At 42.9% G+C, this 72,089-nt stretch overlaps 1 protein-coding gene and 1 long non-coding RNA gene across 2 annotated transcripts; one reads left to right on the top strand and one right to left on the bottom strand.

The window, feature by feature from the left end:
* Positions 1–2,431: 2,431 nt before the first annotated feature.
* LOC107077748 (uncharacterized) lies at positions 2,432–7,962 on the bottom strand. The gene is made up of 3 exons (XR_001478742.2): positions 7,768–7,962; positions 4,138–4,220; positions 2,432–3,156 (listed from the first exon to the last, which is right to left on the bottom strand). It is a non-coding gene; the product is annotated as an uncharacterized lncRNA (long non-coding RNA).
* A 27,132-nt stretch (positions 7,963–35,094) lies between these two features.
* Positions 35,095–70,539, top strand: nudt14 (nudix (nucleoside diphosphate linked moiety X)-type motif 14). Its single transcript, XM_006632190.3, has 5 exons — positions 35,095–35,280; positions 57,187–57,230; positions 63,661–63,725; positions 65,376–65,622; positions 68,645–70,539. The coding sequence occupies exons 1-5, from the start codon at positions 35,200–35,202 to the stop codon at positions 68,892–68,894; spliced, it is 687 nt and encodes a 228-aa protein (XP_006632253.1). The 5' UTR covers positions 35,095–35,199; the 3' UTR covers positions 68,895–70,539.
* Positions 70,540–72,089: the final 1,550 nt, after the last annotated feature.

Genomic DNA, 72,089 nt, shown 5'->3' with positions numbered 1-72,089 from the left:
GCTTTCTGACACAACCCAGGACAAAGTTGCTAATTGCTTGAAATGGCTAAGAAATCTGTCTGTCCACAATGGTAAATGACCCTTCACGAAAACAAAGCTCCTTAATGGAACATAAACAGAGAAACAGATGGTAATGAATAGTCTGGGACTGTTATTGAACATCAAGACATTTCACGCAGGACACTAATGTAACATAAGTTTAGAATCAAGCCCACTCTACCAGTCATCTAAGTCTCTGTGTTCACAGCCCACTGCAGACCATCATAGCAAACCCAACAGTGCCCCCTGTGGAGAAAAAGAAGGAAGTGCCTTATTGGCTTGCTTGTGCTTGAGCTGAAAGGTTCACCTACTCAAAACAACTGCAGTTTCGATCACGAATGACTTCAATGATGCTGGTCCACAAATATCAATTCAATGATTAATTGCTGATCACTCATTTCTCGCTCTGTATTTATACTGTATGTTTCACATTTCTTTGGACAGATAATTCCACAACAAACAGACAGCACAGAAATCCTTATTCCGTCCCTTTTCCAAGAGATGAGTCAACGGGGCAGCTACGCACATTTCAAAGAGCTTCAGAGCTGTCTTTTTTTTCCGTGCAACACAGAAGGTTCTTTCAGGACTCAGTTTCCCCCATGCCTGTCCTGCCCCCGCATTGTGGAGCTGAGAAGATGTCACTTCTCACAATCTTCTAAACCCCCCCCATTCTGAGATCTGTAAGACAGATGCATTGAGAACAAAGAGGAGAAACCTTCTCCTCCTAGTAGAGGGAGGCCTGTTCTCAGAACAGAGAACCAGGGCCAGTCTGGTATTAAGGGCATGGTATTCTCAGCAATGTCACTTCTGAAGCTGCATGCTCTCCAAGTGAGCTGTTCAGATCATGTCCTCAAGCCACTGGGTCCCACATTCTGCGAGATGAAAGCCATATTTCAAGTGGGTGCTTGTATAACTGTGAAATTCAACACTGAGAAGAAAAGCTCTGCTAAACGACACAGGGGAACATCCTGCACACCTCTTTCGCGCTGTAGCCAAGCATTCAGCTTAGCAAAGGGCTTTATTAATTCCCACAACAGCCGGCGGAACATAAAAAGAAGGAGAGAAAACTGAATTTCAAAAGTACACGTTATTATCAGATAGTGGTGGTGCTCCCTTCTGAAAGAGAAAGAATCAGACATTGGGTTGGCCTTGTCGAGTGCAGGAGTCGCACATATCCAGCACAGCTGACACATGCCACCATAGGACAGAACTGTTGCAGGTTTTCTTGTAGCAATTAAAAGCCGATCTCAGCATGCTGATGAATTGCCGGATCACATCTTTTATTGCAATATGTTCAGCATAAAGTACACAGGAACCAATTACATAAAACAGGGCCCTCAGTTCTGCACAGAATATTGTTTCCATTAAGTGAGGTGTCAGCTCTTAAACTCAGCCCGGGTTCGGTGTGTGTGAGGGAGAGTTCCAGAGACCTCATTTTGATTGTCAAACAGACAGTTATTGTTATTTGTGTTGTACTGGGATGGGGACTGTCAGTGAAAGACTCTCACAGTGGGGTAGAGTGGAGTAGGGGTCTGGGCTCTGGATTATTAGCTGGAATGTTGTGGATTTAAATGCCAGGTGTGACTTTGCTATTGTACCCTTGAGCAAGGTACTTCACCCACATTACTCTGCTAATATACCAGCTGTATAATGTGTGCAAATGTAAGGCACTTAGGATAAAAGCATTAGCCAAATGAATAAGTAATAATAGTAAAAACTACATAGAAAAGCTGATGTCTTCTAGGTGACCTCAAAGGATCTACATCCTTCAGAACTGGAAGCCCAAGGAGTTGTAAGAGGAAATCAAGATCACATATGAAATATCAAAAGATGAGAGACTAGATTAACAACAAAAAAACTTAATATTCTCTGGAACTGCATGTGTGTGCATTTTATAAATGCCTCTATGCTTCAGAGGGATTATTTTGAATGTGGTGATCTGCGTCATTTATTGATCAGTTTAGGGACATTAAGACAAAGATTAGATAAGAATGCTTAACAAAAACAGCATTACAAATGCCCCTGAAGGGATGGGTTATTAAGGCAAGGAAAAATGACTACTAGTGCAACAAATTGCTGAAGTGTGACTAAGAGTAACTTGAGGGATTTTTCAGAAAGGAATTTGCTGTACTCAGTGTTAATATGACTGTTGGCTTCCATCTAAACCTTTCCAGTGACAAAACTGATTACATTTCTAATTATTATCTTCTTTCTTTGAAAACAGCCATGTTCTTGTCACAAGACATATTTCTCAACTGCATGATGGTCAAGGACACAGCGTAGGGTAAGTGAACTTAGCTGCAACACAAGCAGTAAGAATACCTGCACACACCTCGGGGTTTCATGGTAGTTAACACTTTGCTTGCCAGGAGTTACAGGAATTTAATTAACATTTTACCATCAGCAGCATAAGCGAAACACTTCATAAATGCAAAACTGAAACTGAAGAAATGTTGTATAACATTGTGAGAAATAATACTGCTGGAAACATCCAATAATAATTCATTGATCAGAGTGACAGTATTGCTCTGAATCTCTCTTTATGTACGTAGTTCATGAGGTAGGCTTATGAGTACATTGCAACAACATGGTTTTTGAAACATGCTGCGTGGATTATTAGATATTCACCATGTAAGAGGTGGTCCACAGGACAGTGGTACCTGTGAAGTGTTTCCCTGTTACTGTTCTGGAGACACTCTGTTTACATCTTTCCTTCTTTCCACTGTCTTTGCTGTGATACTGTCCTTCCCAACAGCAACACGAGCTGGGAGCTGTACTAAGATACCCTTCTGATGTTTGTTAGCTGCGATTCTGTCCATTCAGTCGGAGCTTGTTTTTCGCAGTGTGTGGAGAGAAGAGAAGCGGTGATCAAATCGCTGTCTTTGCTGTGGCAGGAAGGCCGCGGAGGATGTGACAGAGCATGACAAATCAGCACACGACACCCAGCTCGTACAATCTGCTCCTCTGGTAGCGTCTGCCATGCCTCAGCTCCTCCACAGCAACACCCACCTCGGCTGCTCTCAGCAATAACAGTCGGGGAGATCCTGCACGGGGCAGGGGAAGGTTCATTTGTCACTGGAGCAGCCACCTGTCTGCTTGTACAGACCACTAGCAGCCCTGTAAAAGAGTGGGTTTGTAAGGGGCAGTGCCTGTTGCAGCTAGCGTGAGAATGAGGAGTGAAACCAGGTTGCTACTGTAATGCATGTTGGTGGACCAATAGGTGGCGCTCTCCCCTGTGGTCCATAAATTCTGAAACAGTGATCCCTGCACAGTGACACTGCAGGAGAAGGTGCCATCCTTCAGATGAGATGTTAAAAATTCAAGACTACTTACTTGGTATTAAAAATCCCATAGCACTCTTTCAAAGAGGAGTCTGCACATTTTTCTACTCTGGCCTTGCACAAGCTGGCCTTCCTAATTTCCTTTGGGATGTGCATGGCAGTATACGTGCAAGGAATTTGTCAGAATTAGAATTTTAGTTCATGTTCAACATGAGGATAGTAGATTTTTTAAAGAAGAGCAAAGTTCTCCGTTAAAACTAGATGGGCTCTGGTCTTTCTCCTTCTGCAGCATAAGAAAGCTTTCAATGGTACAGAACTGTGTTGTTCCTCTTGTGACAGCTTTGACCTATTTCCTGGGTCATCCTTATCCAGGGGTGTCCAAGCCTGGTGCTGGGGAGCAGGTGAGCCTGCAGATTCTAATGCCAACTGAACTCCTAACTAAATGAGCTATATTAGCTCCTAACCAGCCAGCTCAACAGTTTCTCCCAGCTCTTCACTTGCGGCTGCTTTAGGGAGACACTCCAACCCTCTCTGAGCAGGACTGGACCCTTTCTGTCCTACTCCACGTCTCTGTTAAACGTTAACTAACGTGACTCGTGTGGATGAAGACAGTTACTGTAAATACCTTGCCGGTAATTGTGTGAAGAGGAAATGGAAAACCTTTCATTCTGGTTCCAAATGATGTTTTCATCTCAACGGGGGTCTGATTGGAGCTTGTAGCAGATAATTAGCTGCTCACAGGTTTTAATTTCCTCACAATCTGCTGCCATTTCATTGGCACTTTATGTCTTATTTATCTTCGCTGAAAGGCGCGTACCGCACAGAGAGGTCGTGTTGCTCCGCCTGGGGCAGTCACAGCCGGGCCTTGTGATGCAGGGGGGAATTCTGCTCACGTGTCGCCTGCAGAAGTAATAAAAAGCAGTACCCTTCACTTGTCTCATGCTCAACTAACTGGCTTCAAAGGTAGATGTCATTAAAAGTCATATGATCAGCCTTCTTAGCAAAAACAAACTGTGTGACCACCTTGTTTTTGCGATACACTCTCCTGTACTGAACTATCAATGCATTGTCAGTGCTGTAATAGTTTTCACAGCGTGCTGCCATTTCAGTTTGTAGATTTTTTCCTTTAAAAATAACCTTGTATATTTTGGGGCAGCCTAGTGCAGGAGGTGAGTCTCTGCACTCATATCTGGTGGGTTGTGGGTTCGAGTCCCCACTGCATTTCCTGCTGTTGTATGCTGAGTGAGCTTCTTTACCCCAGTTGCTCCAGTCCACCCAGCTGTAAGAATGGGGACAGAACTCTGAAGACAGGTGTCCCAGCCGGCAAGGGAAGCTCATGTTTTCGGATTGCTTCACACCTAGAAACTAGCCATTGATTTATCTACCTTGAACAGGGTCATGACGCAAAATAAGACGCACGACGGAAGAACAGAACACATTCGCCACCTTCTGGCCACTGCGGGTATCGCAACCTTTCTCCAGTAATTAAAGGGGAATTTCTATTTTGGGGTTAGAAAGATCAGTGCATTGATGAGTGAATTTCAAACTTTTTCAATGTACACAGTAACTTGTAAAACCGCTAATTTACATCACAAAAAAGGCTAAGTTTCCTGGTATGCACAGCGCCATATTCTGTGATTCAGAACAAGCCAACAAAACTTCAAGTGAGGTGAAGCGGCCCTATTACTTTGTAAACAAGCAGCCTTGAGAATAAATCTCTTTTAATCCAATAGAAAAATTGCTCTGAAAGAATGCTACTCACTTGTTAACTCTGCATGCAGGACACTTTGGAAACTTTCTGTGGTGAAATGTCTTCACAACCTGTACATGTCATTACAGTGAGTGTGGCTAAGGATCTGCACCTGTGGCTGGAAGGTTGCCAGTTCAAATCCTGTGGCCAGCAGAGGAATCCTTCTCCGGAATCCTTCTCTCTCTTAGAACAGTCATTTCACGTCACAATTCATGGGAGCTCCTGCTCTCGGCACGGGTTTACGACAACATGAGAGTTCATGGTTTTGAGCTTAATTCGAAATGTGTATTTTTTTTTCTATAAAGTTAATGATGTATTTTGTTACTGAGATTTAATAACTGGTTTGAGACACCGGGACAGCAGTTTCCCTTTACAAGGCCAACCAATGCATTTTCAAACTGTTTTTTTCCCCATTCAGGGCCGCAAGGGAGCCAGAGTCTATCCTGACAAGCAAGGGGTGCATGGCAGGGTACACCCTGGGTAGGCTGCCAGTCCATTGCAGTCCACCACCGGGCAGACACGGACACAAACACACTCACACCAGGGCCAATGTCCCCAGACACCAATTAACCCACCAGCATGTCTTGGGACTGTGGGAGGAAACTGGAACACCCAGAGGAAACCATGAACAAGGGGAGAACATGCAAACTCCACACAGCACCCCAGGTCTGAAATTAAACCCAGGGCCCCAGCACTGCGAGCATGCGGCCCTTGCTCTAACCAGCACTTCATTATTTCTTTGAAAGCTCTCACTGCCGAAAACTGCACTTAAATTTTCAATGGGCACCACATGTCAACTAGTTTCTTTTCTACATATGGATGCTTTGGAAAGCATGAAAACCTGAGGCCTTAGACAGTCACTGTGACCAAGAAGATCTTAATTTGGGTTTCGGCCTGACTCAAGCCTTTGCCTAAAACCCTTTAGTCTGTGTGGATGTCTTGAGTCCAGGTGAACAGAGAGCTCTCTCCACTGTGTGTGGCTCCACTCTGCTCTGTTACTCTGAGGTGGCAGGATGTGCGTTAATCCTGTCTGTCCAGCTGAGGGCTCAGAGAACATGTTCAATCCTCTGTGGAAAGGGGAGAAGGACATTCGTACGACTCCTGCTAGGCTCCGTCACAACTAGAGTCGGAGCTGCTGACTTCTATGTTTTAAGGTGAAACTTTAACTCTTATTCTATTGCACATAAAGTCTAAATAAGATTCGCTACAAATACAGATGATTTGACTACAAAAGAAACCCATGGGATTTGTTGAAATAATACACTTGCATATGATTAGTAATATTGTTTGTTCATCATCAGATAAATGTAGTGAAGACAAATGAAAACTGGAATATCTTTGGGATTTTTAGACCTGTGCAAGCTTGTCGTGGTTTCCTCCTCACGTGACTCTCACTAACAGAGGATGTGAACGCGAGCTAGGGAAGATGTCCATCTTTGTGCTGTGATGAGGTGAGCAGAATTTGAAACAGAGGTCAAAATTCACTGTGATTGCTCTTCTGGATCATAACCTAATTTTCCTAATTCAATCCATGCATCTGCAGTAAACAACATCCTGTTTGCCTTCGGCTCTCTGTAACACAAAGGCGTGTTACATTCATTGGATTATAAAAAAGGCTGCCCAGAGAGGCCAAGCAGGGTGCACAGACTTTTGTAAGGTTCCCCATTTTGTAAGCACCTCCAAAACACAATACTTTGGGGTTGTTATTTTGGGAGAAGCATTGATGTTTAATGGAAGCAGTTAAAACTCCAGTGTCTGATTAACTTTCTAAAAAGCGCAGTAAGGAATTTTCAAAGTCATGTGACACATTGTCATACAGTACCTCTTTATTGCTAATTCTTCTGAGTGGCATAGGCCAAAAGGCTGTTTTGGTACCTACACAAAACGGTTCTTATCTCCAGTGGAATTTTTCCTGCACAGTCTATGAGCAGCATTTAAACTGAGGCCACAAAGGTAATTTGCTCTTTAATCAACTTATATACTGTACTTCACCAGTTCTAAATTCAAATGAAAACAGGAAAGAGATAATAAAAAGACATTACTGGATGAACGGCTATTCTTTCTCATACAATGTATTCCAAGAGTTGCCCATAAATCTCTTTAAGGATTACTTGCGTATTTGTTTAACTTCAAGCATATTTCAAAATACATTCTGTTAAATTGTCCACAAATATCCTTAAGCACTTCAAAACACAGTAAACAAGGCTGCACAGACGCCACTTTCTATTTGAAAACTTCAGCTTATTAACATTTATAAAGGACAAAGGACACTGGTTTTTCAGACCCAAAAAAGAAAGACTGGCAAAAACTCCAAAATTGTGATTTCTAGAAAAAACGACCAAATGCAAAGTAATCATGCTATCATTTTCACATCAAATCCCGCGGCCGACAGAGGAATCCTACTCCGTTGGGCCCCTGAGCAAGGCCCTTAACCCCAGCTGCTCCAGGGGCGCTGTATAAATGGCTGACCCTGTGGTCTGACCCCAAGCTTCTCTCTCTGCCTCTGTGTCTCGTGGAGAGTAAGCTGGGGTATGCGAAAAAACACAAATTCCTAATGCAAGAAATTGTATATGGCCATTAAAGTGATCTTATATTAGTTATTATTATTACTGTCATCGTATACTCCATTCTCTACTCTTCTATCTGTTGTTTGAAACTTATTGGTGCTGTCGGTCTGCTTGAATGTGTCTCACTAACCTTCTCTAGAAGAGCACAAACTCTGTAACGAAGCCGAAATCTGCCGACAGAGTCTCTATCTCTTACACACCTGACCCCTTCCTCGGGTCAAGACATGTTGTGACACCATCAGTCATCAGCACGCCTTTCTCCGCTTCACCGTCTGAGACGGAAATGCATTCGGTTCGTAGACAAACAGCTCTTACTGTTGCAGGCGTGCTTTATGTCTTTCGTTACCTGCTTGTTTACCCAGTTGTGAAAACGGTGCACTGCTTTCATGAAAGTGTTTACATTTAACTCCAACACAAAAGTGGTGCATAAACACACACTCTTTTCACCTGAAAATATTTTTCAATGATTGTCTTGCTTCATTGCACTACAAATAATGCCCCAGGCCAAGCTAATTATCGAGCTCTACCCACAAAGAGCTTCTTACCTTCTGCGTGAAGACGAGGATGATGGGAAAAGAGTTAGGATTCGAACTGGACAGCAGGTGGCGCTAATGACATGCTAAAGAAGGCTCTGCACTCTAGAGCCAGTGGAGAGGCTGTAGTGTGCGTTTCTTGCATGACTACCTTATGCATCATTACTTTTCTAAATCATGCAGATTTAACGACATAGCCTAAGGAGTCTGACACAAGCGTTTCACCTTATAATTAAACCGAGAATACAGTGACTCTTAGCAATTTATCGTATGTAACATAAAGGATCTTGAGTTTCTTTGAAATAGCGCAACTGATCTGGGCAGTGTTAGATCAGAGTCCTGGACCTAAGAAGACAGCAGGTGGTGAGGGAATGTTGGCACCACGTCACCCACTGAGCTCAGAAACACACGAGCCTGTACCTGGCTTTGAGCATGGACGCGCAGTCTCGCCCCAGCACAGCGCTAGTGTTTATTACTGTGGCTAAGGAGACACAGGAACCCCTGCAGAGCTCGGCTCTTTTACCGGTTCGAAAAATGCATTTCCTTTATTTCTCTTCTTGAAAGGTTAGTACACAAAGCGCCCTCTCTTTCGGTGAGGCTCTTCAAGGAGAATCATGCTTACACAGCAACGCAATACGAAACGGCTCTTATTTAGTTAAGTGCCTCACCCATGTGTACTTAAAGAGAGTTGCATTGCACTCTTCATTGATTAGAGTCCATGAATTATTCATTTTGTGGACGCGTGTGCCTGTGTACATGTGCTTAGGTCTGTGAGTTTGTGCGTGCAAGAAAGAAAATCTACATTTTCTTTTCCTTAGACAAATACTGTATTCCAACAAACTCTGAGCATCACCAAGGTCACTCACAGTCTGGTGTCCTTCAGACATATATTGCTTTGGTACCTTCCTGATTCCCTTCCCCTGAATGAGGAAATGGACTTCTCTGATTCTGTTCAGCTAAGTCTAACGGAACAAGTTGAGTACAATTTCATGCTGATCACACCTACAAGTTGCTAGAGTATAGCTATGTCTCAGCAAGACCCTCTTCAGTGATGATCATTTTTTTTTTCTGAAAAGAGTGAGTCTGGGGGGCAGCACGTACAGTAGCTCTTCATTACTGCTTGGACCAGACAATTAACCTAGAGCTCAAGCTTGCCAGAACCAATGCAATTCCTGTTATTGCCTGCTTTAATCAGTGTAGATTTCTCTGTTACTAACAAGTGTATCCTGTTTTTTTTTAGTTCTCTCTAAACTATTTGCAATTTTTTGTTTGTCTTAAACAGATCATCCCGGAAATCCTTCAGCTTGCAAGTTGTTTGTATTAAGTGTTTCCTGTCAGTTTGGTGCTTTTTGTATTGTTTTGTGAAACGTATTAGGTATCCTGTGGAGGTTTCCGCAATATGTAGTCATAATTGTACCACTACATTATTTCAGAGCACCCAATAAAATAAATCCTGGTGGATTTATATGGTGGGATAGAAACAAATCACAACCTCTGCAAAGGAGCAAGTATTAGGTATTAGGTTTATTCCTGTGCTGAAGAGAGAAAACACAACGTTTCGGTCGTGGAGTCTTCTTCAGGTGTGAAGAAGACAGGGCAGTAAGCAAAGGTAATGTACTCTTCTGCTATATCCCACTACTGCCCTGTCTTTCTCACACCTGAAGAAGGCTCCACGGCTGAAATATTGTTTTTTCTCTCTTTGCTTTTCAGCACGGAATAAACCTATTACTTGCTCCTTTGCAGCCTACGCATGCTGACGCAGCTGCCCACCTGAACTACTACCTCTGTAATATTGTTTCATTTTGTTGCCTCTCACAGTATATGACTGTGGAAATGAACTTACTTTACCAGCTGAGAGATGACAGAGGGAAGGGTTTTTAATGATCACGTCGGTAGTGTTTGTTTTGTTCAGACGAAGAGTAAAAACATCTAAACATAATCTTCTTACATCACTTTACAGGCGTAACATCTGCATCTTCCTGTATATCCTTTTATGTCTTTTTCTGGATGATTCCCTTTTTTCTTAGTCATTATTATTTGCCCTGAAAGCTAAACATGGTGTTAAATATAGCTCAGACAAGCAACAACAACCAAAAACTGTTTGGTAGGACATGTGTAAGGGAAACACATTTCAGATGCTCCCAGCTGGAAAAAGCAAACAGTGCTAAAAAAACACACACACTCCAGACTTAAAACAAAGGAAGCATCACGCTCTCTAATGGACCAGCTATGCGCGTCATTAATTGGCTTCCTCTGTGCACTTCCTGCCAGTCATCTTTGCAAACAAAGTGCCAAATTAGCCAAAGAACATTGGTCCTTAGATTAGGGTTGCAGCTTTCATATCTAAATTTCATCCATCCATTCCTTTTCTAACAGCTTTATCCAATACAGGCCTGCAGGGGAGTCGGAGCCTATCCTGAAAAGAAATAGGAATAAGGCAGGATACACCCTGAATGGGACTATGTACAAATTATGCCTTATAATTCCACTATAGCAATAGGAGTACTGTAGCCAGTTAGTGCTGGAATTTTTCAACACTATTTCTTAAATTCAATTGCATATCTTGCAATTTTATCACACACACTATGAGGAAGTTTATTAGACCCATCATATAACTGTTAACGTTTCAATCAAAATGATGCAAGTGGAAGTGGGTGTGTCCTTACCTTTACAGGCACACTAATTCATCTAATGCACTAATTCAGTTGTATTGACCTTTGCAAGAGTGAGGGTTGATAAACTGTTAATAATCGGTAGGGTCTGACTGATTTATTGTTTTCATAACTGCCTTATTAATGCATAATAAGTGTTAATAGCTTATGTGAATTTCTAAATTTTATTTGCAAAGCTGAAAGTGTTATCACTATTACCTTCACTACTTCAAATGATATTCAAGACCTGTTAACAGCTTAGCGCACAAAACCCAGAGATTGTTAATAATGACTTACAACAGATGGTCCTAGACAGAAGGGTTACTCCATCCGCTGCAAGAAACGGATGAACACTGCAGGCTGAGTGACCACTGCTTTTTTACCATTGGCTTTCTGCTCGATTGCTATCAGATCATCATATTCGTCATCATCATATTCTTATCAGAGATTCACCAAAGGCAGAGACCTCCTTTTATCACACATAAAGAAGACCCTGCCATCCGTACTGACCAACATGCAAACAAGGTAGGTGGACCAGCCCCTGTAACAGTGAGAGAGCAATCCCAGACCAAAGAGCACCAGCAGCTTCGGTGCTCTAATGGCCCAGTGTGCTGTGCAAGTGCTTTAACACAACAGCATGAGAATAATGTGCATGAGGTTTCTGTTTTTTACAAGACTGCAAAATATAAAGTAAAGCATTTTGAGATATCAAAGAGCAAGTGTGAAAGAGGTTTTGTACACTGGAGTAGAACGTTTTCACATTTTAAACAAAAATTGTGGCCAACAGCAGCCACATCTAAATAATAATAATTCCTCACACTTATATAGCGCTTTTCTGAACACTCCACTCAAAGCGATGGCAACCTGAGTGTGCCAGTACAATCACCTCACACCAGTTCTCAGTGGGGAGGAGAACAGAGTGATGAAGCTGGTTCAGAGAGGGGGATCATTAGGAGGCCGTGATTGGTAAAGGCCAGGGGGAAATTTGGCCAGGACACCAGGGTTACACCCCTACTCTTTTCGAGAAACACCCAGAGATTTTTAATGACCACAGCGAGTCAGGACCTGGGTTTTATGTCTCATCCGAAGGACAGTGCCTTTTTACATTATAGTGTCCCCGTCACTATACTGGGGCATTAGGACCCACACAGACCACAGGTTGAGCGCCCCCTGCTGGCCCCTCTAATACCTCTTCCGTAGTGTTTCTCAGGAGGTCTCCCATCCAGGTACTGAAAAAAAGAAGAAAGAGAACACAACGTTTCGGCCGTGGAGCCTTCTTCAGGACACCTGAAGAAGGCTCCACGGCCGAAACTTTGTGTTCTCTTTCTTCTTTTTTTCAGCATGGAATAAACCTATTACTTGTTCCTTTGCAGCCTACGCATGCTGACGCAGCTACCCACCTGAACTACATCCAGGTACTGACCAGGTTCACACCTGCTGAGCTTCAATGGGTCTCCAGTTGTGAGTTGCAGGGTGATATGGCATTAAAGCATTAAAGACACCGTTTGAGCAGACACTTTGAATCTCCAGCTGACGTCATCCCTATTCCATTACTGGTTATGATCAACTCGTTCTGTGGTGTACTATACAACCTGAAGCCAGCCTACTGGCATGACTTTGCATATGACCTCATTCTCCCCCCTCAGGGTGGCTGAGACACTAGTGAGCAAGAGTGTGTACAACCTTGGGCCTCCTTCTGATCATTGTGGGACAATGATAAAAAAATACAACCAGTGCTCTCATTTCATAATGGAACTTTAATTGCTTAATTGACCCTTGTGAGATAATTGGGAATGAGCTAGAGCATACCTGACCCGCAGTTTCATGGAGCTGTGAAGATAGAGAAAACAATTAAGAGAAACAGATAATAAATAATAAGCAACTAATCAAACCTTGCAATTAAACTGTAGGTAGGACGTGCATCTAAGGAAAACGGTCCTGCCTGCAGTTTTATTGTAAGCTTCAGTTTCTTGATGCAGATAACTTAAGATCCTTTTTAATTTTCTGGCAGAGCATCATTTTCAGAAATCAAACTGTTTGGTATTTATTGGTAAATCTGTGATGTGACTAGCCCCACTGAAGGTGTGCCTGTGCAAATTCCTTGAAACTCTCAGATTTGTCTAACAGAGGGGGTGGTGAGGAATATTGAGATTCAGCAGCTGAGTAGTTCAGGTCCCATCCTCATCATTAGGGCCTCCCAAATGTTTCCTCTTATACAGTATAATCAGACATTAAACAAAGTGGCTGACTAACACACTCAGTTGGACATATCTTTTTATTCATCTGGAACCATCCCAGCCAATGGAACAACAGGGTAAAAATCCACAAGCTATAGTTTAAAACATTCACCAGACCACAAACTAAAGCTGGAGTTAATAGAATATGAAAACAGGCAGGGAGTCATTTTAAAACAACAATCTTTGTTTTATCCTTGAACATACAGTATTAGCTACCTTGTTGTAGCTTCAGCTTGTATTACTTCTGTCTATTTCCGCATATAACGATAACTTTCATGTTCACCCTAATCCCTTCGAAGGAGAATTCTTTTTAAAAATGCAGTGTTGAAAAGCACACTGTAAACGCTCTTTATTGCCGAGAAAACATATTTCACGCCACCCACACATTCACCATGCTGCTGTGTAAAGACAGTTCCCTTCCACAACGACTGACATAACAGGCTTCACAAAATGATCGTGTTTAACAGTTTGGTACGTGCCCTGCTCTGAAACATTCCAAGTTTCTCAGCAGGCAAGTCTTAATCTGAAAAACAATATCTTCAAAAGCATTTCAAAGGCAACAGGAAATGATTATTTGCAGGAAAATGTATTGGGAGCCAAGGCTGAATTGTTCTGATTGTTAATTTACAAATGGGCGCATTTCCTTTGGATTGTGTTAACAAGCTTTACTGTCTCGGCCTTTGTGTGACTTTTGTGGAAGTGTTCCCCTCTGTCCCTTCTGTTAGCCTGCTATGGTTAGCAATTGGTGGTCTCAGGTCTCAGGTACAAATTCCCTGAATGAGAGAAGTTTCAGAAAAGTTACAAATTAGCAAGTTAAAATGCCATGTAATCTAAGTTGTAACACTGACTGAAAGCAACATTAAGGACTCACTCAAGTAAAACAGCACTAGTACTAGCTATAGAAAAAAACCCATTATATTTACACATTTTGCTTTTTAATGTATTGGCGTTTAAACTACATAATTATTACATATTGTTTTTCTAGTGTTAATCCTGAACACGGTGATACCATTACAAAGCATTTGAGTGTTTAGAAATGAATGCTTGAGTGTTTTTACCATAGATTTGCTACACTCCACTAAACTAGAACAACAAAAAGCACATTAAACTTTACTTACTTCAATTTACTTTCAGTTTTTAGCTTTAAATATATACAGTATTAACTGTGAACAGTGGTAATGATGCACCTATGCAATTACTGATTAACAAGATAAAACAGTAGTCTTAACCACAAAGTTTGAATCTTAACCATGTTCTGATTAATAAATCTAAAGCACAGGGAAAAAGAGGTACTCTTTATGGCCACGTGATACAAAATTCAGTTCATGCTGCACTTAATTTAGATGTAACACCGTCATTGAACTCAAACCTGCTTTGACCCTTCTAAGTATAAGGTTTTGGGAATCTGCACTGAACTGTTGAATGCTTCAGTGACCCTAGACTGACAGCCAGTGTGGAACAGATACCTCTTTAACAGGCAAACCAGCCTGTGAGAACAACCGTGCAGCTCTGCTGATTCCACAGAGCTTAGCACACACACTGTACACTCTGACTCCTGCCACTTGCCATAGTCAGCACTCGATCTGCTGTAGCATTTGTTGTATTAGCACGCTTGTGTGCAGTGTTTTCAACACTTTCCCAAATTAAAGTCTGTTTGTGTTGAATTGTGTGCCAGTGGTTTCTTAAGCTCAGGACTACAAGACTAAAAGAATACATTCAGTGGAAGAATTCATGAGAGGAGGATGTTGAAAACAGTAGATTTCTATCATTGTAAAGAAACTTTGAATAAAGAAACTTTGGGCTTGCAATGTCTTTGTTGTGGATGACACAGACATGCAAGCTGACTGATGCAGCACGTGGCTCTTCTGCATTCATACCAGATGATGAAGGCAAACCTGTCATGTGTGAATATGTGATGGTCTACTACATTTTCATGAAGATAACTACAGTACATGAGCAGGTCTACATGATTCCCTGCAAGACATGCTAGGAAGTGGGATTTTCCAGAAAAGTCAAATACTTTGTTCTGTTTTGTCAATTTGACATTAAGACATTCATGGGTTATCCTGTTTGACACTAGAGAAAAAAAAGGCATGCTGCATGTCACAATGGCAGCACCTGTATGGAGAATGATTACATTGTTGTGTTACTTAGGACCTGCATTCAGAAAGACCTGTTTATTATTAACAAAATAATGAGAAAGCCCCAGGCCATGCTTATTATAATACTTTGTTTTGAGAAAGCCTGCTAGGCTGCTATCCAGAAGTAATGAAAACTGAAATCATGTCACCCAGACTGTGTATCAAAGCAATTAGCTTGGACTTTATATGTAAATGTTATACAATGGCAGTCTCATCAAAGCCTACTGAGCAACAGTGTCCATACCCCATTGATGATGGATGTCCTGGGTGAATTGTTTAATTCTGCTTGCTAATTAACATGTTGTGAGGCACGGCCCACCACAGGCTTGTGTGTGTGTATCGTACTCTTTGACAATTTTGGTTATTTGTTTGCGACAGCCTATCTTGTGTCAGCCTTTGGTGTAACTCAGCAGGGCAAGAGGACAGATACTCATAAAGAGAAAAATGAATGAAAACAAACTAAGTGTTTACAGGTACTTTCTTATATCTGATTACTGATACAGTGTACAAGCATTTCCATACACTTCCCTGCAGAGATCGCCCAATGGACAATTGATAACCATAAAAGAAGTCATATTCAAAATTACATTTTAAATGGGCTGTAGAACTGTGTGTCTGCTGTCTACTAACCATGTTTTAGCTTTGTTGTGTCCGCACAAACTCCAAGTTAAATTCCAGGGGAAGGTAAGAAAAGTACAGTTCTAATTTAATCATGTGTTTCGATGTAATATGAAGCTGTACATGGTTAAACCGGTAACAATGATTGCTTATTTTGCATAAAAGCGTGCATGAGATATATTGGCAAGAAAAGTGCATAATTACTTTTCAAAGAACTTCGAGTCAAGGAAAGAATGCTAGACAGGCATGGGCATGCTACATCTCCAGTAATACACAAGTTGCACACAGCCAAGGTAGTTGAATGGAAACTTGCCTTACGAGAGGTGAAGGTTTTTAATTTTCACAACTGTGCCATTCAAGCAATTGATATTTGGTCTATTTGGATCTGTTTTAAATTATATGTGTGAATTTCAAACCTGAAATATGAACATCTTCATGTAAATCAAAGTAAAGCAACTTCAAGAGAAATAGGGAAGCACATTTTTACTGATACTTGTAAGGACAATAATACCGACTAAAACACTTTCGGCTTTTGAAATATTTCTCCATTGTTTTTAATTGCACTGCCACCCAGCCATTGTTTAATGCTGTTTGTTCAGAAAGCAGTCTCTTATCATACAGATCTACGATACTGTATTTGTGAGTCTCATGTTGACAGCTTAAAATGTAAAGTTTGATGAAGATAAAGCGACGTACTATTTAAATATAACATAAACGGCTGTAAACATTTCAAGGAGGAAGGGATTATTGTAATTCAGTACAATGGACTCATTCTTGGTCTGAGCAGAACACTTGAGTATTCTCAGGTTAGTCATACACTAGGAGGGAACACTGGGGGCAGTGAGTGATACCCACAACTACACCCAGAGGTCTCGGGGGAGTTCTCTCTGGCCTTAGCATATTTATTAGTCTCCAGCTGTTTAACAAAAAATGTTCAGTTAAATTATTAATAGCATGTCCAGCACGTCCTTTTCTGACACACAGAAGAACACATTTTCTCGTGTATGTTTTCTAAAACAATGTGGAATAATTCTCTCACACATTACATTTAATGTGTAGTTTTTGTAGTTTTTGCCAATAAGGTCATCAGCTTTTTGTACGTGTTTCCAGATACTGCACTGCAGGCCAGTGGCGGCTGCGGGACGATCAAGGGACGATTTCATTTCACGTCAGTTTGGTATCTTGCTATTGTGAAATCATTGCTATCAGGAAAATAAATTTAATGTTGGGGCAGTATGTCGGGTGAAGCAAAAGAGAGGAATTCCATTCCTTTTTAAGTTATTGGCTAAAACCATCACCCATTTCTGCATATTCATCTTATGCACACATACTGACACACAAAAGACTCATCAATCTAGACTCCATGAAACTGAGTAACAAACCAGAATCACTTACTCAGTGCCCCACAGGGGTAAATGATTGCATAGAATAACATGCATCATATCCAACCAGCAAAGCATAGCAACTACTGGGGGAGCAGATCTCATCCTTCAGCTCTCTCCAGCCTTTCTGACTGATGTTCAGTCATGGTGTTTTTCTCTCTCTTTGTATTAGGGCTGAGCACAGCAAGCCTATCTTGTGGCAAGAACCTTGATCTATTATTGATGTACAATCGAATGGTTGTGGACTGTCACTCAAAAGCTGCTCTGCTGTATGGTACTAGGTTCTTTGTTTGTCATTCATTAAAAATACAGTGTAACAGGTTGTGTAACATCATCTAGGGTAAGATATCCACTCTGCTTATTGTATCCATATTCACACATGTGCACTATCTGTAGGGTGACCACAAGCACACTTTGTTTTTAATTCAGCTGTGCTCTGTTTTATAGTGCTAAAGTCACTGCTAGCCACCACACATTTACCTCAGGCAAGGATAACCCAGGTGTCTGTTCTTTTTCTGTGTGAGAAGGTTTGGAACCTGCTCTTACAGGGAAGATGTTCAACTCAATATTTAATAATGTGCTTGCCGATAAGGGTAATTCAAAACCTTAAAATGGAGATGGATTAAGAAATTAGAGAAGCATCGCTAGTTTAAGTACAGAGCGATGACTCAGGAATTGGTTCGGATGAAGCTAATAGTTTAGGGTAAAATATTGATGATGCTAATCTTATTCAAAGGGAATGCAGCTAATGGAAAAGAACCACATCTTTCTCTTGGTAGAAGAGCCTTTAAAATTTTACAAGCGCAATTTTGTTCTGGTGCAGAAATCTTTAAAAACATTGGCCTTAAGAATTTCCAGTCCCACACTGAATCTGTTTTAGAAAACACAGCGCAAAATGACAATGGGAAAAACAATGTTCTTATAATGTCATCAAGGATTGGAAATTACGGCAGGAGGGAGTAAGAGGGATTCTGCCGCATGAAAATATTCAGGTTAACAAAAATAATAGAAAATGTAGTTCTTCAACACCAACAGTTGTCAAAATTGTATTCCAATGTACAATATGTTTGACCATCCTCTGTCCTAGTTAACTTCAAACTGAACCATTCAGTTCTTATTGTGCAGTGATCTCCCTAAAGCTACAATTCGGTATCACTGTGGTGCATTATGCATAACATCTATTCGCAATGCATGATGCATGTTAGAAATTCATTTGCATTAAAGTAATTAACTTAACCATGCAACATCACGCCAAGTTTTTTTTCCACACATTGTTATTAACAACTCTCGCTGTACCTGGGTGATCTCGCAATGAAGGCGAAAATGAATGCTGGCAGTCAGAGGAACCTGTGATGCCTTGCCTTTCCCGCTCCTGAAAAAAAATGCTTTCTTTTCTTTCATGCTCACCCTCACAAACTCTGTCAGGAAAGAAACTCATGAGAACAGGATTTTAGATCTTCATGATTTAACATAATATACATGGAGAATATGTATACATGTATATGCATGTTTAACATTCTAGAACTAGAAGTTTCCAGCAACAGTGCATCCTGTTTAGGTGACATACAGTACAGTGCATGTGTTAACTCTAGCACATTAAGTTTAAAACCTGACTTTTGAATGTGACAATGTCTTACATTCCTGTGGTGGTACAACCTACAGGGAATTTTTTGACTAAAGGAATTGCTTTCTTAAGGAAACAAACGACTTATTGATGTTCAAAATACATTCTTCATTCTTGTATCACCTATTAAAAAGTAGACTTATTGATTGGCTGATGGTGGCCATCTTAGTTCGTTGGATCAAGTTATGATATTCAGCACCAAACTGAACTCTACCAAATGTGTTTTGGATTTGTGGGTAGGTTGTTCCATAGTTCCAAGTCTTTTTCATAAGTAGCCTCTTCTAGTTCAGCATTTCCCATTTTGTATTTGCAGCCTACAGTATGTTTTAGCTTTGCACTTGCCAGGTGTTTGTACAGTCTTGAATTTTATCTAAATCTTTTTAAATTCCATTTAATAATAATAATTGCTTACACTTATATAGCGCTTTTCTGGACACTCCTCTCAAAGCGCTTTACAGGTAATGGGGTCTCCCCTCCACCACCACCAATGTGCAGCCCCACCTGGATGATGCGACGGCAGCCATAGTGCGCCAGAACACTCACCACACATCAGCTATTAGTGGGGAGGAGAGTAGAGAGTAATGAAGCCAATTCATAGATGGGGATTATTAGGAGGCCATGATTGGTTAAGGCCAATGGGAAATTTGGCCAGGGTTACACCCCTACTCTTTTCGAGAAACGCCCTGGGATTTTTAATGACCACAGAGAGTCAGGACCTCGGTTTTACATCTCATCCGAAGGACGGCACCCGTTTACAGTATAGTGTCCCCATCACTATACTGGGGCATTAGGACCCACGTGGACCACATGGTGAGCGCCCCCTGCTGGCCCCACTAACACCTCTTCCAGCAGCAACCTTAGTTTTTCCCCAGGAGGTCTCCCATCCAGGTACTGACCAGGCTCACACCTGCTTAGCTTCAGTGGGTTGCCAGTTGTGAGTTACAGGGTGATATGGCTGCTGGCGTTTGCCTCCGTGCTTGCTAATCTCAACCTGGCCACTTCATCATGTGAGCTATCCATGTTTTCTTAGATAGACATGACTATGTCAACTGTGGACATGAGAAGGCTATGTACTTTTTAATGTTCAAGAGAGATGAGCTTCTTCGAGATCTAAAATGTCACCCAAACCACGAGACCCAATGGCACCATTTTCACACAGGTACAGGTCTGCAGAGCTCTTGAACAGCATCTGATGTTTCGTGAAATTCTGAGCAACAGTTTGGACACTTGATTTTGATTTGCCGATTTTCAGCCATCTTGAATCATCAAAAACACATCACATTAAATGTGCAAAAACATAGAACATGAGATGTGCAGAACATTGAATGTGCTCATGTTTAATAAGAAACCTTGTGAATTGCATTTAAAGGCAAAAATGGAAAAATCAAGATGCCAGGATTGATGGGTAAGGTACAAGTGGTATGTGTGATGAATCTGTGAAGCTTCAGGGGATATCTGCAATGTATCTGGTAATGTTTATGGCTTCAGAAGACTTTTATTCTTCCCAGTAGTGAGAGGAAAGAACACTAATCATTAAAAAACAATAAGCTTGCAGTCTTTCTAGTTTGTAAACTTAAATATAATAATTAGTCCCCTTTGCTGCACAGAATTAACACTACCATGCAAAAATATTAATATAAACTACATTGTAAAGCCAGGATATGTCTTGAGTGACATGTTGCAAATATGTGCAGATGTATACAAGTATGAAGTCCATACCAAGCATCACACTTTAAAGATGGTATTAAAATTACATTTTAAAAGAATATTCCATTTCCATACTGAAAACATTAAACAATATTAAACATTCGCTACAATTAAATACATAATTGCGGAAACATTCTTTCTAAATGTCAAGGAGCTATAGGTCTTCTACAGTATGAACAATGCTTTATCATTTTACCTGCAAGAGGTGCCTGTTAGTACTTGTTAAAATAACAGGCACTTAAATTAATATGTTTATGCATTTCAACCTGATTACCGAATTTTCATGAAGCCTTTGTTATCTCATAGACAGATCATATTAATCATGAGATCCATTTGTGGAAAAAACTAACTCAAAAGGTGCTTTTAATTATGAGATTGAAAGACAACAGTCCTGACAGAAAGTGATAGATCGCCAGTAAGCTATTAGTGGCCCTTTGACATGTTTATCTATCATACTGTGTAACTCGAGCGGTTTTTGCCTCGATGACCTAGGACACTGTCCTGTTGGGTGGTATGCTTACATTAGACATTGTTCAAATGTTGCCAAGTGAAACCTGCTGGATCCCAGCCTCTGGCACGGTTGAAAACATTATCTGTGGCTATTGTCCCTCAATTCCCCCCTGCTGGACACAGCTCTCCATACTGTATCTCCACATTCATTAACAAACAATTAACAGTGCATTGTCAACCCACTCTTACTACTGCAGGCGTCAACTTAGAGCCTATGCGAAGTATATTATTAAAATACCACAAGGAAGCAAAACTAGTAATTATTCTAATCCAAATGTTAATAACCTGAGGTGTAATGATGTCACCCATGGTACAGCATAAACTACATAAGTGTCATTCAGCCCAACTCAGTAACATGAAATATTAAGGGTTTTATTTCAGTGATTACATTGTTTCAGCCAAGGATGCTCAATGCTATATACCAATTTAACTGACTGTCATCCATTTAATTTTATAGAGATGCACAGGAATTTTCGGTTGTTGCTGTTTAAATGACTTTGAATGCTCATAAGTTTTCTGCTGTGAGTTGTCCTATTAATATGTTTGACAGCATCCTCAAAGTATGTGTGGTCATGTCAGAGGTGTGAGACTGAGCCACAGAAGGTGTCATAGAGAGCACCTTGTGCACTCATTTGTCATTAATGAAGCGGACATACTGTACATTTCTCTTGAGGAATGGGACATCCACTCCCCAGAAATAACATCTTAAAGTGAGATAAATAGTTCGGGTTTATTCACTTTTTATGATATAATTTAAAAAAAAAACTGTTGTGCAGCACAGAGAAACATACAGTAGTCACATTGTCCTTCAATAGTTTCTGATATTGACTTCCAGTGCCCTCTCTATAGCACCGTCTTACTTTGCTCTCGCAAACTGAATAGGATCAGGGTTCAGCAAGCCTGTCGGCTGCACAGGGAGCCCGTGCCGACTGGGGAGGATGTGGCTGGGGGTCTGTTGCCTCTCACAGCTGGACGATTGCAGTGCACTTCCACTCAGGTCGCTAAAATAAAGGACGGTCCGCAAGCAGAGCCGATAACACAGGCGGACTTTCGAGCCACCAAACCGTTCTTCCCTCTGGATTGAACCCCGCCCCCCCCAGCCTAAATTTGTGCCCTACTCTGTTTGTCTCACAACAGCAACAGAGACAGAAGGACAGATGTTGTGTGGGGGGAGGGGTGGGGGGGTCTTTAAATAAGAACTGACCTTGTCATGGCAACAAAGGCTGAGGGTATGAGACCAATAATAGCCCTGCCTAAAAATAAAGGAGCTAAATAACAGTGGAGGCTTCTATTACAAAGGTCTGCACTGGGCAGGACAGCCAATGCTTTGAACACTATTCACAAGACAAAGTTCCCTGGAGACCAGGTTCCTTTTATTTAGAGTCTACCTGGAAAAAAAAGTTGCAGTGGCTTGTTTGAAGTGACAGTTAGTAGCCATTCTCGTAGGCGACGAGACTGCAGTCATAGACTGTATACCTGCTTTCACAGCTGCAGCCAGAGCTTCTACAGCCCAGCCGATCCCCTAGTGCTGCCTGCTAAATTCATCAGACGGACACAGCAGTGTTTCAGATGACTTCCATTAGCCGTATGAGAGACAAAAGGAGGCACGGGATTTCATGGCGATTCCCGGGTTTTCCTCACCTTCAACGCCGTTTCAGCCTCATTGCTCCCTTTTCAGAGCCAAATCGATTTGAATCCGAAGAATAAATCCTGAAACAGTTTCAGGGTTACCGTGGATTTATTTATTTTTTCAATATATACTGGCATCAGCAGCAAGTCCATTAAAAAACGACTGCTTGTTTGCCATTGATAAGTACCAACAATAATTTTTAAAAGCTCCGTTTATTAATGTAGTTTGGTCCAGTGAAGCCATTAAGGCAGGGCTGTGAAATGTGTCTGACCAGCACCTACCGATGAAAGGAAAACAATTACTAGTGGGAAATTCATTTTGCTATTTAGCTATTTACTGGAAATCTTGACTTAAACCGGTCAAGATTTTCAGAGGAAGCCGGTTGCTTTCCTTTCCTCTGTAAAAGAGTGGCACAGTTACTGGAATATTTTTTTCCCCATTTTTCAGACTATGGGCAGCATGGTGGGAGAGCTTTTAGCTTTGCTGCCTCACAGCGCTGGGGCCCCAGGTTCAATTCTGGACCTGCGCTGCTGTCTGTGTGGAGACTGCATGTTCTTCCTGTGTTAGTGTGGATTTCCTCCATGCACTCCGCTTTCCTCCCACAGTCCAAAGACACACTCCCAGGAAAATTGGCTTCTGGCAACACAGGCCCTGGTGTGGGTGTGTGTCTGCCCTGCGATGGACTGGAATCCCTCTCGGGCTGTATTCTGCCTTGTGCCCGTTGCTCACCAGGATAGGCTCTGTCTCCCCCACAACCCTACTGCATGAAGCGAGTTAGAAAACGGATGGGTGAAAGCCATTTACCAGACTTCTTCATTGGTATTGCTTTGCACATTGGTTTCCACCCTGATTTTCTCTGAGTGCTCCATTGCACATGGGCAGTTAAAGGTATAATTCAGCAGTACCTGCTGACAAACATATTGAAGGCAAATGTTTTTTTTTCCCCTACGGCAGTTTCAGTTTCTGACAATGCCTGTGTGACTTGTATCACAATCAGAGATTGCCTCCAGGAGAGCAGCTCAGCTGAGTTCAGCCAAGGGCAGCAGCCAGTGTGCTGTAGAACAAAAGAAGATGCCCTTGTTCAGCTGGTCTTTGGGGTTACTAAACTGATTTCTTTTTGTAAAATCATCTTGTCCTTGCTCTTAAATTAGTAACACGTTGGCAGGAAGAGTAGAGTTCCGTATCGGGGTGTGTCCTTTCATCTCTGGTGCTTTTTTATGACATCCTTCAAAAAGTGGACTGACCAGCACCCAGTTTTATCATCTCCATGTGCATGATGGGCAGAACAGCCTTGTCTCATTCATTATTGATGGATGTTGTAATATATCCTCATAAAAAGGAAGAGTGTGCCAGAGGTTATCAGTTCTGTGGTGAAGACTCTTCAATGACTGTAAAGGCAGGATGACTGTCTTTAACCTCACATAAGCCTCGCTGGTCACAGTAAAGCTGTCTGACCCCATGTAAGGTGAGGATATTTACAAGCATGAACTTCATCTTTTTTTTACCAGGAGTGAAATTCCACAGAGGCAGCACTCTGTTAACTTGTGTTGGTAAAAAGATTTTGAATCACTCTCTGCTTTTATGGTCTTTTAACAGCTGTTTGGTTATTCTTTTCAGCTGTGACTTGTTATTGCATTTAAGTATTGCAACAATTTGCTCCTTTAACCAAAAAAGACGCCAAGCCCTACAGGAGCTGCAGAGTAATTATAAACCTTCAGGATTCTTAAGAATGTTGTGTTGTTAGTGATCTTTGCACTGTTACATACAGTTCCAGGATAAACAAGTTATCCCATTACGTGACAGCATCATTAATTCAGTCAATATATTTTCTAATGCATTTGGTATCACAAATCAAGAATTGTATGATAATATTATACTACACCATGTAAAGAAAATGAATTTGCTTTAAACTTAAAAGAGCTGCCATGTATATGTAAAGTAATAGCTAACAGAGAGATTGCAGGTAGCTGAGAGTTTCATTCCTAGTGTCTGTGCCATTTCATCGGTAGCCTGATCTTCAACTGACCCTGTGCCCCTCTGTAGATATATGTAGATCTAGATATCCCATGCACAGAAAAAACAAGCCTAAGAGGAAAGCCTACCTAACCATTCTTTTCTCTCTGGCATGTTGCTAAACCCTCCATAGCCTGGCTAGCATCAGGCTAAGATGGAAGCTAATTTGGAGTGATAGACCTGTTCCTCTGTCTTCCATGACTTGTATCAGACAAGACGTACAGATTCCTCTAGGAGGACAGCTCAGTTGGGTTCACCTAAGGGCTTCTGGAGAGGTGCAGGATTAGCACAGGGCTGGTGCCCAGGGCTGAAGGCAGAACAGATTAGGCATAATGGCCCCTGTGAGTGAAAACCAGATGCAGCTCTCCCAGCACCTGATAAGCTAGGGAATAAGTGCAGGCTGGGAATCCATAACCTGATAAGCAGAAGAGAATGGTTAACACATATTTACTTTCTTCAAGTGTTTTTTCTTTACTGCTGACCCAAGGTTACTCCATGGATTTATCACACCGCTAATAATCCTCTTTCTGCAAAGGGAGCCCCATCCCACCCCCATCACTCTCTCTCACACACACAGACAGATGCTCTGTCAACCCCCTTTCCCCGGCTCGCATTAAGCCACAGGGATTCACTTCACAAGGGAAAAAGGAAAAAGTTCGTACTTGAGCCATGCTTGAGCCCATAGGCTCATCAGCTCAGATCTTATCTGCATTGAACAGACCTGCCTCTTGCAACAACTGTCTCCTGGATGGGATAGTTACATTGCTGGATACCCCAAGCAATGCCGGTGTCCATTTTATACAGCTGGGTGCACTTGAGCAATGAGGGTTGAGCTGGGGGTAAGGCAGCAGTGTGCATAATAGGGAGCTGACCCCACAAGCTTCCCCTTATCAATCCAGAGCCCTACCTGCTGCACTCTGCACTGACCCCTTCATAGCAGGAGGCCTAATGACGAAGATGAAATCACGAAACAACTTATCTTGCGGTTTTATTCATAACAAAGAAGAACCACAGGAAGCTGTGTCGGTTGGTGGACTGATGCGGCCAGTGGGTGCCTGTCTTCCCTGTAACAGGTCTCCACAGACCTAGCTTTCAACAGCTGTATTCAGAGAGCCAAGTGAGCCAGCTGTGCACTCTCTTCACAGAGCAGAGGAAAAGCAGGATACAAGCCATACTGTACTTCTCTGCGCAGAGCCTCGTGACCCCCAGAGTACTTCTCCAGAGGATATAGATTTTTAATGACATTGTGGACAAGAATGTCTCAGAACAATGAAACTGCTCGCCAGTCAGCATCCTCCAAGTTGGAGGGGGTGGGGGTTATCAGTTCCAGCAGCTGCAGTAATCATTCAATATCAGCCATAAAAAGCTAACATTCATTTTCAATAACACATTGTTTTGTCTGGCAGTGTTTATTTAGAAGTAAATCAGCAGCAAAAGTGTTATATCCTGCTGATACGTAAGGTTTGAGGCCGACAGGAAGCTGGTATGGACAGATTGGAACCTGGAGATATGCGCAGGAATGGAATGCCACAGGAGCATTACATCAGCTGCTGGACAGCTGTGCGGTGCAAGAAAAGCCACTCCTCGGCCAGCACAAAGCACGCTCGAAACAAAGATCTTTTCACCTTCTGAAAAGGCTTAGCCGAATAAATATTGTTATGCTTATAAAATACAACTCGGGCTTTCAAAGCCGGAAATATATTCATCAATCACACTGACCTTTATTCATAAAAAGCAATGTTCTTTATGATTTTTAATTGAACAAATAAAGTATTCAACTACAGCACTAGACAACACTACAGAGCACATAATTACTAACCCTTGTCTTATATTTATATCTGGAAAAATAATTTGTAATACAATGATACTGCATTGCCATACTGCATGTTTACTCACTGATAAGCTCTCAAAATAGACTCCACTCACTCCAGATTAAAGAGCTAGATCAAAAGTAACCAAATCCTAGTCATCCCACACAGGAGAATGCTACAGACTGGCTACTTGTTGGTATTTTCCTGAAATACTATGTTTTTCTAAATAACTCCCAGTACATCTGATCTCTTGTCAAACATTAAACTATTGTTTAAAAGCAAAAACGAAAGAGGATATAACATACCCAATTTAAAAAATGCATTGCAGGTACAGAGTGAACCACACAGGACCAGTCGAGAACGGATCAGTTGCTGTCTGTAGTCTGCAGTGAAAGTGTACTATGTCAAGGTACCCCAGCTAATGCTCCAGAGACTGAGTGTAATGGTGCTTTAAATGTCAAAATGAACATCAATATCAGTACCTGGTGGAATTCTGTGATCTTTTCTCTAACCTTAAAAATACATTTCTAAAAGTGTTTCACAGCTCTTCTTGGGTCCAAACTGACACCCAACCAAACAAAAAGTTTAAATAATTTAAAAGAGAACTTTGTGCCAATGTGACTTTGCACAGACAACAGTACCTTTGCCATTGTAAACTCTACGTCAAATGTTTAATATTTTTACTTGATATACTTAATATTGTTTCTTGTTCAAAAGGCAGTGGTGACAATGACAAAACTTACTTTCAAAAAAGCTTTTATTTAACACAGAGGCTTCTTGCACATCAAAACCCACAGCAAATGTTGTTAGGCTGTTTTATTCAGGTATTTCTACTGCCTGCCAACAGCCTGGGGAGCAAAAGTTTCTCCCGCTGAAGTCAAACACAGGGAAGATACACACAGATGGGGCTCCTAAGCATGTTATAAGTTTATAAAAGAGCAGAACTGGGCTTTATCTTTTTCCAGTCTCTGACCTTCAACCACACGAAAATGAACACCTGATAATTTATAACTTTCCTCAGATTGTGAAGATCTAGAGAGACAGTGACTGATGAAGTACATATAAACCACCACAGATGGTTTGGATGAAGACTAAACCACAGTTTTTGTCAGAGTGACAAGAAGCCAGGAGTTACAATCACATACAGTATTAACTCACATGGTTTCAGAGACAGAGACAAGGCATTGAGGCTAATGACATCCTCACTGAACAATCCAGGAATCCAAAGAGTTTTAGCCACATGTTCAGCTCTGCTTAATTTATTATAACTGTCCTCTCATATTTTTAACTTTTTAACACATCTCTCAATATGCATGAAAGTAGTTGTAATGAACTATAGTAATCTTATTTGTGAAAATGGTAAAAACATACACAGTATGTACTGGAATGCCACAGAACTGGAATACTACAGGAGCAATATGTCAGCTGCCTGACAGCCGTGCAGTGCAGGAAAAGGCACTCTTCGTACAGTACAAAGCATGCTCTTTGTGTGTGTGTGATATATGTATATACTGTATGTGTCTGTGCGAACATGCATTGCTTGAATACAACTGTCCAACAGATGGGTAAAGAAAGATGCAGAACTTTTTATTGAAAACATGACCAGCGGCTTTTCATTCACTGTGCGTTGGAGATTAGATAAAAAACAACATAGTTGTAAATATATTGGATTATTCTGTGATGTATTAAAGATAAAAGTAAAATCTTATTCAGACAGTTTATAGCAACAGTGAGTGCTCCTGAGCTCTCAGATGGTATTAGCATAATCATCTGTCTTTTAAATTCAAATATCTTAATCTTCTTAATCCTGACAAGAAGTATTAGGAAAACCTAATTACTCTGTTATGAAGAAAGTCATAAATATCCATTAAAAGTACACTTGGACAAGCAAAGACAAGCCCCAGATTCTAATACTGTAGATTTAGTTGTACAGAAAAAACACGTTCTTTGTAGTCTGTCATTTGATCAGCTATAGAGGATGTTTTGTGAAGTGAACGCATCCCTTTTTACCCAGGTAGATTAATAATAGACACTGGTGACAAACAGAAGTGAGCCAGTCATTTGCTAAGTGAATCTATGTGAAAACAAAAGCAAAACCTAAGAAGACACATCATAAGAAATTAAATCTGAACATAATTAACACAAACATCACAAGCAGGGATTTACAAGGTTTTATTGCCCTTTCATTTTGTTAGCTTTCTCTGTGTGCAATACTAAAGAGATCACATAAGCAGCTGTTCTAAAACCTTTATTCTATCTAAGGTTTTAGACATGTTTCTGATGGATTCAGAGTATTTTGCAGATCTTTGTACTCACTACTGGGACACTGCAGTCCTCAGCTGGCTGTTGTCTGTTATTATACTGTACTGGCATGTCTTCTTTAAAGGGCTCTTGTAAGGTGAAGGTCAGGCTCATAGCATCTGCAGGCGAGCTCTAACTGAGACACATCTCGAAAAGAGACAATTACTGCTTTTGGCCAAACAAATCAGACCAAATCAGAGTGTACCCCTGCCTAACGAAATGACTCACACACAGAGACAGACACCAGGACAGAGCATTTAAATGATCTATCAAACTCATAGCTGTTAACTCGATGACATATCTGTTAAACAGCCTGGGTTGACTTATTCCCCTCTGTTTAATTTTTGCAAAACCCATTTGCCTGGAAAAAAACTCCAAATTGAAAGCAGCAGTTTAAAATGCATGGTTCTCTATCAGCAAACCATCAGCTTCCTTCCAGGTGTCCTAACTCCACATCCGCATGGTGATAGAGGAACAGTATAGCACCTGAACCTTTGCCAACATTCAAAATCTCTGTTCTCTGACCTCTTCACTATTGCACCATGCATCTTACAGGCTGTCACACTACACTCTTGAATATTCCTGCCTTGTTTCTATTTGAAACTGATTTTGTTAATGAAAGGCTTTCTTACAATGACATGACTGGACCACAGACAAAAAGCATGTTCTTCTTCGGCATTGCCGGATGTGTGGGATGAGAAGCAGAAGAGCTGTGAGCCAGCTGCTTGACTTACAGTTAATAAAAAAGTAATCATGTGTACGCATAATATATTGATCTGTCTGTCTGTGATCATTGAGCACCTGCTGTCTCATTAGTGTGTTGGTGCCCCCCATGCCTGGGTTTACATATGAATCACAATCCACATCTGCTTGTGGGAAGAACGATGGAGAACCTTGGGGAATAGAGGGCTGCCCAGAACATCTGCTTGCTGAGAGCTTCTGGCTCATGGGCAGTGCTGTTGGAAGCCAGACCAAAGCAGCATGAAATCTGAGAGATCAGAGGGATGCTCTGCCCACACTGTGGGATGCTACATTGTATAATAGGAACTATCAAAGAACAAGCACTCCAGCATGCTCAATACGCTGCCTTGAAACGCCAACCTGCCATCCTCACCAAGCGCAGGCAGGAACCTCTTCCACCACAGGGATTGTGGGCAGGATCATGGTGGATCTCCTGCAGAAAGGGAGGTAGGTTCAAGTGCTGGCAGCACTGGTCATGTGTATGTCGTTTCAGAAGGTCACACAGACACCAAACTGCCTGAACTTTGAACTCAAAACGCCTTTGGATCCCAGAATTACATCCAGAGCTACTGTACCAAGGAACGAACGTGCATCCAGACATGACTGATGATGTGTTAGGCCTATCCAAGATCTGGAGCGTTTTTTTTCTTACCTGCTCAAAAAGACAGTTTGATTCTATCCTGAGGTGCTGACACTGCTATCTAGCTTTGTATAAGAGCTAAGATTTATCATCACTTTATTAACCTTTTACAATTTCTTGCATTAGGAATTGTCTTTTCGCATACCCCAGCTTGCTCTCCATGAGACACACAGACAGGGAGAGAGCCTGGGGTCAGAGCGCAGGGTCTGCCATTGTACGGCACCCCTGGAGCAGTTGGGATTAAGGGCCTTGCTCAGGAGCCCAATGGAGTAGGGATTTGTGGCTGCGGGATTTGATCCTGAAACTTTCCAGCCACAGGCACAGATCCTTAACCACAGAGCCACTGCTCCACCCCGACAGATTGGAGACAAATATTCAATTCAATATTGAATAACAGATTGGAGACAAGCTGATTGCATAGCCATTTGCGCAAATGATTCGTGTATTCAGGAATGGCAGACCACGGTGGTAATCGTGTTCTCCTTTTCTTTTAAGTGTTAAACACCATTCAAAACCCACAGGACATACAGTATAGGAAAGAAAAACATTAGAGTCTTTCTCAAATCAAACTGGATAAAAACGTCTTTTCAATATCATCGACATTGCTGCTGTGAAAAAAAAAAAGATTACCATCATGATATTTGGGAGTGTGGAGTATGCTTGCGTGTTAATTATCATTGCTGTCTTCATGACTGAGTTACACTGCATATCTTTTTAAACATATGCTCTTAATAAAATAATCCCCGTGTGTTAATATTGGCACAGCCCATCTTGAAAATATAGAGGTGAAAATTCATTAAGCCAAGAATCACTATAACTATTATCATAGGTGGATAAAATGCAGTTTCACATTCTTGAAAAACTAAACATATTTAGCATTAGTGCCATGGACAAGTATACTTCCAAGTTCCTGTGGCTGACTTATAAAACGAAGAGAGCTAACAAACATAACCAATAACCCAGAAAAAGAAAAAAAAAAACAGTTCAATATTGAATCACTGCATCCCAGCTATCGAGGAACACAAACAGAAAACCCAAGGAGCTGAAACGTTAACCCAGACCCCAGTTTCCTCTGCTGATTTAAGGAGTTTGCATTCCACAGTCATGAAATATAACAAGCAGGTGAAGCCAAAAAGGAAATAAACAATATACTTTTTTTTTTTCCTGCTGCTACTTCTAAAGATTTTCTGGAGGTGAAGGACAGGACATGGCTGACATCCAGAGTCCGAAAGGGATGGAGGTGAGTACTCTAGGGAGACCCGGTGCCTGGGCCAGCCTGCAGCTCCAGACCCCTCTCCCACCAGTGTCAGGACCAGTTCTCAGCTGGGAGAACCAGTCCAGACCCCCGAGAAGGAAGAAAACTGCATACGTGCCCAGAGACAACGTGAGGCTCCTAAGGCAGCCCCAGATACTCCCAGACATTTACATGTATGTTCCAAAATAATAATAATAATAATAATAATAATAATAATAATAATAATAATAATAATAATTACACTTATATAGATACAATAGATACAATCTTTACACGTATATAGCGCTTTTCCATATAGCCTACGCATGCTGAGGCAGCTCCCTGCTTGACCTTCATAAATACGTTATATATGTCTAATTCAGAAAACGACACAATGGGACCCTCAGGACACCCCGGGAACTGAGACCGAGAGCCCCCTGGAGGGTCACTCCGTGAGGCGCTTTTCTGGTGGTTTTGAATTAGCATGCGGCACGGCAGGTATTGTTTATCTTGAACACTCCCTGTTTTCCTGTTCCTGCACTGTAAGCCAGGAGACAAAACAAACCAGTTTTTAAGAGTCGGGGAAAAGTCCGGCACGAGTGCTGATGGTATTTACAACACATGCTGTACCAGAGCTCTGTGAGAAGGAGGGTTTATTCACCACAAGCGACACACTGTGGCACTGCCAGGCTGGAAAAAACACCACACTGGGTAGCTAACTGCACTCCGGGGCAACACAGGCATCCAGGTGCGCTGGGTGACTAATAAGTTACTTAGTGGTACAATACGTGCCGTGAGTGAAGCAATTCGTGTTTGAAATAGCCGACGAGCCACCCCCTTGACGTGAGTCCCGCCGAGCGAGCGGGCAGCAGGTGTGGCAGGTGAAGTGATCAATGGAGGGAGGGGGGGGTTGGCGGGAAGCGCGCGAGCAGCCCTGGCAGCACGGGTCGGGCTCCGAGCCTCGCGCCTGGCGTGCGCGGGAAACATTCCAGGAGTGATGCAAGGAGCCCGAGCGCCCGTGGCAGGAGCAGGAGGGAGCGCGAGGGGGGGGTGGGGGAGCGAGAGGCGGGCGCCCGCCCCAGGCTGCGGCGGCGGCAATGTTAACTGAGCAGGCACGGGCTTAAAACAGGCGCTAACCGGGAATTCACAGGCGTTGCCTAGTTACAGTACTGGAGCTTTGGGCTATTCTGGTTGCTTTTTGAAAAAAAAAAAAACAAGTAACGGCCACGCAGTCGGTTTTTGTATTTTGAAAAAGTAGATGTTGCTTGTGAATGTAGTAGTTTGAGGTTCTCACGAGAGACCGGCTCACTGTGCCACAATTGCAATTCGATCGCTTAACCTGAGTGTTTGGTTTCTTTATCGCAGCAAAACTTAGAAGAGTCAAAACCGGCCGTCGTGCATCAGACCTTGGTTCGCGAAATTCGTATCAGAATGCGCCGTTGACAATTATCCTTCGATAAAATACATTCTCATTTAATAAACTACCAGTGGTTGTGATTTATTGTAATAATTTTCTCCTTAAATGTTTACTCTGCTAAATGTTTGCAAATATTATTATTATTGTTATTATTATTAGTAGTAGTATTCATAAGACATAATTAAGATAATAGTAGAATTTATCGCTAGTATTTTTTTTTTAAATTATATTAATGCAATCTTGCACCTTAACGAGTGACTCTAACTAGACGGAAGTTCTGAAATTCTGGGGGGCTTATCTTGGAATGTAATTATTTTTATTGGGGGTTTGTTTTAATATCCACGTTATACAGTTTGTTCTTATTTTGTTCTGTTTTGAGAGAAAAAAAAACAGCTGATAAAAAACAGTTGACAAAAAAAGATATATCTTCTGCAAATTAAAGATATGAAAGCCTTTTCACACCCAGTAGGTTGATAACAGCTGTTGCAGAGTGAAAGAAAGAGTAGTTTGCTTTTCAAGATAAGATCGCTGATGGATAAGTCCGTCTATGGAAAGAGACCACCGGAATTCATAGTCAGGGTCCAAAGGTACAGTATCATACAATGGCTGAAGGCTGTTTATTTTAGCACCTAAGCACATACCGCACAAAAACGTTTACTATTGAGGCACGGGGTGCGCATACAGATCTCAAAAAGATCTTTGTACTCTGAAAAACAATCACTTGGAACTGCTTTTCCTCTTTCTTACAGCTCTGCGACAGTAGTGGAACTATAATTTCATTTTATTTGAAAACATGGTAGTGCCCCGCGTGAATATGAGGAGGTTTTAGTTTTGTGTAGAAAACTGAAGTGCATTAATGATTTTGTGTGTCGTTCTGAGTTTTGAAGTACAATACTGTACAAATCACACTAACTGGAGCGACAGTAAGTCCGCATGAATGGGCTTTCCCCTACTTAAAAGTTGCATAGGACTTCACGTCTTATATTTAATTTATATGTATATTTTTATATTTAGTTTTATATTTTTGAAATGTATACATTTATACATAGATGTGATTATGACGATGATGATATAAATAAATATGGCTAAGTGGGATAAAGACTAATATTTATATTTTTTACATTAAGCTTTGCTTAATATGCTTATATTTTGCTTATATTGCTTATATTTGATTATATTTAAATGTTGCCACCTTTTAAATATAAAAACGCCTCTTCTACATTGTATTTTTCATTCCACTCGTCCATATACGACAGGAGCTTCGGGCAAAAGCCAATTTCTCTTAAAAAAAATAAATAAATTGTCCTCGTTCAGTGTTTTCTCAGCGGTGGGAAAAGGCTCAGATGAATAAAAAAAGAACCGGTCAGGTGCCAATCCTAGCCTTGACTAGAACTGGTTTGTAGAACTTGATACTTTGTTAACATGAAAGCTGGTGTCCGTCTCTATCCAGATGTAGTGTCCCACAGGCTGGATGAGGTCGGGGGCAGACTGGGCTGAGTCCTCCACACACCTGCTGCTGAGGAGTGCCGGTTACAGACTTAGTTTCCTGGGCCTTAACCGGTGCCCTGTTTACTGCTGGGATAAATCTGCACCTCTCTTGCTCTCTGAAAGGTGAAATCTCAGTCTTTCCCTCAGCCGCTGGCTCCTCTTAAGATCTTACGTCCTCTGGCAGAGACTAATCGAAAATATAATCTTTTACACTCTTCCGTTTCTTCGGCTAAATGCAAACAAAACAAGTGAAACAGACACAACAACAAGGAAAACAGTAATACGTCACTTTCATATCTTGATTTGCCTTATTGCTTTATTACCGTTATGGTACAATTGCTGTTTCCTATATATATATTCTTGACAATTTCTATTATAACTTTTGTTTCTCTGAAGAGCTTTGGGATGTTCATTTAACATGGAAGGTGTTACATAAAACACATCATGTTATTATGCAAAAGAACAAGTAATACGTTTATTCCATGCTGAAAAGAGAAGAAAGAAAACAACGTTTCGGCCGCGGTGCCTTCTTCTGGTGTGAGCATGTTATTATGCTGCTGAAGAGCAGTTCAAAAAATTTGTTAAAAACCTAAATGGCCACTCCTTTCCTCATTGTACAACATGACGATCGCATTTTAGGTGAAATTGTGAAACTGGGAGTAACGGTGTGTTTGTGTATTTGAATGAAGTAGTTATTTAGCGGTAAAACGGTGTATCACTTGCAGATCAACCTTATGTGCCTCAGAGTGGAAACAGTAACAGCCGTTCCGTATCTCTTCTGTCCCTTATGGGTACCCGTAGATAGCTGTCTTCCTGTTTCCCTGTTCTGTGGTGGTTGTGCTATCCAGGCAGAAATACCGGGTGGGCACCAATCTTTGGCATCCATGGAGCAGATTAATAACATCCAGGTCGTTCCGTGCACCAGCTCCAATTACCTGAAACCGTTCAGGGTGAATTATAGCCAGGTGAGTCAGTGCAGCTCACTCGTTGTGCATGATCATCTGTGTGCAGTGGGTGCTCCCCTTACCGGACTGTGTCGTTTGTCCCATTCATTTCTGCCACAGGCCATTCCCTGTTTTACAATGACACTGCTATTATTATATCGATATTGAGAATAATACACTAGCTGATAATGGTTATCTGTTTGCGCGCGTGTGGGATTTTGTGCACATTATGTGAATGAAGGAACGTTTGCAGGAGAATAAATTCAACGATAGAAGCGGAAGGTTAGCTTCAGCTTCTGTCATTACGGTCGGATTCGAGGATCATTCGACACAGTGTCTTGCAGCGGGCATCGCCTGGAAGAGTACCTTCTTCGTGATCTGGACAAAAGTCGTGCAGTTCCAGCTTTCCACATCTCCTTGATTGTCTGGAAATGGAGGTCATCTCCCTAAAACACGAACGTACTTTGCGATCTCGCGTTTCGCCCAGCTCGTCACGACATTACTGTACATTTGTTTAATTGGTAAATGGAATGCAAAGCTCTGTCAACGATATGCCTAAAGCCCTACAGCGATAAATCAGACGGTTAAGTGGTTATGCCGACCCATACATGTTGAACAATAAGTGCTCTTAACCAGCATCAGTCAAAACCTTAGGACAGCCTCTAAATGAAAGGATGATCATATTTCAAATGCAGTACCAGCTCGGCATGATCTCATTTTTATATTCCTCGATGCCATTTGCTCTGATCATTTGTCAATGTTCTGGCTCTTGCCGTGTCTACATCTGTCTTTTAAGGGGAGATGTTATCCCTGTTCTAAATTCTGCTGCCCCCCTAAAGTGAGCTATAGAAATAGCCTCCCCCCTCTGCAAGGCCAAATCCATGATGCCGGTAAGAGTTGTGGATCAACTGGGCATTGGAATGAAACTTTTCCAGAAAGACTTTCAACGGAGAAATTCCAGCTCTGTATAATTGCCACTTGGCAACTGACTTACACGATTCTGGTGTTGTGACCCTTGAACAGGCAAGTGAAATGATGTCCTAGAATAAGATCTGATTGTTCCTTTGTCACAATGCATTAAGTTGGTGTGCCGCCTCAAAGATAAAAGTATCCTTGTGAACTTAAAAACACCTTACATACTCTACATGCATAATCAACGGCCAATATAGGTCTCCTGAAAGCTACTGGATAATTGTGTGCTGTAACGTCTCAGTGTAGAGTCAGAGCTCAGCACACACAGATGCCCCCGATTCTCTAAAACAATATCATGACGCTTTGTTTCTCTCTGAATCTGTTTAGCTATTCCAGTCGTCCCATGCAATGGTGTTTTCTAGTAAAACAGTTGTTTTCTTTGGATGCCTTCGTAATGAGCTCTTATTTATTTTTCTTTTCTGGGGCACCTGTTTGTGTTTCCTTTCAATTGTTTTTGACGTCCGCGCCACAGTGCTGACATTCTTGCGTGGTTGTCAGACTTCCGCGCATTGAAGTCTCGAGCCCAGCACATTGCAGCCATTGTACTTTCAAGTCCTCTGGTCTTCCAGGCGAGTCGTCACCCTTGTTGGCTGAACGTATCCGCCGCGTTCACTTCGCTTCAGTTCAATTCAGGAACCAGGTGACATCCCTGATCGAATTGGACTGGCTGTCGGCCCGGGTCTTCCATGCAGTTGCGAGCGTGGTCTTCGTGGTCACGCGGTCTTGCTCATTGGGTCAGGTCTGAATCCAGACTTTTAAGTGGTAGTGTGGTGCAGAGGAGTGACATCGTGAGCACATTGTAGAGCAGTCATACAGTATGCTGCTCCACTTGTGTCAGCTATTTGCTGCTGGCCCTGGTGAGCCATAGCCCCTGTACAGAACTTTACTTCCTCTGCGGCCAGAGACCTGGAAGAGGTAGTGATTCTGACCATTTAGACTAATGCTGGACCGCTTAGGCCAGTTAAAGCGCTCTTAACTGAGCTGCCATTCAAAACAACAACAACAACAACAACAACAACAACAACAACAACAACAACAACAACAACAACAACAACAACAACAACAACAACAACAACAACAACAACAACAACAACAACAACAACAACAACAACAACAACAGAATTTAAACTCTTCGGAATGCAGTGTCAGGATTGGTGGTCTGTAGAGCAAGAGCGATGATTTAAAATGAACATGCGAGTGTCCTTACGCTGAATTCCGTAGGTGTTTATTCAAGGATTTGTACTGCTGCCTTGGAATCTGGGAGTGGGTGTGTGTGGTGACAGTGGTTGAATGGCTTTGTGGATTGCGCCCAGTGTGTACCCAGGCTCTTTTGATGTGTCTGTTTAAGCTGGAGCTGCAGGATTGAGTCACTCACACCCACGTAGTCAGAGCTGCTCTGTCTGAGATGGCGCTTTGTCTCCTGAACTGGAGGCACCCAGGTGCCTCTCAGTGACTCCTTCACCTGGGAAATGCAGATCAGGTTCTGGTCCTCCATCCTTTGGCTGAGTAAAACCCGATTAGTGTCCTTTCCTGTCAAAGCAGTGGCTCCGAGCTGACACCCGGACTAAGCTCTAAATCAGGGATTCTCAGTCCTTGTCTTAAAGAGGACGTCTTCTTCTGCTTTTTGTTGCATCTGAATCTCTATTCCTTGACCATTTGTGAACAGTTTTCTAAATTAGTCATTTTGTTTTCTTGGTTTCAGAAATATCCTGCAGTATTTTTTTCAAAGTAGTTCATAAACTGAACTCTGCTTAGTCTCTCCTCAGCTCATGTAATGAGCTGTTGTCCTGTACAACACTTACCTAGTTATTGATGCACAGCCAGCTGGAAATTAATATTGTGTTAATACCTTCTCAGTAGAAACTCTGCTCATTCTGTATGTTTTCATTAACGTAAAGTCAAGATACGTGATACTGAAGCTGAAATTGGTTAAATAAAGCAAATTGTACTAATAAGGTCTTAATAAGCTTCAATAGAACATTTACAGAGGGCGGGGTCATTTGTCCTTCTCAGGCTTTTAGTAGCTAATTGAACAGAAGCTCCCACCCAGCTCTTCCTTGAGCACAAGACAGAGAGTATTGGCTTCAGCACTGAGGCTGGGTTAGCTTGTTCCAGACTACCGCCTACCTTCATGTAAAGAACTGTTTATCAGTTTGAATTGCCCTTCTTCCCAGTTTCCACCTGTGTCCTCTGGTTTGGGTCCTCAGTCCTGGACTGAGAAGACTGGTAACATCCATTTCTCTGTCTTAGCCTGAACTTTTAGGATATTAATTTGAACACTGGAATGTATTTGGTCTTTGGTCTTTCTTCTCTGGACTGACTGTGCATTTCACAATTTTAACATAAGACACCTTGATAAACATTCACCATTCATAAGCTTTGTATATTCCAGCATTCTCGTATCTTTTTTTATTGCTTCACCAGAGTTTAGATCATGAAAATGATGCACATCTGTATAAGTATCTAAGTCATTCTCTCATGTAGCCCCTGGGATTGGATATCTATAGTTTTTATTTTTCTTACTTGCTTCCAGTACCGTGCTCTTGTCTGTCTTCTGCCAGGTGTTAACCATCTCCTGAATGTGGCCTAAATCTTTTCTGGAATTAAGATCTGGTGTCTGAACATAAGCAGAGTTTAGCTCTGAGAATCTTGTATTCATACAAATAAGGTGTGATGTCAGCTTACGCTGAACTGATACTATTTTTTATTATTGTTATTGCTTGAGCAGTGATATTAATGTCCGGTTTTGAAATTGATGTACTATCACGCAGTAAAGACAGTCTGTCAGAAAGACTGGTATGATACTTTCATGGTATAATGTGTTGTTGCGGTCAGATAATTCGGGAAACAATTTCATTTTTGCTGTATAGACCGATATTTGAGGAGTATGCTGTTTTTTTTTAATTCAGTGAATAATTTTGCATTGCAAAGCTATAGTTACTGACCTTAGAGCGAGCAATAGCACCATAACATACCCTCATGAAAGTAGACAGGTGAAGATGGAATTGCTGAATTAGCTGCTATGCGAATTTGACATAATAGTCCCCATTACATGTAAAGCGCTTTGAGTGGAGTGTCCAGAAAAGTGCTATATAAGTGTAAGCAATTATTATTATTATTATTATAATGTTTAGTTAATTTCCAGTCATTTTATACAGTATTGGGAATTAAAATAATAATAATAAAAATAATTATAATAATTGCTTACACTTATATAGCGCTTTTCTGGACACTCCACTCAAAGCGCTTTACAGGTAATGGGGACTCCCCTCCACCACCACCAGTGTGCAGCATCCACCTGGATGATGCGACGGCAGCCATAGTGCGCCAGAACGCTCACCACACATCAGCTATCAGTGGGGAGGAGAGCAGAGTAATGAAGCCAATTCATAGAGGGGGATTATTAGGATTTCCACTTCGCCCTGTGGTCTTCTTCTGCTGACTGAATGAATGGTTATGGACAATAAGTGAACTTTAAGAGAAGTTTAAGAGACCAGTGTAGGGACTGTCTCTAAAGGAATAACATCAGCCCAGTCAAGAAGACCTACCCTGCCAAACAGCCAGAAGAATGATGTCTCTTGTGCCGTTGTTACTGCAGACAGGCAGTGATAGTCATTACGAGGAGTCGTGATGCCTGCGTTCATTTTCCGAAGGTGAATTTAAAAGCCCGCTCCTTGTTCATGACAAATCAAAAAATGTACATACATATGTGACATATCTGTTGAAAAAAAAAATGTTGTTGTGACATTTAGCTTAGGGCTGATAGACGTGCAACAATAAATGTCACCAGAGTCTCAGTGTATAAAATATTCAAGTCTATTGTTGCTCACTGGAACTATAAAGGAAGTAAGTGCTGTTGCTTTGATGGTTTGCCTTAAATACATTCTGGAACTGGAACATTCATTTACACTGACTTCATACCTCAGTGACAGCTGCACTGACCTGTTCAACGCCTAACCTTGTTACTTGAACAATTGCTTTATAAATAGGCTGTGATATAAGGCTGCAGAGATTTTTTGGGGACAGTCTGGCTTGTCAAAACTGCATGGCGATAGGTCTCTTTTATCACTATTGCAGCTAGTCACATAGAATAAAGATTTACAAGGATCATTATGGTTTGTCTGGAATTCCCCCCTTTTTAAAGGGATTATTCTGATAGAATGCATTTGTATCTTGTATCCTTTGATGAGAGATTTGGAGCTCTGTTGTCATTGACAACTAACTGAAGGCACCATATGGACGAGCCAGCAAGGTCTGCTACCCAGAATCCTGTGCAACGGCAGACAGGAGCTATTGGGACATGAGAATGTGATGTTGACCACTGTAGAAAGCAGTAGGGTTTTACAGGATAAACACACGTGCTATATTGGATTTCTGTGTACATTTTGGAAACAATTTGCAGCAAATTGTAAGGAGTGCTCCTGAAGATCTTATCAAATAACAGAAACAAATGGAGGTTAAAACATTTATAATCTTTGTTTACAGTAAGCAAGGATGAAGAGATTCCCCAGCAGGCAGCAGGAGGCTCAGCATCCTAATCTTTTGGATCTGGGGACCTCATGAAAGAGCATTGACACAGAATTGTTGAGGGAAATAGAGGTTCTAAGATGGGGGTATTTGTGGGAGGGCTTGCTGTCCAGTTGAGGTAGTTTGTAATGCATCTTCTGCTAGGCCTCTGAATGTCTTCTCTTCCGAGTGAGGCCTGTCCTGTTAGAATTCTAGAATATTTTCAGAATCTGTTCTCATCTCATCTCACTTTTCCCTTTCTGGTGCTTGTCTTTCTGATCTCCTGGGAAGTGATTAGAAGGATGCTGGAGTGCAGAGCTGGCATGGCGCCTGTCTTGCGTCCTGAGATGGGCTCACCCAGTAATCGCGCGGCTCCTCATGTCAGGCCCGCCCCCGCCATCGTCCTGTCACCCGTCCGCCGGCGTGCATGTCTGAAATTCCCCGCGTTCCCAGCCAGTTTCACTTTCCTGGAAAAATGCTGTCCGTAGCAAGTTTGTACAGAACCCGCTGGCGGTCTAGTGCCCTAGGCGTTTAGTGGGAAGTCTTTAATTCATTCAGATTTTAGTAAGAAGACAGTGATCTCTCACTGCTAAACAGTAGCATTCAGCCTTTGGGTTGACGGTGTCTGTATCCTTGTGTTTTTAGGCACATTTTATTCTGTTTCAACTTTTCCACTGTGTTGAACTGTGGTGTCCAACTTGTGTGAGCATTAGAGAAGGGTGATGATTTTAATGTAACTTTTGGATAGAAGCATTTCATGCCCTGTAGCAACACCGGGGTGAAGCGCTGGCTCTGTGGCTCAGGACCTGCGCCTGTGGCTGGAAGGTTGCCGGTTCGTATCCTGCGGCCGGCAGAGGAATCCTACTCCGTGGGGCCCCTGAGCAAGGCCCTTCACCCCAGCTGCTCCAGGGGCGCTGTACAATGGCTGACCCTGTGCTCTGACCCCCAGCTTCTCTCCCTGTTTGTGTGTCTCATCGAGAGCAAGCTGGGGTACGCGAAAAGACAAATTCCTAATACAAGAAATTGTTTATGGCTGATAAAGTCTTCTTACCCTATAAATGTGCTGTTTTCCTAAGGTGATAAAAGTTCTTATTTGGTCAATCTCGATGGATGGTGTGGGGTTTGGTTCTCTTCCCCCCCTTGTTTCAGTTCTTAAAGTTAATTTTGTTTGTTTACAGTAAATTCGAAAAAGTTTCTTTTTTTACCCCTCAAGTCACCGGAAGAGATGCAGGAGTAAAAGCAACTGCATGCCCAGCAAAAAACAAACAAACAAGCAAACAAACAACAAACCACAAAGTTTGTGTTCAAACAGCTGAAACATCAGACCGAAAGCCAGAGATTTGTGGATCAAGACGTAATTGATTAGCCGATGCATGAGATGAGCTCGGCTCGGCCAGATCCTTGGAGCTGCTCATGCAGAGCCGCGGCCATTCAGAGATCTCGCCCCAGCAGCTGGGCAGGACATGGCCGGCTGCTCCGGGTGACAGGCTGCTGGATTAGGGGCGATATCAAAGGCCGGGGGGGGAGATTAGGGGACAAGCGAGTGGCTGACAGCAGTTTGCGGCAGTGGAGAACAGATGAGGGACAATGGGAGCCGGGAGACCAGAGAGGATCAGGGGTGAGGAGGCCATGGGAAACGTGTGGCAGGCATCGCCGCCGCACCAGCCCGCTGATCCCGTTGAATAGCACAGGAAATGGGATTTGCTCGGACAGATGTGATGAGGGGTGATGAATACATTAGAGCCGAATGAGGGAGACGAGCACAAAGGTGAGAGTAAGCGCGCTTCCCATGGAATCGCGAAACTCCGTCTTATAATTGACGCAGGGGGATGTGCAACAGTTCATTCTCCAGAGGCCACACAGTCCAGCAGTGGGTGAGTGCAGGTGGCACAGGGTCCACTGGACAGGCGGAAGGTCTTTGCCTGAAACGTCCCTCCCTGTGTTTTTTTTTCTTCCTTTATTTTCACTCGGTCAGTGACGTCTTTACCCCGACCGTACTGGTATTGCGAAAAACGAATACACAGAGGAAGACAGAAAAGTGTCAGGTTTTGTTTCATCTGGGCCCTGTTGTGTGCGCTGGGTTGCGTGGGCGTCGGAGAGGCAGGTGGGCAGTGTGGTCATGGGAAGGCCTCTGAGCTGCCCCCAGATCGGCTCGGGGGCTGGGCCCTGGCATCTGGAGGCCAAGACTTTGAGGCGCGCCCCCTGAGTGTGAAAGAGAGGCCTGTGGGACGCCCAGCTTGATTGGGCTGTCGCCTCCTGTGTAGGGGATCCCCTCTGTTCTGAGCGAGAGGCAGAGCAGTGCTGAGAGTACTGTTACCCACAATGCTAGTGCTCATCTGTCTGCCATCCGTCTGTATGAATGTGACTTTCTGTGTACCTGTGTGCCAGTTTTTCCGCTCACCCTTCAGTTCGCTGAGGGACAGAGGCTGGATGGTGGCGTTGCTGAGAGGGTTAAGGAAATCTGCGCTCTGTAAAAGGGCGACCACATTAACAATTTGGTTTATCAAACATCGCAGACCACCTAAGGTCCTGATTAAATCTTTCTTGCCTCACCCCGGTTTTGTTATTTGCTCATGAGGTCAGTTTCTGGGAGGGGGACAGAACAGTGCTAAATATTTTCCCACTGTAGGTGGTGACACAGCTCCTTTGTTTCAGCTGGCCATTCTTTTTTTTATTGTGTTTGTGTCCTGCGCTATCGTTTCCTTGTGAGATTGTGAATTGTTGAGAGGAACAATGATATACAATTAGTGTTCAAGAGACTCATAAATCATCTTAATACGTTGTGTAAGGAGTAAGGTAGATGTTGGCCTTTTTTTAGTTTACAGTCAGAAAAGCGTGTTTGTCATCTAAGCGTAAAAGGCAAGGAAACTTCCAGAGTGCAGCGATGAAGCTGGTTTTCTCTTGGTATGTTTCTTCCCCAGGGAGCTTGACTAGGCATGACTGTACTGCCGATTTACTAGCTGATTAGGCAGGTTTGTGTTGAGCGCTAGGTTGTCTTCACAGCTAGAGGAACGTGGGGACAGTTCAGGAAATTGGCTTGATCACAGAATTTGTGAGCTGGAAACAGTGCCTCATCAGTGTCTGGTGCCCCCTGATTAATGACCAGGGATGGGGGTGGAGGGGGGAATTCGGAGAGCGGCACGCCAGGGTCTCTCTGGGAAACGCACCTGTGAGACCGCCGAGAGAGCAGGGCGCGACACAAAGACAGCGCCAGGAGACAAAGAGCTCCATCGCCCCCTGCCCTGGCCCTTTCATCTCTGGTGTTTTGCGAAGCAGCACGTGAGGAAAACAAAAAGACCCTTTTATCTAAACAAGTCAGCTATTCTTCGGAGGGGCCCCTCCCCCTCAGCGCGCTTGCACGCCCGCGCAGACCCAGGGAGACGCACCAACGCCCGCTGGCACGCTTGCAGAGTGCCAACATCCCCAGTTTTTCACTCGGATGAATCCAGTGGGTATTGGAGTTTTTGTTGCACCCATGAAGGTGTTCTGATGGCTGGTTGTGTGTGCATGTTTCTTTTTTCCATGAAGGTTTCTTCTTAGACTCGGGCAGGGGACGAGGCGGAGTGGGGGGGCGGGACTTATTTTTGTGGAAACAGGCTTGTTTTCAGTCAACACGAAATCTGCTCCAGAGCAGCAGGAGAATTCCAGCAGGTGAAAGCGGAGGCTGTGTTTATTCCATACCACACCGTTCCCAACACAGACGGTCTCTGCCGGTCTCGGTACAGCTGGATCAGACCTGGCTGCGGTGCAGTAATCAAAGCCAGCTATTGGTCAGCTGCCCGCACTGAGCACATGTGCAGGTCTGTGTCTGTATGTGGCACAAATCCAGCGTGGTACACTGTCGGTTTATCGCACGTATCAACCCATAAATATTCTAAAGGAAGACGCCTGTCTGGTTTTGTAGGGGCACCAGTGTTAGAGGGCAGAGTTCATGCAGACTGATCTAAAGTTTTCTGTTTAGATAAAGATAGATGTCCTTCCGAATCAAAGGCTTCCAGTGTGTAGACTCAAAGCCTGGGAAGGATATGAGTTAGCATCAATTTCCTGTTCTATTTCAGGTTCACGGTCTGAGTTAAAGTAAGGTGGAAGGAAATGTGTTCACCCCCTTCTGTCCTTTTGAAGAAATAAATGCAATGCAGTAAGTTGCTGATCATACACCGCAGATCTTTCATTCTAAATCACAGCGTCTCTTGACTTCAAAGCTAGCACACAGGTCAGATGGCTGTTTCTCAGGCCCTTCTCAGTAATTGAATTGTAGAAAGTTCAATATTTGAAGCACACATGTTGCACACCTCTCAGTGAAGATCGGAATACAGAAAAAATGCAGAGTGTTCAAAAGTGTCAAACACAGCATAGAGTAAGCATTCTTTAATTAGGTTTTTGAATAGTTTTTGGAGTTTCAGATGAGCTGTTTTTGAAAACATTGCTCCAGGTGAACAGACTCGTCTGAGAGTGCCAGTGGGGCTGAATGCTGGGAAAAACTCCTGTCCTTGTTCCTGAAGTGTGCGCAAAGACTCACTCGAAGCAGTGGCTGTGTGTCATGGTCTCAGGCACACTTCACCATCTCTAGAGAGTTTCGCTGTCCTTACAGTAGTGTTTCTATTAAAAAGGAGTGATTTAATCCCCAGCAATTTAGTAGCACGTGGTGGGAATTATTGACTGTGATTGTAAATGACAGCGGGACACAAAGTCCATTTTCACAGCTGCTGAGGGCAAGTAATAAACTGTGCAGCAGATCGCAGATGATAATTAGACTTTAAGCACCTCGGAACAAGATCTTCTTTTTTTTCCTCCCACTCTGAGGTCTTTATCGCACTGAAGGCTTGGAGAGCACATTAACTTCGAGGTCCTGCCCCTGGTAATCAGTATAGTAATCTGTGTAGGCCACGATTCCCAGTGTCCCAGCAGGCTATTCACTCTGACCCAGCGAGTGGCCTTGCTAATGAGAGATCCTGCCATCTGTGGACATTTCTGGGGTTCAAGCTGCCTTGAAAACGAATCCTCTAGGGGAAAAGGGCCAATGAATTGCATTCAAACACGCTGCCTTTGTCATTGAAATTATGTAATGAAAAAATATTGGGTCGCTTTCTTGCTAGGCTTTTCAATCCCTTTTCTGTTCACCGCCTTACACACACACACAACAGTATATTTATTTGTTGTCAGCCACTGCTGACAAGGGAGTTCGAAAATGTTAATGCTGACTCGTTAATATCGTTGAATTTTCAGTTGAGAGAGACTGGGAGAGGAGTGTTTTTTTATTATTTTTAAAAAATCATAGATAGCCGTCAAAGCTTCCAGATTTTCTTGTTGTTTTGTTTGGTTCTGCATTTAGAGCAGTTTGGTTGGCTCAAGCGTTGGCCCAGCACCATGCCAGTAGAGGAAATGTCTTTCAGTGAAAGCAAATGAGCAGGAGAGGACAGGAAATCGTATGAGGTGAATGACACACGAGTATAAAAAGCTCTTTGTCTTTTCATTGCTTGTAGGTTCCTTTGAAATATTGAATTAGAGGTGCACAGGCCGCTGCCGGCTATTCTTGGCTGCTTTCTGAGTGTTTACTTTAAGCACATCGGTTTCTGAAATCTCTTACCCAAGCACTCAAGTCTAAAGGAGTAAGCTATTGAAAGTGAAATGCATTGGAGAGACCTTTATTTTTGTACACATTGTGTCATCAATGGGCGGCACAGTGGTTGGCACTGCTGCCTCGGAAAGCTGGGGCCCTGGATTCAGTTCCTTGGGGTGCTGTGCGCCCCCCAGTTTTCCACCAGATGCTGCTCTTGCTTGCAGTAGTCCAAAGACATACTGGTAGGTAACTGTCTTCTGGGAAACTTGGCCCTGGTACACGTGTGTGTGTGTGTGTGTGTGTGTGTGTGTGTGTGTGTGTGTCCTGCCTCGCGCCCATTGTTTGCCAGATTAGCCTCCAGCTCCCCCATAGCCCTGTACTGGGAAAAGAAAATGTATAGACGGATGATCAATACTTTGAGAAGTTTTGCATTGGAAGGTTGACAATTAATGTTAGGTTATTTTCAGACTGGGGCCATTTTCAGATGTCACAGCTTGGTTTCACTAGTAACATATGTTTCACACTTTCCTCAGCGAGTTCACTAGGCTTGGATTGGGCTGTTTTCTTGGCTGACCTCCTTTGTTTTTAGCGGACAGTGTAGGTTGCTTGTGTTCACGCTGCACCAATCAAGTGAACTTGATTTGTTTTAGACCATTGACTGCCTTGTTAGGGCAGTAGGTAACATGATGCTCCAAACGTGAAGGTTAAGATTTCAAGCCTTATGTAGGCCAAAATGAGAATTTTGGGCCTTTGTGTCACTTAATTGTTAGGAATCGGAATTTGGGACTGGAGAGTCATAGATTCGAATACTGGTTGGGATGCTGCTGTTGTACCACTGAGTCAAGATTGAGGCACTTGCCTCAGATTGGTCTGAAATGCCCTGCTACATAAATGGGTCTATAGATCATCATTAGAAGTGAGATTTATTTTTTGACTAGCAAAAAAAATTTACAAGTTATAAAGTTATAAATATTTTTGTCACATTACAGTAGGTACTTTGTTAAATTAGTCACAATGTTTTTCTTGTCTTAGCAGTCTTTTTCAGGCACCATCTCAGTGTTAGTGTTTCACGATATTTCTAAAACGATGTCCATCTTGTCTCCTGCCTGTTTTGTTTCCATATTTGCGGAAATGCCAAGCGAACTGTGTTCCAGAGCCGTTATCACAAACTTCATGTTCTGTTTGCAGACGAACTCAGTCCCTCGATTTTGTTCACATTTGGTTTTCTAAAGGGAACTGTACCCAGTCCTTTTGCCAGATGCACTGAGACAACCTCTTCTTGTGATCGGTTGAAAGTTTGGCTTGTTTGAAAGTTTTTGACGGGTGCTTGAAAGTTATTATTCGTGTTGTAGGGTTGCAAGGAGTCACAGCGCAGTCCAGTGCAGGTTTGAGATGAGTTTAATTGTAATGAAAATGGCCACTTCCAGAGAACACTGAAGGAGACACACATGAGGTGTATTTCCCACAGAGCCCCGAATTGCAAAAGTTTTACAGACGTTTTTATAGTCCCAGTCCAGTTATTTTATTACCATGAATGGGGGTTAAAGAGTCCACATTCTAATGGTCCAATGCCTATTCCATGTTTGTTCAACATTTTCCCTAGCCAGGTCAGGAGACCAGGTCAATGACCTCAGGCCAGAACCAGACATCTACAATGTTGTTCTCTAAACGAACCGATCCACACCGATACGAAACAGTGCAGTAGAGTCTCCAGTGCGAACGAGCTTCTTGTGTAGTAGGAGCTTGGTTATCTTCAGGGAAGACCTTTCATCTTGGGTATCATCCCTGTGATCTTTCCCATTCTCCTTTAGCTGATGGTGTTGGATTTGAAATGTAGGTGTACAAAAGCTTCTGGGTTGCAGTGCACTCTTCAGTCTTTACTGCGTCTCTGCATGGCCCAACACAACAGTGAAAACGACTCTACCACTAAGAACGTCTGGTCAGTGACTGCTTAGTTCTGGAATGTTTGCTCTTCTTTCCAGCAAAGACATGTCTTTTCATTGCATCTGTGCCAGGTTACTGGCATGCGTTTCTTAAGCCACCTGCTGCAAAGCAGTGTGGCAGGACTGGAATGCTGGTGGGCGAAAATGAAGAGGGTGTGTGTGTCCTGAAGTCCATCACCTAGCAGGTGTTCAGACCACACATCCTCCCGTGTGTGTGTGTGTGTGTGTTGGGCTGAGGGCTGCTTCTGATGTGTGGCCATCTGGCTGTTTAACGAGAATGTGAAATAGAAATTGTTTTACAGCTCCCACACTAATGAATTGGGCAACCTGTTTTCTTAATTAATTTGGCTGTTCTGGCCAGAGCCTTCTGGAAAATGTTAATTAAAAAGTAGATATCGGGCCTCCTGACTGATTCGATCATAGGCGCCATGGCTTCAGGATTCAGCCACGCACAAGGGAGGGGTCAGCCCACGCTCCCTCATTCTGCCCTGTGTGTGGGTGCAGGGTTTGGAGCTGCGAGCTAAGATGTGAAAATGCACAACTGGTGATCCCAAACCAGGTACAGTTCTATGTTTATACATAAAAATATTTCCCACCCAGAAGAAAGACAGGGTTATGAAGAGAACATGTTAAACGAGCTGTTGAGCTGCGTCGACTGGATTCTACGAAAGGATTTGGATACTGAAGTTCCGTCCAGTTCCAGCTGTACACCCCTGCTACCTGAAACAGCTTGAACATGCTTTCACTGTTTCACATGCGATCTGGTTACTCTTTACATTCTCAGGGGAAAGTAGACCCTCAGACTTCCACCTCAAAAGCATGTCCCACTTATTGAGCTCATCAGTGCCTTGGCTGGGAGAATTATAATCTCCAGGCTCTTATTGTAGCCCTGTAGAGCAAGATGTCTGTGCAAAGTAATCTTCCCGGAGTGGCCTGAGATGTTTGTTTTGTTTTTGGTCTTTGCTTCTCAAGTTTAGGCACAGTTGCTTATGCCTCATGCAGATCTCTGTTTCAAGACTACAGGCCAGTATTGCTGGAAAAGCTCTAGCTCAGTAGTAGCACCCTGGATGTCTGAGAAATGGAGAGAAATGTAGGGTTCGTGTTTGATAGTGGTAAAGAAGATGAACGAGTTTCCTTCAGTTTTTACAAAACTTTTGACTTCTAGCTCTGCGGAGCTAAAGTCTCAGAATTGCACATGAAATCAGTGCGACTGCTCTCTTCAGGTGACACCCTGGGGAGATCTGAAACAGAAGACCTATTCCCACCCTTGTCTAAATACCTGCCTACAGCCTGACATGACCACCTACACAACCCCCCCCCTCAACAAGCACCACCCACCTCCACAAATATGCACACAGGCATGCACTTGTAATGATATCACACCCACTAAACCAGAACTGTAACATTAATCTCACACCTACACAAACTGTACATGAAGTTTACCCGCTCCATAGGGGAACATAGAGGAGCAAGGATTCACTCGAAGCTTGTGAATGGGCTTTATGAAACTATGAAGTATCATTTGCTAATTCTTTCTTAGGAGAAACGTTTTGGCACCCGAATGAGTTTTTTTTTACTAGTCTACTGGTTGGGGCCCATGGTGCAGAGTCTTTTGCATTTTGATTTGCTTCCTTTCCATTTCTCTAATCTCATGGGCATGGAAAAGATGATTGTGCTTTCCCTGTAATTTTGAGGCAGGATGTTTGAGACTGTACTAATTTAAGTAGTTATGATGTACATAAAACTAATTTGACACTGCCAGATCAAATGTGTATGGTGCTTATAGGACAGAACACCTGAAAGCACAATTTGCAGTGTACTTTGAGACACTGTGAAAACAGGTAATAGCTTGTTAGAACATCTCCTATACTACATACAAAGGCATTTGCTTTTTGTGTGCAACATACGGTATATGAGTATTTTGCCTTTCATGTTGCCGTGTAATATCTGGCTGTGATCTGTACCCTAGTTGAGTGCAGCGAATTGTGTGTTAGTTCATGTTTGCTCAACCACCTCCAGAGCCGTTAAGACAGAGACCTTTGGACACACAGCACAAAGATATGCCCTTAGGCTAGCAGTTTCAACACGCGTTTCCCTCCAGAATAACCACAGTCTGGAGCCAAAAGGCACAGGCAGCAGCTATCATGTAGATATAGCCAAAGGCAAACATGACCCTGAGCTCTTTTGCCAAGCTGCATTTGCTTCAGTTATATAATATGCAAAGCCCCTTCAGGAGTTTCAGTTTTCTCAATCGGTCTGAGAGGAGTATTAATTATTCATGGACAATAACAATACTATGAGAGCCTTGTCATTTATTGACCAATAAAGCAAGCTCATAGTGATGGATTTCAGTTAGACTGTTTGGTGAATGGCCCATGAGATCTGATTTTTAGAATGGGAACTAGCTTTTCTGGGAAGCACAACAAAGATGTTCTTTTTAGTTAATGTCATTTTATCTAGACAGCTTTATAGACTTCTGCATTATTTCAACAGGTCTATTGTAGGGTTCCCAGATAGCAAGCACCGTGTGTATTCCACAGCATTTAATCCTACTGTACCTTGTTCATCCTCTGCAAACCTCAGGGTGGTTCTTTATAAATAACATCAGGAATAACGTTTGGAAGCTTTCTTGAGATAATTCAGAGCGGTACAGCATAGGCACCTGGTTACTCATGAAACAAAATTAGTAACTTTTCTCAAAAATGATCATGAATAGTGCTTATAAGTTTAGATCCAGCCCTTGTCAGAGTCACAAGCTGCGGGTTTTGAATGTAATACATGTGACAGGCTAGTTTGCAGGCTGTGTTAAGACCTCACAGCTGTTCACTGGTAAAAGACTTTGTGATTTTTTTACTTTTCCCAGCTTTCTGTGCATCATGATCCCTGACATTTCATCAGTATCCCTCAGTGAGAAGCTTATTCTGCAGATCCAGGATCGAGTGTGTGGCACTTCAGGTGGCAAGGACTGTGTCACCTACAATCTTCAGAGGCCCAGAGTGTTGTAGGAAAGTCTTCATCAGAGGAGCAGGACACAGTCTTGTGAAGGTTCAGTTTTATTGAGCTCAATAAGTCCAACAACACATGCTGGGTCTGCCCCACAGAACAGACAAACTGTAAGGGTTTCCCAGTATATATACAGTCAGAAGAAAGTTTGTTTCATGATCTGAGTGCTTGTCCTGTTCTTCGATATGTAATTACTTCTTGTCCTACTCTGTCTTGCTCTAGGTTCTGTCCTTTGATGTGCAGCAGACATTGGTCTGCTTTGTCCAGTTTGTGGGTGTTGTATTTGTCTTTTATTATGTAGTGTTAAGTCACTGGGGCTGCTAAAGCATGTCAGCTTTATGGCATCTTAGCTAACCTTTGGTGAAGGCTACATATACAGACCCCGTCAACACCTCTCACAGTGTGCTGAAGTGGTGACATTGTGATGCTGGATAAGTGAGATACTGTATATACATGTCCCACTTCGAGAGTCACATGGACTTTTCATCTCTGATGCTTCCCTAAAGCATTACAATAATTGTGCCATGTTGTGGGAGGGTATTTTAAATAATTGAATGTTTAATTTATTTTTTCAGTTTTGGACTGAGTGGTTCCCAGAGCCCTGATCTGGCATGAAGCAGCTGAAGTCGTCTTTTCTTTGTCTGCGAGTGGAATGCGTGTTAAGTATTTACGGTGGTTGAATTCCAAACATTGAAGGGGAAGCTGTATCTGGCTGTGGAGTTGTGCAACTTCACTGGCACAGTGTCAGGAGTCCCCTTCTCTGATCAAATCTGACAGTTTTATTTAAAGCAATTTTTTAAAAAAATAGTATATGCTTGCCTTCTTGCATATTTAAAGATCCAATTTTAATGATAAAAAGCAATGTTACTAAGCAGCTGTGTGTGTGGCCTGTTGAAACTAGCTCGAGAGACACTATAAGTGTAGGAAAATGTTTGTTCACTTTTAGCAAAACCACAGGTATTCATATACCACAGGTATATGCAAATATGAACTCTTCAACAAGCAAGCACCAAGCTAACTGCAAGTGTGTATAATACTAGAAAACATTTCCTTGAACAGTACCTATGCTGACTTGTCAACCTGTACATTGAGAGACATGGATGGAAAAGGCTGTCTGGCAAAAAGCTGAAGATCCGCTCACACTTCCACCTGCTGCGTCCATTTTCTGACCCGAAACGGGAAGCTGGCGGGGTTTGAAGACAGCTTTTTCCTACTAGCATTCCAGTGATTGGGAAAGCTTTGATGAGAAACTCCAGGAAGTGCCTGGTAAGATATAGATCGCCAGGGGTGAAGGAGGAATCTACGCTAAGTTGTCCATTCCTCACAGCCAGCCAGAGCAGGAGAGAGCTGTCAAACGAGCAAAGCACAGAATGGAAACAAAAGATCTGGAGGAAATGAGGATAACTAGGCCTCTTCAAGCGCCTCAAGACTTGAGAATTCTCTCTTTTGCACGTTTCTAACATAACCTGCTGCTTTGTATCATCTTAAAGGGTATTTTAATGAAAGCACGCTACTGTAAGGTCCAGGCTTATATATGCAGGGGGCTTTGTGCATCGTGTGCATAGCTTGGTGGTGACCACTCTTCAGCAAATTCTTCCCTATAGAACCATGGGGCATGGGCTCTGTGTGACTGATGCAGTCATGGCTGTGTTAACATAACCATGATCCTCTGAGAAGATGTCTTGGTGGAGAGCAGTTACAATGGGGTGTGTTTGAACTGAAAGGGCTCCAGTTGCTGAATCCTTCATATTGTTCCTATCCAGTTTAATAGCATATAAAGCATAAGAAAGGTTACAAATGTGAAGAGCCCATTGGGCGCATCTTGCTCGTCTGGCTGCTAATAATGATCCAAGAGTTCGGCCCCTCTTAAGAGTCGGCATGCTTAAGAGGAGTCTAGATTCTTACAGTCCTGTGTAGAGAAGCACTTCCCTCTGATCCTGAATGTTCCTGAGCTCCTCCTCTGCTCCCTGTATTTTTGCTGATTTGGGAAAATCCATTATTTATGGGAAATGAAATGAATCTGTAACCCGTTAAGTAGGAACTCAAAACCTAGCCCCACAGGCAATTAATAAACTGTAAACAGTCCATCTTGACGTGATCTACCTGGTAAACAAGGTGTGAATTGAAAGTGTTTATAGTTTTGAGCAAATTCCAGAATAGGCACTTGCAGGTAGGGCGCTCCACTCTACGATGAGAAACAGTAGAGGGAAAATCTGCTTTGAATCTGAAAGTTGTTTTGTTTAAATGTTTGTGCATCTTTAGGCCGGCTAGCTCGAACACTGGATACACAAGCGCGGGGAAAGATCCGTGCTTCTTCCTTTATTCTTTAAGCAGACAATTCCTAATCCGCCGGACAATCCCTAATCCGCTGCTCTGAATGCAGGACTCTAGGCTGTTGGCAACTGATTACAATGCCATTAATAATTACCAGCTCTTTAGTTACTCATTACGTAAACGGAGAATACTATGTTATTGACAACAGTATTCCTAAGGCTGGACTCTGGTTTCAGCTCCATTCATTTAGTAAGCAACCAGGGAAATTGGAACCAGCATTGTGTGTTTCTTCTGCTGTTTTATTTTCATTACAGACCGATAAAAGTGGTATGACGGAATTTTGCTTTTGTTTGCAGTATCATGTATTTAAGCAGGTGCTACCCGGAAATGGCTGTCTGAGTCTATTTAAGTTACCTTAAGATACAGAGATATCGGGCAAAGTGCTATATGAGTACATATACATCCTTGAGTCAATACAATATTTTGTTTTCAGCATATCAATTCTTGTACCAGTCGATGTTTAACAAAATTTGCATTTTGTCACATTGTAAAAAGCAAATACATGCATTGAAGTTTTTTGTTAACAGCTCTAAACTCTAGATAAGATTTTAAAGAAATGTAATGATGTTCATTTATTGCCATATTTAGATCAAGCGCGTGCTGGAACTAAACCCGAGCTGGTATTTCTGTAGGTGGAGTTTGTGTGCTCCAGAGACACATTTTGCTTGGTTTTCACTTCTAAGTGGACGAATGGATTGTCAGCAATTGCTTGGCCTCAGTCTTTATAGGTTTTGTGCGGTAATTATTCACTTAATATAATTATCCATCCATTTTAAATTACAGCGTAGTCTAATACAGGGTTTACTTAAAACAGGGACAACTTAGAGATGCCAGTCGAACAATGGAAGGACACCAGAGCATCTTATTAACACCCACACAGCCTTGGGAAGAACAAGTTCAGAATTTAGAATTGAACCCCATGAATCAACATTTATGATGCAGCAACACCACCTGTGTCGCCTTCCTGCTGCCCCGTTGCTATTATCATTTTTATTTTTAATATCAGAAGCGTTTTATTGACGATTTTATTTTATTTCGAGATCTCAGAAAGTGGTAGGATTGCACACACAAAATACACACAGCAGCAGGGAAAAGAAAGCAGAGGAAAAAAGCACATCAAATAGCACAACCAAGAATAAAGCGAAGCTCGAAAACTGCAGGCAAGCGTGGTGCAGCCTATTGAGTTTCACAATGAGAAACAGCACCGCTGCAACATGAGCTGTTGAAGTGTCAGTGCACTCAGTGGCCAGTCCTACGACAAGAGGCATTTGTCGTAGAGGTGGGGTGGGCATTTACAGGGAAAATGACAGTGGAGGCTGTTCAACTGGCTGCTGCAGTAACTCCTATATTGCTATATTTCAATTGCATAAAAAATGTTACCCACCAAGTCTGCAGTTAATTGGCCAAACAAGCTTTCAGTATTGGGGGTTTGTAGGAAGAGAAAAGTTATCAGCAAGAGAACAAAATGGCGGTCAGGCAACCGTCTTGGTTTATGCTGGAGCCCCATTTCGACATATGTTAGTTATATGCGCACTGGAATGATGGCTGTCAAGTATAAGAAGAATAGGTCCAAACAGGTCCAAGGGTTGGTTTGTTTCAGAAGATTGCACAAAATGGCGGTCACGTCACCATCCCTGCTTTATGCAAGAATCCCGTTTGACAGTTTGCCAATAGCACTGTCAGCAGGCTGCAGCTCCGAAAGTTTGTCCACACCAACTCTTTATGAAGGAGAGCTGTACCTGGATGCGTTTCACTTTTGTGGTTATAGAAAGTCATGTCACAGCTTGTGAGGTTAAGTTGCTCCCAAGACTAGAGGCAGTCTGAGTTGTGAGAACAGAATGTTGGTCAAGCAAGAAACGTACCAGAGCCCTATTTCACTATGTGTTATCTGTATTGGCATTACAATAATAATACCTACTACATTTAGTGTTAAGTGTCCAAACAGTTTTTCGATAACAGCAGTTGTCATTAGAGGGTGAGCTATGCCAAGCAGGCTATGGCTTATGGTAGTCCTGTTTTTCACAGCTTTGATAGGAATCCTGCCAAAGTGCAAATATACACTTCAAAATGTAGCATGGTGGTTTCCATATGACAGCCAAGCCACGTGACCAATTGACCTGTCCCAGGGTAATCAATCGGAACAAATCTTTGGCAACATCTAGCACTCTGTGCCTAGTTTGGGATATGTACTTTTAATTGGGTTCAGAGAAGAAAAAGAACCAAACTTTGATATCAACCCAATGTGGTAGCCAGATCATGTGACCTTTCAGCTGCATTTTTCTCTGTTACAACTTTCCATGGGCCTCTAAGATCCTGAGAAGTTTCATGGGTTTTCGGCAAAGGATAGCACTTGTATACTTTCTACTTTTTATACCGAGTTTCACGGACGTGATGATGCACAGGAGGGCCCTATTGCCCATTGGCCTGGTAAGAAGTCCTGCGCCAGCAGGTGTCTGTTTAAAAGTATGATTAGGAGTTGGACTGTACTCATACAATAAATTCCAGAGATACATTGGATCTAAAGCATTCAGAGTTCGCACAAATCTCAAAAGCCCATTTTACATTTGACACAGAACCAATACAATTTACAATGTCAGGGTTTCAGTTCTGATCACACATAAAACATTTTCTCCCAGCAGCATTGTCTAGTATTTTCACATATTTGTCCATCTCTCTTTTTCTCTATATGATTGTTCCAGACCTTCCCATATTTTGTCCTGGATTACTAAACCACGTGAGATGTTTCAAGCTTCTCATGCTCCGTGTAAAACTTTTACTAATTATTTTCATGTCAAGCTTGTTCTGGCCTGTGGGAAGAGTAGATCATAACAGAGTCAAACATACTTCCTACATCATTTGACTTCTGTGGGTTAATCAGAAGCCAAGCAATGTGTATTTCTGCTCCCCAGGCACATGAACTGTGTGGTCTTTAGGAGAGAATGTTGCTGGTGAATGATGTAGTTGTACTGGAAGACTGTATACCCAGAAATGTGTGACTAACTGGTACAGACTCCCCACAGAAGGGAGGGGCTGCTGTGACACCTCCCTGTGCAGGACGTTTCCAGAGACTTCTGGAACTTACTCCTGGCCCAGACTGTGTCAGAGTCAGCTCAGATGAGCTGTGGCTTCACCCAGTACTGCCTGTCGGCTGCTGCCTGTTCCTGCAGAGATCCAATCCTGTCTCAAAGGAAACTTGTACAAGTTATCAATTTCACTAATCGACATCGATGGTAGCCTGCTAAGGAGTGTTTCAAATTTTGGAAGGCACCGCGAGACGTATCGTAAAGTGGCGAATGAACACACTGGTTGAGGAAAAGGAGCGAGTCTGCAAGTTAGTGGTAAAAGAGCAGGAGTTCTCTTCATTGTGATTCTGCGTTTGGGATAGTAAATGCTTTCGTTGATATTTTGTCAAGAATTGTGATTTTATACGAATTCAAAAATCCGAATAACATATAAAATCGAACCCTGTTTGAGGACGACCTTTGAATTAGTATGTTTCCTGTATCCAATTTTGCTGAAATTCTTCATCTTTAGGCAGAAAGACTTCACTTGAAAGGGTTGGAGGCTTATGATTATGTAATAATTCTGTTCTGTTTGTTTTGTTGACAGAATGGAACAAAGAAGTCCTGGGACTTTATGAGGACTCATGACAGGTAGGTGTGTGAGGGTGCCCAGGTGAGAAGTGTCCTCAGGCTGGATCTTCCTCTACTGTCGCCAGACACTTTCTTAATTGCTGCTCATTAAGACCAAGACATGAAGCCCTACAGTAGAAGAGCACAGTGCCTTGTTCTTCCTGGGAGCTGTGCAGGTCGGAGAGTAGGTGGCAGAAGCATTGCGCTTGACGACCTGCATCTGGATCTGTGTGTGCCTCTGGCGTTTTCTCCCTTTCTGCTCTGACCTGTAGGTGCTGGGCCTGTGAAGGGTGTTCCCTGTCAGTGCAGTGTCAGTCCTCTGGATCTTCAGGCAGGAACCGCAGACTTTAAAATCTCCATCTGTTTGAATGTTCATTTTTGCTTTGTTGCGATGCTTGGTCACATTGAATATTGCATCAGCGTGCTTGAAAAGGCTTTCCATTGCAGAAGGACGCTGTTTCGTCACAGAGTTAAAATCCCTGTATCAGTTTCATTTAATAAAGCTGCTGGTCCTTGTCTGAAACTGAAACATATATTGCAGCTGATCGCCTAACAGCATTCCTTTGCTTTTTACACGCCACTATGAGATAAAGCATTCACCACAATGTAGCAGACATGTGGCTAGAGTTAATATAGGAAAGGTTCAAAGAGGTTTGTTGGCTGGATCTGCATGCAAAGCCCCTGTGCACAAATTAGCCATTCAGTGGGTGGTACCATAAATCTTTTCAGGGAGTTAATTTAAGACCTAGAAGAACAACATGATACACAGGTTTGTTGGACAATCCTGATCGCTCTTATTATTATGTTTATTTAAACAAACAATGAATATAGTAGTAGATTGTGATTTTTTGGGGTGGGTTCCCAGATCCGAAGCTGAGAGGGCGAAGAGTCTTTGTCCAGGCCATCCTAGACTTGCCCCTTACTGTTCAGAGTTCACAACCAGTTCAATTAAAAGCAATCTCTGTTATCCACTCATGGTCATTCAAAGACCGAAGCCTGACTGAAGCCCTCTGGCAGCTTTTAATGGCATGTGTTACCTAATTAATGTGCTCATTAGTTACTGGGGAGGGTGTTGAAATGGGACTGTGTGTAGACCCTACAGTGGGATAGTTTCTAGGTGTGCTTTTCCCAGATTCTTAAGAGAGTTTCTTGGAAAAACCCCTGACTGAGCTGCTCCCAACGTGATCAAACACATCCACCCTCACAATGAAAAGGATCAAAAAAGGAATCCCTTCTGGCAGAGTGTTTCCTTCTGTTGAGTTTTTGTTTTCCTCTGGGCTGTCTCTCAGAGTTGCTCGGTGAACGGTCATGCCGTTTCTCAGAGGTGAGAGGTCAGGCACACAGTCGAGGAAACCCCAGCATGGCATTCACCTTTTGTCTGCGTGTGCTGATGTGTGACTCGCTGCCTATATTAAAAATGACTTCATACTGATATGATTCATTCAGTGTGGAGCACTGGTGTGATTCGGGCTCTGCACACAGGGCTGGAAGGTTGTGGGTTCAAACCCCAGTAGAGCAAGGTGCTCATTCAGATTGTTCCAGTAAAATCCTCAGGGCGCAGATGTCAGTTGGATAAAAGTGTCAGCCAGATAAAAGCAGACAAAAGACAAACAGTTGCAATACAGTTAGGACTGGTTCCACATTCTCCTAACTGCATTTGAACTGTGCTTCAATTAACCCAATTAACCTTCTGAGCCAGCATTGTCACCAGTCGTTAATGACTGCACCTGTCGAGGTTCTTCTAATTTTAATGGCCTTTTTTAATGAAGTGTAGTTTTAGTCCCTTACTTTACGGATTAAAAGTAGGTGAACACGGTCCGTTTTCACTGAAAAAACACTTTTTATTGATATTTGACAAACATCTCAAAGGAGAAGAATTGGGATGCGAGTTGTAGTTATATTGTGTGGCATGCTTTCATATACTTTTTTAATCAGATACATGGGTGGGAGGTTAGCTTCAGAATTCCATTGTAGAGCTCATGGGTCATGGGACTGGTTGTCTGCTAGTGCAGGACCAAAAGACCAACATGTTTTTTTTGCAGTTTTTCACAGGAGCATTCCTACCTTCTAGCCTGATCTTGTGAGATATCGGAAGCAAAGGAAGGACAGGAGACCTCCTAGGAAAACCAGCTACTGCAAGTGGTGTTGGTTAGCCAGTAGGTGGCGCTCTTCCTTCTAAACCAAAATATCCATATGCCTTGGGATGGTGATGGGAGACTGCAATAGGAGGTGTTATCCTCTGGATGAGACATTAGATTGAGGACCTAACTAGTTACCATAGTAATGAAAAGATACCATGTCACTTTTTGAAAGAGCTTGAGTTTTTCCCCTGGTGTCCTGGTGATATATTTCACTCCTGTACAGGCTTGGACAGTCTGACTCTGCTGTCACCCCTCTCAGTGGGGGGCGCACTTCAGCCACCTGTCTGTGAGGTGCTTCGAGATCCTTTGGGAGGAAAAGAGCAATATTAATGCAGGGATTATTTTTTTAAAAGAAGCAGATATATTAAGAATAAGAAGGACTGCAAAGTAAAGAGTATATGGAATGCATGAAAGAAACGGGCAGTGATGCAATGCTCTCAGTCCAGTGGTTCTCTTTGTGCACTATAGCGGATGGTCTCTTCCCTGGGGGGTGTATCGATCCTCTTATCGGCCTTCCTGGATACAATGGAGTTCAGAGAGGATACATGGGGGTGGGTGTGCAGTGACTAGTTGAAAGGTAAAGCCATTAAGACCAGCATCTGTTTAGATCATTAGTGTCACCCTGTGTCTTTGTGACGTACTCCAGTGCGGCTCTGTACTAGGGGCCGTTTCTATAATGAGAGAGGAGGTGGTGTAGTCCAGTGTCAATGGCCAGCTCGTTTTGTTCTGTGTGGGGATCAGTGGGGGGTGGGGAGGCTGAGTTAAAGCTCTCGTTTTTTTTTTCACGTTTCTGAACGTGCACCGAAACTTTCAACACACGTGCATTGGGAGTGCAGGTTGGGATAGCTAATTGCTGGGAACAAAACGCAGGTTTAACATTCTGATCTTGCAGATAGATACATATGCAATTGTATTCTGCCTATAAACCACCTAAAAACATATTTTGGGGGGTTGAAATGTTTGGTGCGTTATTGAGATCTTTAGCGTCCCTCAGTGGAATCGAAGCATCTACATGTTTGAATTCAGCAGGGGGGCTCTCCTTCAGCAGTGCTGTGGTGCCCTGACACAGCTGGGAGGCACTGGAGTGTTTATCACATGTTCTCAGGCTGGGAGAGAAGAGACAACAGTGTGACTGCATGTTTATTTATGGGGTGGGGGTTCCTCACAAGCAAGGTCCCGAGATTCTTTTCACAAGGATCCCCGAACAGCTAAAAATGGAAGGAGCTTTCACTTTATCAAGGGTTTGGATTGAAATGCGTCTCGGGGCCTAGAGATAAAGGGCTTCCCCTGGCACGCCCAGGGCTTTATGAAGTTTGATTTTGTTCACAATGAAGTGCTCACTGCTGCGCCCGTAATCTCCACCAAGAGCTTTCTTGCGCCATGGGAAAGTGGGGCCTGGTGCTTCAGGGCAGGGCTTCCTGCTTCCTCAGCGGCTTCCACATTCCCGCCGCGGCTCCAGGGAACGCTGGCACCGCCGCTCCCCAGCCCTGCGCGGAGCCGGCAGGCTGCCCGAGATTAGCTGGCTTCTCCTCGGATCCGCGCGGGCCTTGCAGGCCCGTGTTTTTGATCGTCTGTCCGGTCAGCCTTAGCTCACCGCTGAGCATGACTCAGCCCAGACACACCTCCTCCCAGCCTGGCTGCATGGGACTGTCTGGTACGGGCATCACAGTTTGACTGGTGCGTTGACTCACGTCTGTGGTGCACCAGCATGTCATCAGAATACCCCCCCCCCCCCATCAGCTCCCAGATATATTCCGACTCCAGAGTCTGAGGCGCCCCCCCTCCCAATTAGTCAGCATCTTCCCCTCAGACAAGGGTCTCTTCTTATTCTCTCGCTTTCTGGCCATGCGGTCCCACCTCTGCTTTAAACGAATTAAAGACAAAATGTTTTAGTTCTGTCTGAAAAATGACATGGCGCCGCTGGGCACTCTGCAGGCCACCGTCCTTGTTATTTTTCCCCGTAAGCTTCCTCTCTGCTGGCTTCTTTTTGTGGAGGGATTGGTGTGGGAAAACAGGGAACATCATCATTCGGAATTGCCTACGCCCAGTGTATTGGTAAATAAGTTACAGGTTTCCCCAGGCACGCCTCTCTGCGCTGGAGGATTTATTGCTGCGCAGGCTGGATTCATACAGAAAGTGCAGTAAAGTGCTCCCCGCATACTGCTATTCAAACAAATCAAACAGGAGACCAAGCTGTTTTTGATGTAGGCAGCCTCTAAATGTTGATGTTTTGCACAAGATTGCCTTTTCTGCCACTATTGCTAGGAGATTGCCACAGTCACCCCAAGACATGTCTTTAGGCACTGCAGAAATGAAAACAGACATTCAAAGAGAGCTATTATTTAAAAAAAAAATCGAGACGGGAGCTTGTTCTAATGTGTTAACGATTTTGGAATGGTTTTAAGTCTTAGGTGGGAATAATGCACATGAACGGTGATAGATGTGAACGCCCCAGTTAAACTCACTTAGCAAACGCTTAAGCTAATTAAATATGAAGCATCCTCGATCTGAAGAGGCTTTGAATGCCTGCAAGCCCATTGTGCTACCTGTCCTTTTCTTGAGAAATCCTATTATAGTGAGATTCTTAAGATGAATTTCGTATTGATGTTTTTCTTAAAGGAATTACCAGGCTAGTAGCTTAAAATTCAAGTGAGCCCGGAAAACAAAAGAGGAGTGTTAATCCCTGCCTGTGATGGGCAGCCCGGTTCTGCCTGGAGCCCCTGGCCCTTGTGCTGCCCCCCCACTGCGCCGCAGGGGGGTCGATCGCTGTTTCCTGTGCACCTCAATGCTGGACAGTGCTTCACCCGACCATTATTAATAGGGGTTCTGCGTTAAGCTACCCTGAAAAAGAAAACTTCAAAAGTTCTTTAAAAGGTCTTCAAAAGAGGGTGAGAGAGATACGGAGCTGCCTGGGCATTAATTAAGGGCGATAACCTCACCTTTTTAGTAAGTTACACAGCACTGACAGAGGAGTTATCAAAGGTTGCAGCCTAATTGACACTGTCTGGTTTGAAAATGGAGGCGGCTGGCTTATGTTTTGTTTTTACGGAAGGTTTAAAGCAGCTTCTTACATCCTCAAAACAAGGTATTTACATATTTGAGAGTGTGAGAACAAGCAGCACATGTATTTAAGTGGTAAATGAAAGAGCCCTGCATTGTGCATTAAAACCATTAAAAGCTTTACTACCATAATTAACACCCCTTATGCAATGTGATCCTCAAGTCATAACGCGAAGTCTCTATATTTCCAAATCATATGTCATGCAAGTTATGGTTCAATGGGTTTTTATTCTGAGGATTTTTTTTCTCGTTTTCATGCCTTCGGTTCTGAATGCCATGTAATTGTGACATCTCTAGGGTAGAGTAATATTTGACTATTTCTCTAAATGCACTTTAGGGAATAAACACAATTGCTGCATGTTTGTGCTATAGTAGTTAAAAAGGGAAGCTGTGCTGTATGCTTTCTGGGCAAGGATTAATTTCAAACTCACTAAAAACTGGGGCAAGCATACTTTCAAACTGACTGAAAATAATTGAACTGATTTCCTTAGTGTAATTATTGTTGTTTTTCTTTGGGGGGGGGTGGAGTAGACGCAGCTGTGCATAAGTATAAGGTTTACATCTTGCATAGTTTTTACTCTGGGTAAACTAAAGTCTTCTGCCTCCATGTCAGCTTAGCAAGCTAAGAGTTCTTCTCTCAGCATTAAAGACAAGAAGGCTGACTGAGAGCCTGTCTGTGTTTGTGTTATTATAGAGCAGTACGGAAATGAAGTTATGGCCAAATAAAACTGTACTTATCTTTCCCATTGTCTTGGTGGATTTCTAGAGACGGGAGCAGAGATGATTTCACAGTAAGGAAGTAGGACAATCTCTGTAACTCTCACTCAGTTCTCTTGCCTCTAGGCCAAGCAATAAGTTTTCAATTGGGATTTCATTCTTCCCCGTAGGAAATAGACCACTGATGACACTGCTCAAGACCTCCTTTGTAGGCTGGGGAAAGATTATACTCGCATTAATAAAATTGTCCGTGGCAGTGATCTGTCCTATTAAAATGAATCCTTTTTCAGCAGGCAATTGCAGACCATCAGTTCAATTTAAAAAACACTTTTTTTTTGCAGCATAGAACAAACACTGAGCACTGTGCCTGTGCATCACACCTGAGGGGCATCACGCTACCACACTGTGCATACTGACCCAGAAGGAGGGGTGGAGTTTCACAGCACAGCCAAAATGAATTGTGTGATTATGACCCCTTTTTCTGATTCTCTTTTCCCCATGTGTGATTTACTTTTCTTTTTCTCTTTTTTCAGCGTTTCGGTCCTGATCTTCAATACATCTTCACATTGCTTTATCCTGGTCAAGCAGTTTCGCCCAGGTAATGGTCATGTAGACTTTCCTTCGGCCCCTCTCCTGCTGCCTAAGGCGACTCGGGCCAGGGACGCCATCGTGAGTCAGCAGTTAGGATGATTTACTAAAACTCGTCCTTTAAAAATTTGGTTGGTGTTCTAGTCTTCTCAGCCTGAGTTACGTTTTATCGTAGAGCTGTGTACTGTTAGGAAAAAAGACAAAATGACTCATGTTCACAGTTCTGTGGTTCCTTGCTGTCTGACTTTGCAGCAGATAAGCCCATTGTTTGTCAATTTATGAGTATTTGCAGACAATGAACATTAACCTACAGCTGTGTTCAGGCAGTGCAAGTTTAACGGTGGAGTTCCCAAGTGCTCGTTCAGCGTGGACACTAAGCACAGTTCTCCAGGAATTCCCAGTCTGAGTCACCCAGTGTGATGAGGTGATGAGGATTCCCCAAGCTAGATCACCTTCAGCTTGCCTCCACTGCAGTGACTTTGGGCATGTCCGGGAGCTTGTGGTGTTATTAGTGGGATCTTCATCTCTACTGAACTGACACCAGCTCTCCAGTGGGCACAGTGGGAATCACCATGCGGCAAAATAGAGGCAGCTCTGTGACGAGTGCATATAATACAGAGGAAAGCAAGCAGGGGCCCTACCGTTCTGTTCCAGAATGAAGGTCATAGCGTGGATCTGAGCTGAATTGAAATTTGAAAGGGTTATAAAAGAGAAACAATATGTGATGACAATTTTGAGACTATTTTACTGTAATTGCAATATAGTGGATTACACAGTGTAAGCATATTTTTTTTTCCTTGTTCACTGTCTCTTTTACACGGAATACAAATGACCAACACTGGTGCACTGCGGTTTTCCAATCTCCTTTTCACGGCGGGGTGTTAAGAGATTTGTGACACGGCGAAAGCATCTTTGCTTGCCACAGCTGCTGGCTGGCTCCGTGCTCAGCTAATCCGGGCTTTAGTTTAGGGTGGACAACGGTCAAGCCCACTTCTCGATTGTAAGAGAGTCGGCATCTTAAAATTGCCTTAACTCCTTTAGTGCGGCACGCAGCTCCATTGAGAACTTGGTCTGACTTGCATTTAGATGGATTAGTAAATGATCCCGTGAAGAAGATGGCGAAAAACACACCTAGTTAGTGCTGTAAGGGTTTTGGAAACAAAGCAAAAAAAAAAAAAGATTCCATTCCAGGAATTGCAGTACAAATGGCCTGTGTCTTTGTGTGGGCTCTCCCCTCCACTTGGGCCTTGAAAAGGGCTTTCTCGTGCACTTCAGGAACAGTTTCTTTCCAAAGGTATTGTTCTGCGCAGGAGCTGCCCATGTTTGTGCTTCTCGCTTCATAATGGGAGGAAGCCATTTCGTTGAGACCGATTGTTTCTCGTGAGGCTTTGTAAAAAATGAATAATATTCCATCGGTGCCTATTTTCAGAACACTCTCTCTTCTTCATTTGTTTGCTTGCACTAAAAGGCTGCCCAAAAAAAAAAACCCCACTTGCGTGTGGTAAGTGAAGTTTCTTGGTGTAAGTGGGAGGGGGGGTCCTGCAGCTGCAGGACGAGGAGGAGAGGGAGAGGCATCTCCCCCGGGAGACGAGAGGCTGGAGGAGTGCAGGGTGCTCGCTGTAAGGTGGTGTTTAACATCCGCTGCCCCTCCTCCCTGCAGCGGTGTACATGTGCGAGTGGGAGAAGAGCAAGCCCCAGCCCCCCGAGGACGCGGACCCCGACTCGGAGGAGAACCCGGAGAGCCACCCCGACCCCCCCCCGGCCTCCTCGGGGGTCACCTATGAGCTGTGCGCGGGGCTGGTGGACAAGCCCGAGCTGTCGCTGGAGGAAATAGCCCGGCAGGAGATCCTGGAGGAGTGTGGCTACGACGTGCCCGTCACCAAGCTGAGGAAAATCGCCTCCTACAGGTGAGGCCGCCCCGGGGTCCTTGTTCCCTTACACGTCTGGGTATTGTGGGTATTGCGCTCGTGGCCTCGTGGGAAGAAAATGTTGTACGCTCTCGAGTGATTCTTGCAATGACTTATTTCAAAGTTTAATTGAAAGCCGTATCACGTGCAGCGCTAAAAACACGCATAGGCCACGCTGTGGTCGCTTATGATAAAATGTCTACATTACTGTCAAGGTGATAGCTGCTCAAGAGAAGAGCTGAAGATACTCGGAGTTTCGGTTCGGTGATGGCCCATGGAAAAGAGCCATGTATGGAACCATGTCAGGGCGCAATGTGTCGTTTCTATCGCTGTGAATTCTGGGAATCGGTGGAGGAAATCGGCACTTGTCCAACAGAAAGCAAACACCTTTGTCAATTTTTTCTCAGGGCAAAAAGGAGATTTCATAACCTTGTTTGTCAGTGCCATCCTGTCAACTTCAGAGCTTACTCTACCTGCACAAATTCCTTCAGATGCATTGCCTGGGCTGTTAAATAAGTCAGATAGCACTAACCATTGTGAGAATAGAGCATTGTGCTCTTATCAGCCTTTACAATGTTGTAAAACCTCTGCAGTCATAAAGCCCTTGTAATTAATTCTCAACACCTGCCCGTGCACCTGCTGCAAAGTGTTGTACTATTATTGCCCTGCTGTTAATTGATATACTAGGAGGTCTTCTTTTGCACCTGCCACTATTTCCTGATCCAAAGGAGGTGTAAAGGAATGGGAATCGATAATATTTCCTGCTTTTTTTCTTATGTGTTGGAGTTGTACTGCAATAATGCAGTGTTGTTCAGTGTCAGTGTTTCTCCACAAGCTCCCAGTACAGTGTGCTTAGTCCTCAACACGTCTTCGCAGTGCAGTCCGGCAGCCTATGCTACGACATTGGGCACATATAAGCCACAGATAGGAAAAAGCAATGCCAAAGAAAAGAAAGAAAATGGCACTACTTTAGATCATGAAGATAAAGTGCACCCCTGGATGTGTAGGGTATTCGAGGCGAGATGAAGGTTCTGTATAGGTGTTCGTGACAATCTGATACATCATGTGATCCAGTGCTCAGTCATCCTCAGTCATCAGGATTGTCTGTCCCTTTACTGGGCAGACAAGTGTCCTGATCCATCAGTGAAATCAATCACACCTGGATCTGTCAACATCAACCTCCCCGATAAGACACCCACAGCTGTATCTCAGGGATCTTTCAAGCCCACTGCTAACCTGAGCAGCCTGCTGTAAACAAACTCTTCTTATAGCGTGGCAGGAATTCCAGCAAGGCACCCTCTTGTATGATAAATTATTTGTAAACTAAGTGTTCTATATTTTGACCAGACGAGATGTTTTGATTGTTTTCTCCTTGTGTTCATATTTAGTTCCCCTCTGAAGAATATTGTGCTGCCTTTTGATGCAGATCACCTTTTTTATTCAGGCCAGTGGAAGTGGGAATCAAAAAGCACAAAAAACAGATGCAAGAAATGGGCAACATTTCCACTGCAGACTCAGTTGTACATTTCACAAGCTGAAGTAAGAATGTCCACAATAAAATCATTTCCAGAGTGGGCTTGATAACGTTTTTTCCGGGTGTGAAAGTAGGTGTTCTCCCTGTAGTCTGTTTTTCCAGGGGCTGACAGATTGGTGCCGAAGAAATAAAAACCAAACGGAAATATAACCATCAGTAAGGGGAGTCACTACAAGCAGCTTATGTTTTGCCTTTAGCGTGACAAGAACTAGTGTGCTGTAGGTACAAGATATTAAGAAATATGTAAACCTTAGATTTGTGAAGGGGAAACTGTCATGTGCTTGTAGATTCATGCCTCAAGGCTGCCAGGAAGGGGGATATCTCCCAACCCGCTCTCACAGACTGGGGATTGGTTTTAGCTAATGTCAGTCTTTTGCTGGAAAATAGAGCTCCACAGTGGGGGTGTCTCACATTCTCCATTCGATTTTCTCTCGACAGCAACCTGAGACTGCAGACAGTCTTGATGTGTGTTCATACAGCATGCAGTTTTTGTTTGAGCTTATCAGACAACAACCCATATAAATCATAGATGCCCAGTGCTTGTCCTACTGTACAGGGACTGGAGAATGGAAATCATTTCAGTATTTGCTTAATTGGACCCATTTAACAAGTTCTACCAGCTTTTCAGATGCTGATGCCTTGAGGAGAAAGGCTTTCCTTGAGCAGAATTAGACATCTCAGGCTTAGATAGATACACGATAAAGCAATTGATTATCAGCAAGGCTACTTACACAGTATATTCTATACATACATCACATTGAAAGTAGGATTAGTTTTGTGGATACTATTTTGATATACTTTATTTCTTGCTGAGAGGATGTAAACACTGCAGAGTTTTTAAAGCATGCCTTTTAACTGCCCTAATGCCCCTATGAACCCATTCCAAAGATATGCACAGTGTGTGCAATCCTGACTTCCGATGCAGGCACACACAGGCCCCTGCAGTAAAGCATCACATTTTTCAGGACAAATGTTTAATAACCAAGGGAGTGGGTTGCTCTGGTTTCCACCTTTCAACAGCTGTCGAATTCTTAGTGTTGAGATTAAGAAAAAAGAAATGTTAAGCAACTGCAGGAGGTGTGTGCTTTAATTGATAGCTGGCATTTTTCAAATGTGTTCAGGCATGAAGCAAAATTCCTTCTGGTGCATTAATTCAAGCACACTGGTGCCTTAATACTCTCAACTTTTGACACTCCTTCGGAATCACGGGGCAGAAAAGTTCCAGTCCTGCCAACGCTGAGTTCGATTGCCCTTTTCAGCTCGGCTGAGCATCCTAAAGGATTGTGTCAAAAGCACCTCAGCCGAATAAACAGCTGAAATAAAGTCACCGGCGGTTCTCAGCCCTTCTTCGGCACTGGGTCACCTTGTTGACAGGAGCCTGCCACGAGAACCTCTACCCTTCGAGAGCCTCTGGGAAGCCGGCGTCCTCGGCCTTCTCGCGCAGGCTAGCGCCTGGGTGCTCACGTCTCTGCGCTGTCCTGTTGGCAGGTCAGGAGTGGGCGTCACGGGTTCCAAGCAGACCATGTTCTACGCAGAGGTGTCGGACGAGAACTGCGTGGGAGAGGGCGGGGGGCGACCCCAGGAGGGCGAGCTGATCGAGGTGGTGAAGGTGCCGCTCCAGGAGTCCATGAACTTTGCCTACGACGAGGGCATCCCAAAGACCATGGGCGTCATCTTCAGCTTCATCTGGTTCCACAGCAACATGTCCCCCAAGTACAAAATATCCACCAACGTGTAATCAGCCCCTTGTGCCCCTCATCGATGTGAATAACACCTTGGCACTTATGTCGTCTAGTTCTTAATAGTGTTTTTGTTCCTTTGTTTGTGATCTTCAATACTGCCCTTTTTTACGCATTTTTCCAAAATGAATTTCAGGATAGACATCTGTTTCAACACTGCTAAGTGTATTTGTAGGAGAAGTCCTGAACTTGTGAGACTTTGCTGCTGTGTGTGTTTAGTGGAAGGTGCGAGGAAGGCTGTGTTGATACAAATATGCCATCAAAGGCACCAGGAAGGTGAACTGATGTTCAAGATCGTTAACACCTGCACTGCAACTGAAGAAGGATTGTAACCACAATGGATTTTGATTTGTAAGAAAAGAAAAGTTGCCCTTTGTTTCCATTGTGCAAACGCAGTATAAACTTCAAATCTGCAGCAAACAGGCAGCTAGACAATCAGGGTCCAGATCCATGCAAGGCCTTGCTGCCAACTCAGGTCTTAACCAGTTAGACAAAACTACCAGACATTCAGGGATCCAGTGTATAAGTGCATGCCACTTACGAGCTACGTTTATGTTATCGCTTTCAGAAATTAAAGTATACTTTTGAGTTCTTTTTAAACAGCTGTGTAGAAGTGTTATAACGATTAAGTATCAAAATAGCTGGGATTAAAATAGATAGCTTTCTTCCCAGTACGTTTGCACAGAAATAGCTGAAAATCAGGGTAACAATATCATACTGACAAGACTGTTGTTAACAATAGGAGGCTGACGAGACTATTGTTAACAAACCACTATAACTGTGCTACAGAGCCTGGTTATTATATTAAAAGTGCTCTGATTGGCCAGACTAAGTAGCTCGTAAACTCACTTCAGGCTTTTTTTCCAATGATTGTGTTTTGTTTTTGTTCTGTTATTGCAGTATAAATTGTATTTCTTGAGGTAGTTACTTTATGCTCAGCTGAGTCAGGATCACCATTAACACTACAGTACCGCATAGACAGTATATTTATGTTATCGTGTGTGTGCTTGTGTGAATGCTGTTGCTGGAAAAGAAGGGTGGTGAATCTGTTCTCATAGCCAGACGGATGTGTAGATCTGAAGCTGTTTGATAAATCAATGTTGACGTACAGCACTCAGGCCTTTTTTCAGTGAGGAGACAGAGCTTTGACTGAAGTGTCTGGATTTGTACTGATGTAAGACTGAGGGGGATTTCTGGTGTAAACATGAAGGTAAAGTGGATCAAACGAGCTTGCTGGTCATCATGCGCTTGCAAGGAAATCAGAGACTTGTCTGAAATCCACAAGCCAGTTCATTTTACACATGGGTTTTACCTAAAATCAATTTCCTAGCGTAATCAATCTCGTAATTTAATAGTAGTGACGTATTTTTTACTAAGCATACCTAGATTTGTGTTTCTTTTTTTGATTAGCTTGTCTGTATGAGAAACAGTATTGAAGTATACGGAACACATCTATTCTGCTATTTAAATTTGTACTAGTACTTGACTATATTAAAGTCCTTGTAAGCTTGATTTGAGGTGGATATGACATACTTTATAGTGCTATTTATGTTGTTTTGTACTTTTTTTTACTTTTGTATTTTTGATCTGTGATTATTTTTAACATTTTCTTGTCTTATTAAAAAATAGTGCATTATTTATAAAGCTCATTGCATGTGCATTATTTACCTGATTTGCGTTAAATGTAAATAAAAGGGTTTCATTCCCAAAAGATTACTCCAGGTGTATATTTACCTGCTGGTGCCAACAGATCCTTTGATGATAAACTCACTCTAATTTTCCTCTCTTCTTCAAAATGCTTCCTAGCACAAACGGGACTCCTTGTCCTGTGGGGCTTAATCTGCTCTCTTTCAGAATAATCCCTTTGAATCCTTTCTTTCCAAGAACCCTTTTTTTTAGACATTGTGCTAAACCTTATTTTGAAACTGCATTTTCTCTCCAGTTCAAGGCTTGCCTTGCGAAAGCTTTGTCATAGGTCTTCTGGGAGAGTGTTGGATAAATTTTGGTAAACTATTCAGTTTTCATTGCAGGAGGGTTTGTGAGGACCTTTCGGTTTAAAAATAGGACGTTATTTCATCAAGCACCTGTTTCAGTCAAATCCCACCTCTCTCCCTCCTCCTATACTGAACTTCCATTGAACACTGCCCTTTGAATTCAAATCGTCCTCGTAATGGATTTCAAAGGTTAATGGGTACTTTGCAGTGAAACATCCAGGGCTCAGTTTTCCCCGAGGCTAAATTATGAGCAAACTGCTCAATCCATAGCTAGTTTGCCAGAGGGGAAAATCAAACTCGTATTGTTTTCTTCCTTATTTAGAAACATGGTGCCTTTTCACCCTACGCTCGTTTTTTTTACACTCCATTGCTGGTTTTGAATGTAATGTTGCCTCTTGTAAAGCTGTCAGCTTAGTAAAGTAGCAGCATTGATGATCATTTATTAATACCAGTGGTAGAGGTCCTTTTAAAATACGATTTTCTGCACCTACGTGTTGAAACCAAGACCAAAACAAGAAAGCACCCTGTTTTATCATCTCCCGTTGCAGGTGCTCTGCAATCTTTGATTATCAAATGTATAACAAACCCCACCTTCAGCACACCGAAGAAGTATGCGCGGTGTTTTCGAGAGAGTCACACACGTGTCACGTTCCCTGACCCCGGTGCTGTGCAAGTGAAACTGCTGCTGTAACTGGACCCTGTTTGATTAGGCTTCTGATACAAAGGCCCGAGCCACACGCTCCGTCGTGCGTGGCAGCTGTAAACGGTGTCATCTGAACACAAACAGGGCTAATTTGTCAGCTCTCTCTTGCAGTGCCGGCATCGCCGACCAAGGGGGGAGAAAGCCCTTTCAGTTCTCCCCATGACTCAGGAGTTTCGTCGGGTAAGTCAAGTTGCCAAGGTGATATTTGTGTTCAACTTTTTAAACCTTATGGTAATTATTAGGCGAAACTTGTGGCTCATTCAAACACATGGCGAGAAGGGTGGGGGGGGGAGGGAGCGACAGATAAAAGCATGAACTAAACCAAAGACAATAACCCTGGCTTCTCTATAGCAACAACTCTCCCCAAGTCTTACAACAAATGAAGCACTCCTGCAGTTAGAGAGCCCGGAGAAAAACCCTGAAGGATGTAGTAATAACGTGTTTGTGACACGATGATTTGTGAGGGCTTTTTTTGTGATGATTGTAAGAAATTCTGT

The sequence above is a fragment of the Lepisosteus oculatus genome, chromosome 8 (genome assembly GCF_040954835.1).
Source record: "Lepisosteus oculatus isolate fLepOcu1 chromosome 8, fLepOcu1.hap2, whole genome shotgun sequence".
Lineage (NCBI taxonomy): Eukaryota > Metazoa > Chordata > Actinopteri > Semionotiformes > Lepisosteidae > Lepisosteus > Lepisosteus oculatus.
This window is presented reverse-complemented; position numbering and strand designations above follow the sequence as displayed.

Excerpts from the sequence above, each read along its gene's own strand:
- nudt14 (XM_006632190.3), top strand. The coding sequence starts at position 35,200 with ATGGAGCAGATTAATAACATCCAGGTCGTTCCGTGCACCAGCTCCAAT. Across the intron at positions 57,231-63,660 it reads TTTATGAGGACTCATGACAG|CGTTTCGGTCCTGATCTTCA; the intron begins GTAGGTGTGTGA and ends CTCTTTTTTCAG. Across the intron at positions 63,726-65,375 it reads GGTCAAGCAGTTTCGCCCAG|CGGTGTACATGTGCGAGTGG; the intron begins GTAATGGTCATG and ends TCCTCCCTGCAG.